This window comes from Cherax quadricarinatus, chromosome 16 (genome assembly GCF_038502225.1).
Source record: "Cherax quadricarinatus isolate ZL_2023a chromosome 16, ASM3850222v1, whole genome shotgun sequence".
NCBI lineage: Eukaryota > Metazoa > Arthropoda > Malacostraca > Decapoda > Parastacidae > Cherax > Cherax quadricarinatus.
In genome coordinates, this window is record NC_091307.1 from 18,510,310 (window position 1) to 18,572,144 (window position 61,835).

Consider the following 61,835-nt stretch of genomic DNA (forward strand, 5'->3'; position numbering starts at 1 on the left):
CAATGGTTGTACTAAGAAGTAAAGTTAGTATTCTGTAATGAATTTCTGAAATGTTTTCCCCATCAGTACTTTTTACAGGCAATGCTAAGGCATCACCTGCTTTCATATACAGTGGACCCCCGCACACCGTACGCATCACATAAAGTTCAATCCGCATACCGCTCGCTTTTATCGCAAAAATTTTGCCTCGCATACCGCTCAAAAACCCGCTCACCGCTCTTCGTCCGAGACGCGTCCAATGTGCGCCCTTAGCCAGCCTCACATGTGCCGCCGGTGGCATTGTTTACCAGCCAGCCTCCGCGGTAACATCCAAGCATACAATCGGAACATTTCGTATTATTACAGTGTTTTTGGTGATTTTATCTGCAAAATAAGTGACCATGGGCCCCAAGAAAGCTTCTAGTGCCAACCCTACAGCAATAAGGGTGAGAATTACTATAGAGATGAAGAAAAATATCATTGATAAGTATGAAAGTGGAGTGCGGGTCTCCAAGCTGGCCAGGTTGTATAATAAACCCCAATCGACCATCGCTACTATTGGTGGTACAGCTGCTGCTGCTGCTGTACCACCGTCAGCTGCTGCTGCTGCTGCACTGTCAGCTGCTGCTGCTGCTGTAGCACCGTCAGCTGCTGCTGCTGTTGTACCACTGTCAGCTGCTGCTGCTGCTGTAGTACCATCTGCTGCTGCTGTAGCATCGTCTGCTGCTGCTGTAGCATCGTCTGCTGCTGCTGTAGCACTGTCAGCTGCTGCTGCTGTTGTACCACCGTCAGCTGCTGCTGCTGCTGTAGTACCGCCTGCTGCTGCTGTAGCATTGTCTGCTGCTGCTGTAGCATTGTCTGCTGCTGCTGTAGCACTGTCAGCTGCTGCTGCTGTTGTACCACCGTCAGCTGCTGCTGCTGCTGCTGTAGTACCGTCTGCTGCTGCTGTAGTACCGTCTGCTGCTGCTGTAGCATCGTCTGCTGCTGCTGTAGCACTGTCAGCTGCTGCTGCTGCTGCTGTAGCACCGTTGTTGGTGTGGCTTATTAAGAATACCAAGAAGCAATTAACCCCAGAGGATTTGCCACCCAGGATAACCCAAAAAAGTCAGTGTCATCGAAGACTGTCTAACTTATTTCCATTGGGGTCCTTAATCTTGTCGCCCAGGATGCAACCCACACCAGTCGACTAACACCCAGGTGAACAGGGAAAAATGCCTGGAACTAGTGCTCATATTGGTGAATTTAAAGCCAGCAAAGGTTGGTTTGAGAGATTTAAGAATCGTAGTGGCATACACAGTGTGATAAGGCCTGTTCTGGAAGAAAATGCCAAACAGGACCTACAGTACTCAGGAGGAAAAGGCACTCCCAGGACACAGTGTCTCATCAGTCATTGCTGCATCTTCAATAAAGGTAAGTGTCATTTATTCTTCATTTAGTAGAGTAGTACATGCACAATATATATTGTGCATGTACTACTCTACTATTGTGCATGTATCCTTCTCTTTGTGTGTAGGAAAATGTATATTTCATGTGGTAAAAATTTTTTTTTCATACTTTTGGGTGTCTTGCACGGATTAATTTGATTTCCATTATTTCTTATGGGGAAAATTCATTCGCATACCGATCATTTCGCATAACAATGAGCCCTCTTGCACGGATTAAAGTCGCTATGCAGGGGTCCACTGTAGCTTCACAACAATGCTTCTAGATGTATCAGGTCATGAATAGCTGACAAAATAGCTGTCTGCACATTCATTGACGTGAACATCAGCAAAATACAACTAATTTAGGCTTACTAGAAATGTGACATAGCCAGAGCTATATACGGACAATAAGAGTCCAAAACCACTACAAATGATGAGGCAGACATGGTCACAATGTGGATGATCAAAGTGAGAACTGCATACAGCTCTGCTGTGAAAATACAGTGGACCCCCGGTTCACGATATTAATCCGTTCCTGAGAGCTCATCGTAAACCAAAATTATCGGAAAGCGAATCAATATTCCCCATATTATTATTATAATCAAAAAGAAGCGCTAAGCCACAAGGACTATACAGCAATATTCCCCATAAGAAATAATGGAAATCAAATTAATCCGTGCAAGACACCCAAAAGTATGAAAAAAAAACTTTTACCACGTGATATACAGTGGACCCTCGACTAACGCTATTAATCCGTTCCTGAGAGCTCATCGTTAGTCAGAATAATCGTTAGTCAAGTTAATTTTCCCCATAAGAAATACATGTAATGGAAATCAAATTAATCCGTGCAAGACACCCAAAAGTATTGAAAAAAAAAATTTAACACATGAAATATTAATTTTAATACACACAAACTGAAGAAGACATGCACAGTTACATGACACTTGCCTTTATTGAAGATCTGGTGATGACTGATGAAATGGGAAGAGGGGAGTGTGTTGATGGTCTTAGTGTTTAGAAGGGGAATCCCCTTCCATTAGGACTTGAGGTGGCAAGCCCTTTTTTGGGGTTACTTCCCTTCTTCTTTTAATGCCACTAGGACCAGCTTGAGAGTCACTGGACCTCTGTCGCACAACATATCTGCCCATAGAGGCCTGTACCTCCTGTTCCTTTATGACATTCCTAAAGTGTTTCACAACATTGTCAGTGTCACCATTAAACACTTGTTCAGGTTTCAGTCCTTCACTGTCTATGTACTCCTTGAATTCCTGCACATATTTTTCAGCTGCTTTTTGGTCCAAACTGGCAGCCTCACCGCCTTATCACACTATGTATGCCACTACGATTCTTAAATCTCTCAAACCAACCTTTGCTGGCCTTAAATTCACTCACATCACCACTAGTTGCTGGCATTTTTCTAATTAAATCGTCATACAACTTCCTAGCCTTTTCACATATGATCGCTTGAGAAATGCTATCTCCTGCTATCTGTTTTTCGTTTATCCATACCAATAACAGTCTCTCAACATCTTCTATCACTTGCGATCTCAATTTCGAAAACATAGTTGCACCTTTGGCAAGAACAGCTTCCTTGATTGCCGTTTTCTTGGCCACAATAGTAGCGATGGTTGATTGGGGTTTTGTGTACAGCCTGGCCAGCTTGGAGACATGCACTCAACTTTCATACTTAGCAATAATCTCTTTCTTCATCTCCATAGTAATTCTCACCCTTTTTGCTGTAGGGTTGGCACTAGAAGCTTTCTTAGGGCCCATGGTGACTTATTTTGCAGGTGCAATCACTAAAAAGGCTGTGATAATATGAAATGTTCCGATTGTATGCTTGGAAGCGACCGCGGTGGCTGGCTGGCTTGTAAACACTGGCCAGAAGTGGACGCATCTCAGACGGAACAAATAGTGTTTGTCGAGTTTTTTAGCGCTAATCGAGGCAAAATTTTTGCGATAAAATGTATCGCTAGTCAGATTTATCGTTAATCGATGCCATTGCTGGTCGAGGGTCCACTGTATTAAGTTTAATGCAATATAATAATTACAATAACAATAATAACAATAGAATAATCACAAAAGAATAATTGACACTTACCTTTAATGAAGATGTGGTGATGATTGATGGGATGGGAGGAGGGGAGAGTGTCGAAGTTTTTAATGTTTAGAAGGGGAATCCCCCTCCATTAGGACTTGAGGTAGCAAGTCCTTTTCCGGGGTTACTTCCCTTCTTCTTTTAATGACACTAGGACCAGCTTGAGAGTCACTGGACTTCTGTCGCACAACATATCTGTCCATAGAGGCCTGTACCTCTCGTTCCTTTATGACTTTCCTAAAGTGGTTCACAACATTGTCAGTGTACAGGTTGCCAACACAGCTTGCAGTAGCTGTGTCAGGGTGATTTTCATCAAAAAAGGTTTGCACTTCAAGCCACTTTGCACACATTTCCTTAACCCCTTCAGGGTCCAAGGCCAAAATCTGAAGTGGTGCTCCAGTGTCCAAGAAATTTTGAAAAAAAAAAAAAAAAAATTATTTTTTCTTACAGAATTAAAGAGCATATTTTTGTGAAGGTAATAAGACAAAAAAGAAAATTTCTGATCAGTACTTACTGAGATACAGTGCCAATAAGTTTGTCCAAAATGATGTGGTAGCAACATCGACGAATTCCACATATGCGCATTACTTTATTTAGCGGTTTTTATAGTTTTTTCTTTTCTTTTCCAATTTTTTTCTTTTCCTACTAACATTTGGGGCCTGAGAGACCAATACTGTATATAATGTATATATATAAACTCACTGTATTGAACACAATAACCGCACTAAAGTTATCATATTATTGTTTACCACTGTTGTTTATTACAATAAACATGCACAAATCTTGTATAATACTAATGTTCTATCATATATTTACATATTTACAATCACTGGACATGGTTTTAGAACTGCTGGAGCTTGTGGAACTCCTTGAAACAAGGCACCATGCACAGAGGCACCTTACATTCCTCACACAAACCGAGTGTCTTTGCGTCTTTGTTGCCGTCGTTTTGTTTGTGCACAGACGATGCATCTCTTCTGAGCAAATTTCTTCTGAGTTGAAGGAAGCTGTATTATGAAATGATCACCTTCCCTCCTCAAACGCTTGGGTATATCCTGAGTAATTCGAGGACCTTGTTGTATAGCAGGTGTTCTTACCTGGTACTTCATTATGAGTTGTCTGACAACAGACAAACAAAATTCACCATACAGTGGTCTGTTGCCAGTCTTTATTTGGTACATATTATATGCATTGAGCATTGAAATGTCCATGAGATGGAAGAAAAGTTTCATGTACCACTTGTAACTCTTACGGACACAATCAACAAAACCAATCTGCATGTCACATTTGTCAACCAAGCGCATGTTTTGTGTATAATCAATCACTGTCACTGGTTTTCAAATACGTTCATTAGTCACTCGATCAACTTTGCCACTGTCTTGCATTTCATTACGGTGAATGGTTGTCAACAATGTGACATCTCGTTTGTCATGCCACCGTAATGCCATGATGTCATTGGCAGTAAACACCTGCACGTCATCACCACGAGCACCTGCGTTGACCCTGGGCATATGTTTACGATTAGAACGCACTGTGCCACACACACCTGTCTTGTTCACTCGCATGAAATCACTGAGTAATGGGCTTGTGTACCAGTTATTGGTATATAATGTATGCCCCTTACCAAGATAAGGTGCCATCATGTTTCTCACTACATCACCTGAGATACCCAATAACATCTTGGTATCTTTCAATGTTTTACTTCGCGTGTATACAACAATATCCAACACCAGGCCACTGTCACAGTCACAGAGTACAAACAGTTTTATACCAAAGCGTTTCCTCTTGCTCGGTATATACTGCTTGAATGACAATCTACCTTTGAACAAAATCCAAGACTCGTCGATTACAAGATTCTTGAATGGATAAATGTATATGCTGAACTTTTGTTTGAGATACATGAAAACATTTCTAATCTTGTATAACCTGTCACTTCTGTCAGGCCTGGTTTTGTCAGAGAAGTGCAACATACGTAACAGTAAGATAAACCTGTTCACTGGGATGATTTCACTGAAGACCGGGGTAGAAATTAGCCGATCTGTGGACCAGTATGTTTTTATATTATGCTTATAGACATGAGGCATAAGCATTATTGTTGCAAAAAGCAAATACATTTCTGCAACAGTCGTCTCTTTCCATTTGCCATGGTGTACTCAAAATACTTATTACTTTCCCTGACAATAGTTTCCATCAGTGGCTGGTCAAAGAATAATTCAAAGAATTCCAGTTCATTGGCCGTTGTTCCAAGGGGACAAGTAGGTAGAATTCCACTTTGAGAGTCATCAAAGTGGTGGGGCTTGGGAACAAAATTGGGATTTTGCTGCCAATCCCAGATACGGTTTGCTGGTGGATACTGGACATCATAGGCTGGTTGTGCGGGTGGTTGTGGTTGTGGTGGGCTGGTGGCTGATGCTCCACTTTGTCCTTGAACTGAGGAGTCAGCAGCGTGGGTCCCAGCCTGGGCTGGTGAGTCATGCATGGCGGTGCCACTACCATCACCACTACCACCATCTACTGATGCCTGTGGTCTATCCATGCCAAGTGTAGCCACATCATCCTCACTATCACTATCTAAACCTGGTGTAGGGCCACAGGATGTACTCCGGGATGTACTCCGTCCCCTGGGCACAGCATAGGGTTCACATACACAAATAACCCGCACATAAAAGAGAGAAGCTTACGACGACGTTTCGGTCCGACTTGGACCATTGACAAAGTCACACTAACAGAGGTGGAGCAGGACGGCTATATATAGGCCTCTTCCTGCCTATATATAGCCGTCCTGCTCCACCTCTGTTAGTGTGACTTTGTCAATGGTCCAAGTCGGACCGAAACGTCGTCGTAAGCTTCTCTCTTTTATGTGCGGGTTATTTGTGTATCGTTCCAGTCACGGTATTGTGCCTTTTTGTTATTTATTTAGGGTACACATACCGGCGAACATACCGACGCTTCACTGGTGAATATGATTCCTCACTATCACTACTCGAATGATCGTCAGGTGCAATAAAATCACAATCCACGTCACTATCATCATCATTACTGAAGTCAGAGGCCTGGCCACGCGAAAATATTAGTTTTCTCTTGCGTTGAGGCACAACCGACCGTGAGTCACGAGTGCCCACACCAGAGGTAGAAGGTTGAGGATCGTCAGGGTTTTCTGCACTATTATCGATATCCTGGTCATTTCTTTTGGTCACTAACTGATCAAAGCCATAGAATTCGTCTTCATTTCCACTTCCATCAGTGTCAGAACTATCGGATAGGAAGAGGAGAGTCCCAATTTTCCGGGGAGTGAGAGCTGACTTGCGACGAGGCATGGCGAACAAGGGTAACTGAGCCGGCGTTCCCACAATGCTATGTGGGCGCCTAGATTTTTTGTTTATGGCGCACACCCACCACGCAGACCCGTTCTCTCACATGTAGGCCTATGAGCGCTTTCGCTCTAAATTTGACAGCGCTAGAATTTTGGCGTAGATCTATGGTTTGGACATTCAATGTGAAGCCGTAGATCTACGGGACGGACCCTGAAAGGGTTAATTTCAATACTCATTAGTACCCTTGGTCTCGATGGGTTGGCACTAGAAGCTTTCTTGGGGCCCATGGTGACTTATTTTGCAGAAACAAGCACCAAAAACAGTGATAATATGGATAATATAGAATGTACTGAATGTATCCTTAGATGCGCGCACACTGGCTGGCTTGTAAACACTGGACACGTCTCGTACGAATCGTATCGCATACCGGGTTTTGTAACGGGAACCGAGGCAAATTTTTTGCGATATAATGCTTCGGATACCGGATTTATCGGATACCAATGGCTTCGCGAACCGGGGGTTCACTGTACCAGGCACTTTTAATAAATGACCTCTGATGGCTTGTTCATGAAAACATCTGCATACTTAGATACCAAAGGGGGATTTAAAACCATCATTGGATACTGCAGTAGCATAACAGTGAGACTGGAAATGATCAAGGAAGAATGAATGTAAAGTTGTAAGAGGGAAGCGAACTTTTTCACATAAAAGTGGGGAAGAGCAAGCATGAATCATTGAAAATACCCAAGGAATGAGGGAAAAAGTAAGATGCAGGGTGAACATACAGGGAAGGTAAATTAAAGGAAGTCATGAAGAGCAAATAAGAGAGGAGAGGGGCATAATAAACAAGGGCACTATTACAAAAGTTAGCTTTACTAATAACAGTTCCCATTCTATACGTGGAAGGGTCGTGAAGGTCATGGAGCAGACAAAATAACAGACAGTGGTATTGTGTTGTTGTAAAGATAGGTTATTCACTTCTGTATGTAGGTTTTCAGCTGGGAAAGGTAAAAAATCCCAAAGACAAATCCCACCCTTGATGAATGGGATGAAGTATAGAAAGAGTAATGGGAGAGGCTGAAGAATTTAGGTGGTAACTATAATAGTTTATATAAGATTAGGGTTGAATAAGATTGATGAAGGGTTCATTTATCAGCCTCCTAAGGAAGGCAGACTCAAAAGAAAAAGTGCAGAACTTTCAAGGCAGTTATGTGAGGCTTCCAGGAAATTTGTCAGTCCAACATTACATGGGTGGGGGAGGGGGATGGGTAGCACTAAACCTGTAAGACCTGGAAGAATGGAAGACAGACTCTATTCAGTTGTAGCACAGATCCAATTCCTTAAATCAAGAGCTCCTCGCCAGCATCAAGGAACCTCCTTTGATGGGTGGTGACCCAACAGAAGACAAATTTAACCATAGCTTGTTCTGGGATACTGAAGCTATACAGGTATAGAATGGAAGGAGGGCTAATAGGGTGTTTTATGAAAGCTACCTGGTGTGTTTTAGCAATAGAAAATTTACAACCAGGAGTGGTGGCCTAGTTGGAAGCACAACCAATAGCAGTCAGGGAAGAGGTTGCTACAAGGAAACAGTCAGCACCCACACAAGCTATTATTACTTTTAGTGTTACAATTGGCACTAGTCATCGAACAATTTTTTTTCATTACTTCTGAGTGTACAAACAAGTGATTAACTCATACCAAAAAAGAGCATTACATTTCCAGGACACAGGAACCCCTGCCAGCATATCTGAAACCTGTTTTCTTAGGATACTTTTAGAACTTTAAACTTTATTCATCTTAGCCCCTCCAGCATCACCAATGTTCCTCCAGGTACTATGGTAAATATCCAGAGATAAGATGGGATGATACGATCCAAAATCAATTGATAAATACAGGTCATTAGCACATGTAACACTTCCAGAAAGCAAATTACTGTGCTATACTCGCCTATAGGCTTTGCAGGGGAGAGGGGGGAAAACACAGACAGCGTCACTGCCATGGCTTCGTATCTAGAATGATGCTTTCCCACTGTACAATGTTCAATACCAATCCTTTGCTGGTGCTTTATTTTTCCCAGTACAAATTTTCAGTTTATGTTCTAGGTGAAAATTTACTGTGATAAGAGGCAAGACCAATCAGAAATGTAAGCAGGCTTGAACTTGAGGTGAAGTCCTGTCAACTTATCTAGGTAAACACAAATAAAAGAACAATGAAACAATACACTTTCAGTAAGATTTAATAATTTCTTAGTATACATAGCTAAAGAAACTAAGTTTTTAATTTATGTGATAAAAATTCTGTTCAGTATAACCTCAAAAACTTAATATAATTTGGCAGTGTAAACATTTATGGACAATGTTACCAAAATAAAATTCAGAAAATCAAAAACAATCTCAGATATAAATATAGGAGAAATTCCCACTTTACCCCATCAGTTTCTATTCACATATAACATGCACACTTACCATCTTAACCCTCAAGGAAGGTACCTCTATGCTGGTGAGGGACTCTCATCTAGGGAACTGAACCTGGGTTCCCTTGTATTGAATCTGAGTGCCTCCATTTCCGTAAGGGCTGGATGACCCCTATGGGTTTGGCACTTCCCTCTACTGTTAAATAATAACCATCTAAAATAATATCAAACTTAAATTTATAATAAAAGTTAATGTATTAATACAACACTTGATAATACACTCCACAGCACCTTATTTATTGACCATAATTTGATCTCAAGTTTGGCCCATTCCAACATGTTATATTGGGGGCAAGAGCTTCACCAGTAGGGGTTATGCAACTGCTTGGAAATGGGAGGTAACTGAGTACAATCCAAGGAAGGGAAGGACAAGATCAATTCCTAGAACCAAGAATCACACTCCAGCACTGATGCATTTTTCTTGAGGGGAGAAATTATTATTGAATCCATGAAAAGTGCTAAACCCTTAAGAGTCATGATGCCAAAGTTCTCTTGATCCAAGGAATTAGGAGATACCATCCCCTTCTGATTAAACAGTATTGTATGACCCTTATGGATTTAGCGATTGATTATAATAATAACAACAACCCAGTCAAACAAAACTGGCTCCTGTACCCTAGGATCTATGACCCTTACAAGTTTAGCACTTCCACATAAGAAGAAGAATAAAATAATAAATCAAGAGAGAAAAAGAAAGAACAAGAACTTGTTAGTAAAATGCTAAAAAGTACAATGGAAATCAATACACAACTTCAAGTCTATGCTCTGACAGCTCCTATAATACGACAGTGACGGGGTAGCCCTCTGCCTTTTTCTTTTTAATATTGTTCAAGAAAGGCAATTTTATGCATCAATGCTTAACCAGTGAAAAGAAAAACTTATTGTCTAACACAAATTCCACACTAAAACTGCAGATGCAAGGTGTGACCTAAAGTATCAGTGGTACTGCATCTACAGTATGACAGTTCTGTGACTGAGCAGTGGTACTACACCAGTACCCATGATGGAAATGACAAATATGCCTCCCTGCCTCTCATACTGCCTCAACCTCAACTGGACTTATGGGAAAAATCAGAGATAAAGGTTAGAGAGAAACAGAGAAGCACACTTACTCGCATGTTCTAAATGTGTGCTTGGGACCCATGCTTGTGCTAGAACTAGCAAAATTAAAAATAATCTTCAGCTATATGAATAGAGAAATACTAAAGAAAAGCTGCTTACAATGTAGGTTAGGCCAAAAGTGGAATATAGAGGTGATATCAGTACCTTAAAAATATATGGATATATAGAACAAGTATAAAGATGAAAAAACTATGATGAAAAACTAAAAATGCCCCCATTTGATGTCAGGAAGCGGATAAATGATATCCTAAATATAAAATATGAAAAAAGTAGATAAAGATGACTTTTTAGCATGAATAGAATAAGAGGCCATAGTTGTAAGTAGAGACAAAAACAATGCAAAACAAAATGAAAATGTTATCTTCACATAATAGAACAGTGAAAAAGGGTTAAGAGATGTGATAAGTTTGACAATCACTGCAAGCCAAAAACAAATTATATACAGTAATTAAAAACTGAGGAGGGGAAACATCTAGCACAGTTCAGCTCTTGTAGCTGCAAATGGTAACCAGAGAGAATGAGTCACACAAATTAAAGGCAAAACAAGAGGTTTCAGTCTGTCCTGCACCATTATGTAGTCAGAGAGAGAGAGAGAGAGAAAAAAAAAAAAAAAGCCAGAAACAATATCAGGTAATAGAGAGGTTAGTAAACCTCTAAATTTGCCTCCTGACCTAATACACTTTACTGTATTCGTCTGATTTTCTTCCCTTTTCTCTCGTTCATGATTATAATGGTTGTGGATAGATAAAAATGAAGTTTAGTTTTCCTTTTAATTTGTTGGTTAGTTATGAAAGGCAATCACAAAACTTCTGTTAACAATCTGCCTGGCATTTTCTGCTCATGAAAAAATAAGATGAGGGAAAGCAAGGATAGAAATGTACAACGAAGAGGATAGATACAGGTAAAAATAAATGAGTGAGGAAAGAGATGAAAGATGAGGGAGTTCAGATATTTGAGTGAGATGAAAAGAGTTATGAAGAAAAGTACCCTTCAAGGATACTGATGCCTGTGAAGTGATCTTTGATCCAAAGAATTAGAGCTACCCTCCTTTTCACTGAATGAAATCTGACTGTCTCCCATTCCCCAAGGTGCTGTATAACCACTATGGGTTTAAATCGTCCCTTCCCCCCTCATGAAATAATAAATGAAAGAAAGCTGGGAGTAGAAAAAGCAGCAGTAGCAGCAGCATGCTTACACATGTACAATATTCATGCTTACCTTGCTATGTGATACACTGCAGTGGTCTTGTTTACAATGTGCCAGGCACTTTGCTGATTCATGCAGAGAGGAGAAATGGAAGGAAGACAGTGCACTTACATGCTCACATCACGTGTGTGCAGAACTACAGGCATACCTTGCTGACAACAGCGATCATTTACAATCTGCTTGCTGTATTTGTTGGTGCAGGCAGACAGAAAGAGGACAGATAAGTACTGTACGATGCATATGTAATGTATTTATTCAGAAAGATTCTATGGTTTGTCTTCATTTTGAGTATTGAGGTGCACATAAGTAAAATGGTATGAAATGTTGAGTTCATGATCATATTTTCTTGACTACGTATATCATGTCTGCAGTCTGGAAAACCTCACAATCCGGCCCCACGGTTGCCGTATTTCATAAGTTTGACAAATAATATTTGTACTATTCTATCATTAAAAAATCAGCCTTAAATCCTTAATGTATTAATTACACTAATATAAAACAGAGTAGTCTAGTCATAATACCGGCAGCAGAGTAATTAACATATAGTCTTGGTTTTATAATCGCAAATGTTTATATGCACCAAAAATACAACAAAATACAGTGGACCCCCGCATACCGTTGGCATCACATAACGTTAAATCCGCATACTGATACATTTTATCACTAAGATTTTGCCTCACATACCGCTAAAAAACCCGCTCAACGCTATTCGTCCGAGACGCGTCTAATGTGCGGCCTGAGCCAGCCTCACATGTTCCGCCGGTGGCATTGTTTACCAGCCAGCCTCCACGGTAACATCCAAGCATACAATCAGAACATTTCGTATTATTACAGTGTTTTTGGTGATTTTATCTGCAAAATAAGTGACCATGGGCCCCAAGAAAGCTTCTAGTGCCAACCCTGTGGTAAAAAGGGTGAGAAATATTATCAAAATACTGTGGTACTATGGTCAACTGCTGATGCTGCTGCTGCTGTAGCACTGTCAGCTGCTGCTGTAGTACCATCTGCTGCTGCTGTAGCACTGTCTGCTGCTGCTGTAGCACTGTCAGCTGCTGCTGTAGCACCGTCAGCTGCTGCTGCTGCTGCTGCTGCTGCTGTACCACCGTCAGCCGCTGCTGCTGCTGTAGTACCGTCTTCTGCTGCTGTAGCACCGTCTGCTGCTGCTGTAGCACTGTCAGCTGCTGCTGTAGCACTGTCAGCTGCTGCTGCTGCTGTAGCACCGTCTGCTGCTGCTGTAGTACCATCTGCTGCTGTTGTAGCACCGTCTGCTGCTGCTAGCACTGTCTGCTGCTGCTGTAGCACTGTCAGCTGCTGCTGTAGCACTGTCAGCTGCTGCTGCTGCTGCTGTACCACCATCAGCTGCTGCTGCTGCTGTACCACTGTCAGCTGCTGCTGCTGCTGTACCACCGTCAGCTGCTGCTGCTGCTGCTGTAGTACCGTCTGCTGCTGCTGTAGCACCGTCTGCTGCTGCTGTAGCACTGTCAGCTGCTGCTGTAGCACTGTCAGCTGCTGCTGCTGCTGTAGCACCATCTGCTGCTGCTGCTGCTGTACCACTGTCAGCTGCTGCTGCTGCTGTAGTACCGTCTGCTGCTGCTGTAGCACCGTCTGCTGCTGCTGTAGCACTGTCAGCTGCTGCTGTAGCACTGTCAGCTGCTGCTGTAGCACCGTCTGCTGTTGCTGCTGCTGTACCACCGTCAGCTGCTGCTGCTGCTGTAGTACCATCTGCTGCTGCTGTAGCACTGTCTGCTGCTGCTGTAGCACTGTCTGCTGCTGCTGCTGCTGTACCACCGTCAGCTGCTGCTGCTGCTGTAGTACCGTCTGCTGCTGCTGTAGCACCATCTGCTGCTGCTGTAGCACTGTCAGCTGCTGTTGTAGCACTGTCAGCTGCTGCTGCTGCTGCTGTAGCACTGTCAGCTGCTGCTGCTGCTGCTGTAGCACCGTCAGCTGCTGCTGCTACTGTACCACCGTCAGCTGCTGCTGCTGCTGCTGTAGTACCGTCTGCTGCTGCTGTAGCACTGTCAGCTGCTGCTGTAGCACTGTCAGCTGCTGCTGCTGTAGCACCGTTGTTGGTGTGGCTTATTGAGAATACCAAGAAACAATTAACTCCAGAGGGTTAGCCACCCAGGATAACCCAAAAAAGTCAGTGTCATCGAAGACTGTCTAACTTATTTCCATTGGGGTCCTTAATCTTGTCTCCCAGGATGCAACCCACACCAGTCGACTAACACCCAGGTGAACAGGGAAAAATGCCTGGAACTAGTGCTCATATTGGTGAATTTAAAGCCAGCAAAGGTTGGTTTGAGAGATTTAAGAATCGTAGTGGCATACACAGTGTGATAAGGCCTGTTCTGGAAGAAAATGCCAAACATGACCTACAGTACTCAGGAGGAAAAGGCACTCCCAGGACACAGTGTCTCATCAGTCATTGCTGCATCTTCAATAAAGGTAAGTGTCATTTATTCTTCATTTAGTAGAGTAGTACATGCACAATATATATTGTGCATGTACTACTCTACTATTGTGCATGTATCCTTCTCTTTGTGTGTAGGAAAATGTATATTTCATGTGGTAAAATTTTTTTTTTCATACTTTTGGGTGTCTTGCACGGATTAATTTGACTTCCATTATTTCTTATGGGGAAAATTCATTCGCATAACGATAATTTCGCATAACAATGAGCTCTCAGGAACGGATTAATATTGTTATGCGGGGGTCCACTGTATATAAAAAAACATAGTATGATAATTCTGAAGTGCTTACAAAGGTATAAACCAATCTGAATGATTTATGAAGTTAATATTGACATACATAATAAAACCACTAAAAATCTCTGACCCCTCAAACTTAACAGGTACATTGCAAGTTGTGCAAGAAAGGTATAAAATACTGACAATATGAAAGTTTATACACATGTGCAACATCAGGATATCTTTATTGTAGATGTTTTGCCATCCAATGGCTTTATCAATACAGATTCTAGGACATAATTAGAAGACAGTAGAACTATATACAAAAGAAGAGGTAATCAGTCCCTCAGCCTTGGAGTTAGTGTTCACAGCATCGTGTTCACCACGAAAAATTCTATGGTTAGTGTTCACAGCATCGTGTTCACCACAATGTTGTGAACACTAACTTCTAGGCTGAGGGACTGATTATCTCATCTTTTGTATATAGTTCTACTGTCTTCTAATGATGTCCTAGAATCTGTATTGATAAAGCCACTGGATGGCAAAATGTCTACAATAAAGATATCCAGATGTTGCACATGTGACTAAACTTTCACATTGCAAGTGAAAAAAAAGAGGGGGGGAGGGGGCATTAATGGTGATTATGCTTTTCAGATTCAACTCAAATAAGTAGATATTTTTTGTACATATTTTAAAAAAAAAACTCAAATAAGAAAGGAATTTACAAAGAAAATTAAAAGAATGAAATTACCATACATATTTCTGATATTCTGTTTGCAACATTAAACTCTGCATTAATCAGATAATGAAGTCTTCCATATAATAATACCAAAGGCACCTATTGGATGAGGTACAAGTATTCTTAGTTCAAAAAATTGATAGAAACTACTCACATTTGATATACAGTATACATATAATATATATACACAATATATATACATCTCTTACACTAGGTTACAACTCTTATTTTAGGAATTCTAATATTTTTTTGCATTTCCTTAAGGGAAAAAACATTTGGAGCATAAATGATTAAAGTACGGCACAATGATATTCTAGTGCATGAAAAGCGGACAAGCTCAGTCTAATTAATAATAAATTGTCATTACTCATCACAATAGGGAATATTTTGCTCAGTAATTATGCAAGATGCCCTTTATATTAAGCTATAGCATTTCTGTGCCTTTAAATAAATAATGGAGTTAGTGGAAGGTCAAAGTATTTCAATATGAGGGTGTACCATATCCATAAACTCAATGGTGAATACATCCTAGATAAATGGGGAAAATAACCAAACTTGTACAATTTTAATGTTTGTCTACTTACCAAACCCTTCAAGGGAAGGTGTCTTGATGCTTAAGGGCTCTTGATTACAGAAATTTCAGCTACTCTTGGATCAGCATTATTTACCTCCCATTCCTTAAGTACCATATGACCTCCAGTGAGTTCTGAATTTCCACCTAAACCTAATAAAAATATCTACAGACCTACACCCAGCTCTATAAAGAAGCATGCAGGATAAACCAATATTCAAATATAAACTCTAACTGAACATTAAAAATTTAAAATTTAGTTTTTGCTCCATGTCATCATAAAATGAATATTTCATTATGAAGCTACTTATTCCAATCCAATCACCCTTAAATAGGTGTCCCCTGATGTTAGTGAAGGAATCAGAAATACAATTAAAAACACTGGAGCAAATCTGATAACTTTTCATTCCCCAGGTACTATGTACCACTATGGGTTTAGCACTTTCCTATGAATATAATAACTCAATTCAATTAGCTAAAAATCCAATTTACTATAGAAAAAAATATTTCAATCAATAAAACTACTTCAATTAAATAAACAAATAGGTTCCTTTTGAATCAGTAAATCTACCCAATACTTGTAGTTTAAGGGATAAAATAATTAGTGAATGTTTAGGGAGTTTTCAATCAAGTAAAAGCAATGATGAGTGCCCTATATGCTCAAGTGGGAGAGAGTGTTGTAGAGGGCACAGATGAAAAGTCTGGTGTGCCAGGGATAAAGTATAACAAGGGTCCTCTAACCAAATTATCTACAGAGAGAGATTGTTGGTAATAGGTAATATTTAGTAAAAAAAAAAAAAAAAAAAAACAGTTAACAAGACGTAGTGCACATGACAGTAGTTTGCTAGACAATGCATTTGTGGATAATAGGCTGGCTGGAAGACTTTTGTATGGGCATGTTTTTAGAGAAGCAACTGATATGTCAAGATCATCATTTAGTGGTAGCTACAGTAAGAATATAAGGTGGATGGCATACAAGGAGAATACTATCAGTGAGGAAGAGGAGTGAAAGTGAATTCATCAAAGAAGATAGCTGGTGGGACATACAAGGAAATGTTTATAGAAAGGTGGGACAGTTAATAAAGAGGTCAAAGATATATAGAATATACAAATGTAGTGCTAGTGTGCAGCAGAAGTTTGCGGTTACAGGAGGGTGGGTTCAGGTGGGAAAAGAAATGGATGTGAATGTGGTAAGGGAGAAAAGTTAACATAAAAGTTTACAATGTTAAAAAAAAAACGTGAAAAGAAAAATAGGGGGAAAAACAAGTGGTGAGGAAGTGCAGTCACCATGTTTAACATATTAAAAAAAAAAAAAAAGTTACCTACCCTGATATTATTACTGAACAAAAAAATTCCAAATTTCCTTTGTGCCTTATAAAAACCTTTTATTCTCCATTTAGTAATCTTCCACTTAATTTAAATTTTCAAAGAGCACTCCTGGGATTACAACTTGGAGACCTGAGGATTCTCGACCCTCTTGCTAGCCACTGTGCTTTTCATGCAACTATATATCAAATCCATTTTTGACCTTCAAATTACATTACTATTTCCAAGACAATTATCAAGGCTACTAAGGAGGGAGCTGTCATATGCCGCTGAGTAACATGAATCCTGATTACCACTAGAATGAACAACTCTGTGCACAAGTTGTTACTGCATAATGACTAAAAGAGTAATTTTACAATTGTGGGTACAACACCAATCTAAAACCAAAACTTGCTAAAACTTTGAATACTTCTAGTGATGTTACCTGAGATGCGACCCCATATAGCCATGCCCCAACAGTATGGCTATACTACACTTGAAAATGATACAGTATACTCGTAATTATAATATTTAATTTAGAGAAAAAAATACTGTGGGTTAAGGACAGTTTAATTGGCAATATTGTCTACTTCAAAATGCTAATTCAATTTAAATTCATTACTGACATAGCACAAATGAACCAACAGACACAAGCAGGAAAAAAAATAGTACTGGTACCATATATTTTGATCTCAATCTAATCCCCCATCAGCAGAAATTAGTAATGTGGGCCTTGGAAGAGACCAAAATAGTGCAGTAGTAGTCCATTTTTCCATTTCATCATCTGTATGGATTCCCTTGTGATGGTGACCAGTTTTTGTTAACATTTTTTGTTTGTTAATGCATATATATATATATATTAGTAGTAGTTTCAGTCACTAGGATAACCTCATCTTCTTAGTAGCTTTGCAGTCATTTTCACACTCTCCATTTTCAGTTGACATGGGTGCTAGATTACGGAAAATTCTGCTTTGGGAGTAATGGCCAAAGAGAGTTGGTAAGAGAGCAACACCATAGCCTGTAGCTCTTTCCCCCTAAAAAGATAAAGAATATTAAATTTAACAAGTACATATAACTATTCTTCATATTATTATATAATAAATAATCAGAAAAAATTCACTTAACAATGCACTATGGAAAACTCAGACTAGTTTACAAGATTTCTTCTCATCTCCAAGTCAGGCCTTATGCCAAACAAAAGTTAACATCCAGTCAATCAGGTGGCTTTTGCTGAAAGTGATCCACAAGCCTATATATCCATCAAAACCTGGCTAGTATGACACCTACAACAAGAGCTTTATTAACCATACCACAGGCAGGATTTGAACCCGCAGCCAGAGAGTCTCAAAACTCCAGACCGTCGCGTTAGCCACTGGACCAGCTAGCCACAATAAGATTTGTCCAACTAGGTATATTTCTACACCATAGGAAGGTTAGCATAGGCACCACTGTGACCACAAATGCAAGTTTTTACAGACGAATCTCCAGCTAGCATGGCCGTGACAAACTCTAGCTCAAGTCACGAAATCGTAATGACACTACTGTATAATGTACACTACTGTATAAACATTAAAAAATATACCAGAAATGTTATAAATGGTGCAAAGGTGACATTAAAACAATATAAAAAATGGTTAATACAAACCCACTACCATTACAGTATCCTCCTCACTTAGTGACGAATTCGTTTATTGACGTGGTCTTAGGAACGGAACTCTGTCGTTAACCCTTAAACTGTCCAAACATAGATCTACGTTTTTTCAACGTTTGAAAGATGTAAAAAAACGTAGATTTTTTTTTTTTTTACATTTGAAAACGAGAAAAAACTTTGATCTACTTTTTTTTTTGGTTATATTTGAAAATATGTAAGAAAAATGTAGATCTACCTTTGGAGCACTATGCATGTGAACGTAGATCTGTTTGGACAGTTTAAGGGTTAAGTGAGGAGAGGCAAGACTATCACACAAAGTTAAGAAAACCAACATCAAATAAAAAGAAACATTAAAATTATGTCAAAAGGCTCTCCTAAAAGTTCCCCCAGGATCCTACAGGCACTTCAGTAATTATCAAAACCACGACAAAGGCTCACTAAATGGTTATAACTATGACCATAATTTTTAAAGAGGTGGACTGGTAAGCCAGCGGAAGGCCTCAGTCAGATGACCAGAAGCTCCAATGGTGGGTCATCTGACCAAGACCTTACCTAACCTAACCATGACAAAGGCAGAAAAGCCTAAGCCATGGGCAAACTTTTAACTCGTAAACGGTCCAAGCAGATCTACGTTCACATGTGTAGTGCTACAAAAGTAGATCAAAGTTTTTTTACACATTTTCAAATGTAAAAAAAGAAAAAGAAGATCTACTTTTTTTACATACTTTCAAATGTTGAAAAAACGTATATATAAGTTTGGACCGTTTACGGGTTGAAGCACATTCCAGTCAGTATGACGTGACAAACTGCACAGTGGGGGGAAGGGAAGGGAAGGGCTAAGCAGGAGCACCGGCAAACAGGTGGCTAAGGAACATTAGACAAAGTTTTTGCCTGCTCTAGACCATTATCAAGTTACATGAGAATGGAACAGGATGAGCTGAGAAGTCCTCTAAAGATTAGTCTCTGCATTGTAAGTTAGTTGTCAATTGTGTCCAGTCATGGTATTGTGACTTTAGCAAGATGGACAAGAAATGCACATAAGAGAATGATTATAAAAGGGAGAATAAAATACAAAGCTCTACCATTACCAAAAATCTGCCACAAATATTGCTCTTTTAGCTGACACAAGAAGTAGTAAACACTCACACTATGAACAGGATATGCCATATCAATGTGAATCCAATTTCCTGGAAAGTCAAACCCTAGGTGAGCTGCAATGAAAAGACCGGCACAGGAAGAAGTTGCATTTGAACGATCCTGAAAGACAGAAAATGGTATTAAAACACTATTCCCAATATTAAATTAAGTTTTTTCTTCTATGCTGTATTTGAATGAACAACAAACTCAAAATATTCACAGCTTTTATGCTCAGTAAGTACTTGACTTACAAACACTTTGGTAAAGAAACACTGGATATCCCACTGGAGAAAGGGCATATAGAAGTGAAAGTATTCAGACGTTTGAGAGTAGATCTGTCAGCAGATGGGTTTATAAATGACGAGGTTAACCATAAAATTGATGAAGGAATAAAGGCAAGTGGTTCATTGAGGTGTCTGTGGAAACAAAAAACATAGTGGCAAAGGGAATGTAAGAGAGTATAGTGGTACCAATACCCTTATATGCGTGTGAAGCATGGGTGTGAATGCTGCAGTGAGGAGGAGGCTGGAGGAAGTGAAGATGTTGTGTCTAAGGGCAATGTGTGGTGTAAATATTATGCTGAGAATTCATAATGTGGAAATTAGGAGTAGGTGTGGAGCTACAAAAAGTATTATTCAGAAGGCTGAAGAGGGGTTATTGAGGAGGTTTGGTCATTTAGAGAGGATGGAGCAAAACAGAATGACTTGGAGGGTATATAAATCTGTAATGGAGTAAAGAAAGCCAAACAACTATACTACTCCAGTAGATTCACTGACACAAGAGGAGATATAAAGAAGACCTGGAAAACACTCACTGAAAAAAAACAAGAATATTGTCCTAACTAAACCTAATGAAACACCACTGCATCCCATTGACACAGCTAACAAGATAACCGACTTCTTCTCAACCATAGGTTCAAATCTCGCCAATAAAATCCCACGTACCAATGCCCATGCCGGGGACTACCTAGATGGGAATTTCCCAAATTCCTTCTATCTTGCTCCAACTGAGCCCACAGAAGTCACTGAGATTATAAAGTCACTTAAAAATAACTCAGGGAATCTGTCTCATGTCCCACCATTATTGTACAAGAGAGCGGCCCATGTCCTCTCGCATGCTATCTCATTACTTTTTAACAAGTCACTAGAAACTAGCACCTTCCCGAAACTATTCAAAACGGCAAGGGTTACACCAATACATAAAGGTGGTGACCCTACAGATTTAAACAACTATAGGCCAATATCAAACTTACCATTGCTATCCAAAATCTTTGAGAAACTCATGCACAGGAGACTATATTCATTTATAACGGCACAAAACATACTCAACCCCTGCCAATTTGGATTCAGGAAAAATAAAAGCACTAACGATGCAATCATAAAAATGCTAGATCTGCTTTACACAGCACTGGAAAATAAGGAATATCCACTAGGAATTTTTATTGACCTAAGAAAAGCTTTTGACACAGTAGACCACGGCATCCTACTCCACAAACTTGACCATTATGGTATAAGAGGCCATGCGCTTGCATATTTCAAATCTTACCTTACTAATAGGTATCAGTATGTCACCATTAAAGACACAGCATCAACAACACAGCCACTTGATACTGGAGTTCCGCAGTGAAGTGTCCTTGGTCCCCTGCTCTTTCTCATATACATCAATGATCTTCCAAACGTATCTCAACACCTGAACCCCATTCTCTTTGCTGACGACACGACTTATGTCATCTCTCACCCTAATCTTGCCACCCTCAACACCATTGTTAATGAGGAGCTGATCAAAATATCGACTTGGATGACAGCCAATAAACTTACACTTAACACTGACAAAACCTACTACATTATGTTTGGTAGCGGAGCAGGAGATGCGCAAATTAACATTAAGATCGACAACACTCTAATTGCCAGGCATAATGATGGTAAATTCCTAGGCCTATACCTCAACAACAACCTGAACTTCAGCACCCATATCCAACACATAACCAAAAAAGTATCCAAAACGGTTGAGATCCTCTCCAAGATACGATACTACGTGCCGCAAACTGCCCTTCTCACACTATATCATTTACTTATATATCCATACCTCACCTATGCTATCTGTGCTTGGGGTTCAACTGCAGCAACACACCTAAAGCCAATAATAACCCAACAAAAAGCCGCAGTAAGAATAATCACTAAACCCCATCCCTGGCAACACCCCCCACCCAATTCATAGATCTAAACTTACTCCCTGTTCAGTACATCCACACTTACTACTGTGCAATCTACATCTACAGGACCTTAAATTCCAATATTAACCTTGACCTAAAATGCTTTCTTGATAGTTGTGACAGAACCCACAGGCACAACACCAGACACAAACATCTCTATGACATTCCCCGTGTCCGACTAAACCTTTACAAAAATTAAATTTATGTCAAAGGCCCTAAAATCTGGAACACCCTACCTGAAAATGCTAAAACTGCAGACGCATTCATCACCTTCAAAACTACCATCAGAAAACATCTTATCTCCCTGATACACCCTGTCAACTATTTACACGAATACCACCTGGTGGTTAACACTTACACTCACTCACCCATTTGACCATAAACAGAAATATCAATCTCAATCTCAAAATAATGAATCTTAACTAGTCATAAGTTGGCCTGTGATACTCCAATACTGAAACTAAGTATAGTGCCAAAACAAAAGCATTCACATTGCTAAACTCACAAACTAGTATTTAGTCACTTAGCCATAATACTAACTTACCTCATAATTTTGTAATATTTTAAACTTAGATTTAATCTAAGTCTGCCCAAAATGCCTAGCCATGCTAGGTGTTCTAGTGGTACACTCTGTAATTATTATTTTACTACATGTAAACCACACAATAACCAAATTGAGATGATTGGTGGAATTTCGGTGTTGTACACAGGCGTTGTTCAAGTTATCGTTCCTACGTGCGTAAATGTGTTCATTGAGGCGGGTGTCGAGGTTTCTGGCTGTTTCACCTACGTAAATCTTGTCACAGCCTCCACAGGGTATAGTGTAAACTCCTGCACTGACTGGTTCATGGTGCTTGGATTTTGTCCTGGTTATATCCTTTATTGAAGTGCTAGAAGCGATGGTGACTCTGGTGTTAGCTTGTGAAAGTACTTTTGAGACGTTCAGTGCAACCTGACTGTTGGGAAGAATTATAACTTTCCTGGGAGTGGTGTTGATGCGTGGAGAATTTATGATCTGAAGAGCTCTTTTCTTGCAGTCTTTGATGAAAAAAGAAGGAAAATGTAACTCTGTGAATGTTTGGTGAATGTATGTACACTCCTCATAGGAAAAACCCGATGATGATGCCTCTTTTGGTCTTGGTATCTTGACTGGAATAGAAGTGTGTGAGATCATTTTTATTGGTGGGTTTCCGATAAACTTGAAATCTTAGGTTGTTGTCTACTTTGTGAATGAGGATGTCGAGGAAAGGTAGCTTGTCACTGGACTCTTCTTCTAGTGTAAACTGGATCGCCGGTTCAACTGCGTTGAGCCTTGCCTGAAGATCCCGTACATCAAAACATTTTGGAGTTATTACGAGGACATCGTCCACGTAACGTAACCAAGTGACGCTTGAAGGGATGATGTAGGAACGATAACTTGAACAACGCCTGTGTACAACACCGAAATTCCACCAATCATCTCATGAAATTCAGAGACGCCCAATTAGTGATCAAAGAAACTAATTTCCGCAGACGCAAGTGCCTCGAATCAGCACTGATCGCTGTTTCGAATACAATTAAACAAAACAACGGCAGCTTCACCATCTCCAAAGTCTTAGCAAGAATCCTCCTGAAAACAGTAAACCCTGCCATCACATAGTCTCTCCTGTTATACTACACACAGCACAGAGAGTGAACACTGAAACAAGCTGCCTCATTCCAGTCTATATTTGTCCAACCTATTTTTGTGTTACCCAAGTAATAGCTTTTATATCCTTTTACTCATGTACGAATTAATTGCTCTACCATATTGTATTACTTTTGTCACTACCACTACTACTACTACTACCACTAGTGAACATCGAAATGGTACCTCACTAGTATTACACCTCACTCTGAGCCTTTATATACCCTCTGTGTCCATGTATTGTTTGTAATGGCTTGATAAAGCTCCTGGAGAGCGAAACGTTGCCACAATAAATGTCACATTAGTTGCACTTGTGTCCTTTTACTTTACATATTGTCGGTAATTCTACCAACTTTATTACAATAACCAAATTCTGTAAACTTAGCATTGTAATCCTTATAGAGAATAAACTTTGAATTTGAATTTGAATTCAACACAGGAGGGATGTGGGTGGCCTTACTGTTATGTACAAGGCCAATATTGTCAAAGTACCACACTTGGATCCACTTCGAGGACAGCGTGAAACAAGCTTTTATGCCACAAGACGGGCAGAAAGCAGCAACTTCACTCTGGCTGTACCCTTCTCCAGAACATCACTCCATCTGAGATCATATGTACCCAGGATGACTCGAGTATGGAACACATTCATACAGCATAATGATGTCAACGACATAAAGTCAGTTGATCAAATGAAAATGCTGGCCCACAGATGGCTTCAACTTCATCCTGTTTCCTACTTGTATGTCTCATAACAATAAAAATGCTTTCAAATGAGCTGATGTAGGTAACAGCTCTTAGCTTGCCAATAAAGTTAGAAATCCTTAACCTGTAAATAGCTGTCTATAAAGCTAGGGATCCTTAACCTTGTCAAACCCTGTGTAGAAAAAAAAAAAAAAAAAAAAAGAAAAAAAAAAAAAAAAAAAAAAAGAGAGAGAGAGAGATAGAGAGTTAGAGTTATTTATTTATTTCTATATATATAGTATATATTACTATATACTATATATATTATATAGTATATAGATATATATATATATATATATCATATATATATATATATATATATATATATATATATATATATATATATAGTAGGTTGGTAGACAGCAACCACCCAGGGAAGTACTACCGTCCTGCCAGATGACTGTGAAACAAAAACCTGTAACTGTTTTGCATGATGGTAGGATTGCTGGTTTCTTTTTCTGTCTCATAAACACGCTAAGATAACAGGGATATCTTGCTACTCCTACTTACACTTTGGTCACACTTCACAGACACGCACATGCATATATATATATACATACATCTAGGTTTTTCTCCTTTTTCTAAATAGCTCTTGTTCTTTTTTATTTCTTCTATTGTCCATGGGGAAGTGGAAAAGAATCTTTCCTCCGTAAGCCATGCGTGTCGTATGAGGCGACTAAAATGCCGGGAGCAATGGGCTAGTAACCCCTTCTCCTGTATACAATTACTAAAAAAGAGAAGAAGAAAAACTTTATAAAACTGGGTTGCTTAAATGTGCGTGGATGTAGTGCGGATGACAAGAAACAGATGATTGCTGATGTTATGAATGAAAAGAAGTTGGATGTCCTGGCCCTAAGCGAAACAAAGCTGAAGGGGGTAGGAGAGTTTCAGTGGGGGGAAATAAATGGGATTAAATCTGGAGTATCTGAGAGAGTTAGAGCAAAGGAAGGGGTAGCAGTAATGTTAAATGATCAGTTATGGAAGGAGAAAAGAGAATATGAATGTGTAAATTCAAGAATTATGTGGATTAAAGTAAAGGTTGGATGCGAGAAGTGGGTCATAATAAGCGTGTATGCACCTGGAGAAGAGAGGAATGCAGAGGAGAGAGAGAGATTTTGGGAGATGTTAAGTGAATGTATAGGAGCCTTTGAACCAAGTGAGAGAGTAATTGTGGTAGGGGACTTGAATGCTAAAGTAGGAGAAACTTTTAGAGAGGGTGTGGTAGGTAAGTTTGGGGTGCCAGGTGTAAATGATAATGGGAGCCCTTTGATTGAACTTTGTATAGAAAGGGGTTTAGTTATAGGTAATACATATTTTAAGAAAAAGAGGATAAATAAGTATACACGATATGATGTAGGGCGAAATGACAGTAGTTTGTTGGATTATGTATTGGTAGATAAAAGACTGTTGAGTAGACTTCAGGATGTACATGTTTATAGAGGGGCCACAGATATATCAGATCACTTTCTAGTTGTAGCTACACTGAGAGTAAAAGGTAGATGGGATACAAGGAGAATAGAAGCATCAGGGAAGAGAGAGGTGAAGGTTTATAAACTAAAAGAGGAGGCAGTTAGGGTAAGATATAAACAGCTATTGGAGGATAGATGGGCTAATGAGAGCATAGGCAATGGGGTCGAAGAGGTATGGGGTAGGTTTAAAAATGTAGTGTTAGAGTGTTCAGCAGAAGTTTGTGGTTACAGGAAAGTGGGTGCAGGAGGGAAGAGGAGCGATTGGTGGAATGATGATGTAAAGAGAGTAGTAAGGGAGAAAAAGTTAGCATATGAGAAGTTTTTACAAAGTAGAAGTGATGCAAGGAGGGAAGAGTATATGGAGAAAAAGAGAGAAGTTAAGAGAGTGGTGAAGCAATGTAAAAAGAGAGCAAATGAGAGAGTGGGTGAGATGTTATCAACAAATTTTGTTGAAAATAAGAAAAAGTTTTGGAGTGAGATTAACAAGTTAAGAAAGCCTAGAGAACAAATGGATTTGTCAGTTAAAAATAGGAGAGGAGAGTTATTAAATGGAGAGTTAGAGGTATTGGGAAGATGGAAGGAATATTTTGAGGAATTGTTAAATGTTGATGAAGATAGGGAAGCTGTGATTTCGTGTATAGGGCAAGGAGGAATAACATCTTGTAGGAGTGAGGAAGAGCCAGTTGTGAGTGTGGGGGAAGTTCGTGAGGCAGTAGGTAAAATGAAAGGGGGTAAGGCAGCCGGGATTGATGGGATAAAGATAGAAATGTTAAAAGCAGGTGGGGATATAGTTTTGGAGTGGTTGGTGCAATTATTTAATAAATGTATGGAAGAGGGTAAGGTACCTAGGGATTGGCAGAGAGCATGCATAGTTCCTTTGTATAAAGGCAAAGGGGATAAAAGAGAGTGCAAAAATTATAGGGGGATAAGTCTGTTGAGTGTACCTGGTAAAGTGTATGGTAGAGTTATAATTGAAAGAATTAAGAGTAAGACGGAGAATAGGATAGCAGATGAACAAGGAGGCTTTAGGAAAGGTAGGGGGTGTGTGGACCAGGTGTTTACAGTGAAACATATAAGTGAACAGTATTTAGATAAGGCTAAAGAGGTCTTTGTGGCATTTATGGATTTGGAAAAGGCGTATGACAGGGTGGATAGGGGGGCAATGTGGCAGATGTTGCAAGTGTATGGTGTAGGAGGTAGGTTACTGAAAGCAGTGAAGAGTTTTTTACGAGGATAGTGAGGCTCAAGTTAGAGTATGTAGGAAAGAGGGAAATTTTTTTCCCAGTAAAAGTAGGCCTTAGACAAGGATGTGTGATGTCACCGTGGTTGTTTAATATATTTATAGATGGGGTTGTAAGAGAAGTAAATGCGAGGGTCTTGGCAAGAGGCGTGGAGTTAAAAGATAAAGAATCACACACAAAGTGGGAGTTGTCACAGCTGCTCTTTGCTGATGACACTGTGCTCTTGGGAGATTCTGAAGAGAAGTTGCAGAGATTGGTGGATGAATTTGGTAGGGTGTGCAAAAGAAGAAAATTAAAGGTGAATACAGGAAAGAGTAAGGTTATGAGGATAACAAAAAGATTAGGTGATGAAAGATTGAATATCAGATTGGAGGGAGAGAGTATGGAGGAGGTGAACGTATTCAGATATTTGGGAGTGGACGTGTCAGCGGATGGGTCTATGAAAGATGAGGTGAATCATAGAATTGATGAGGGAAAAAGAGTGAGTGGTGCACTTAGGAGTCTGTGGAGACAAAGAACTTTGTCCTTGGAGGCAAAGAGGGGAATGTATGAGAGTATAGTTTTACCAACGCTCTTATATGGGTGTGAAGCGTGGGTGATGAATGTTGCAGCGAGGAGAAGGCTGGAGGCAGTGGAGATGTCATGTCTGAGGGCAATGTGTGGTGTGAATATAATGCAGAGAATTCGTAGTTTGGAAGTTAGGAGGAGGTGCGGGATTACCAAAACTGTTGTCCAGAGGGCTGAGGAAGGGTTGTTGAGGTGGTTCGGACATGTAGAGAGAATGGAGCGAAACAGAATGACTTCAAGAGTGTATCAGTCTGTAGTGGAAGGAAGGCGGGGTAGGGGGTCGGCCTAGGAAGGGTTGGAGGGAGGGGGTAAAGGAGGTTTTGTGTGCGAGGGGCTTGGACTTCCAGCAGGCATGCGTGAGCGTGTTTGATAGGAGTGAATGGAGACAAATGGTTTTTAATACTTGACGTGCTGTTGGAGTGTGAGCAAAGTAACATTTATGAAGGGATTCAGGGAAACCGGCAGGCCGGACTTGAGTCCTGGAGATGGGAAGTACAGTGCCTGCACTCTGAAGGAGGGGTGTTAATGTTGCAGTTTAAAAACTGTAGTGTAAAGCACCCTTCTGGCAAGACAGTGATGGAGTGAATGATGGTGAAAGTTTTTCTTTTTCGGGCCACCCTGCCTTGGTGGGAATCGGCCGGTGTGATAATAAAAAAAAAAAAAAATATATATATATACATATATATATATATATATATATATATATATATATATATATATATATAAGTCGGCCCGTCTCCCACCGAGGCAGGGTGACCCAAAAAAGAAAGAAAATCCCCAAAAAGAAAATACTTTCATCATTCAACACTTTCACCACACTCACACATTATCACTGCTTTTGCAGAGGTGCTCAGAATACAACAGTTTAGAAGCATATAGTACGTATAAAGATACACAACATATCCCTCCAAACTGCCAATATCCCAAACCCCTCCTTTAAAGTGCAGGCATTGTACTTCCCATTTCCAGGACTCAAGTCCGACTATATGAAAATAACCGGTTTCCCTGAATCCCTTCACTATATATTACCCTGCTCACACTCCAACAGATCATCAGGTCCCAAGTATCATTCGTCTCCATTCACTCCTATCTAACACGCTCATGCACGATTGCTGGAAGTCCAAGCCCCTCGCCCACAAAACCTCCTTTACCCCCTCTTTCCAACCCTTTCGAGGACGACGCCTACCCCTCCTTCCTTCCAATATAGATTTATATGCTTTCCATGTCATTCTACTTTGATCCATTCTCTCTAAATGACCAAACCACCTCAACAACCCCTCTTCTGCCCTCTGACTGATGCTTTTATTAACTCCATACCTTCTCCTAATTTCCACACTCCGAATTTTCTGCATAATATTTACACCACACATTGCCCTTAGACAGGACATCTCCACTGCCTCCAACCACCTCCTCGCTGCTGCATTTACCACCCAAGCTTCACATCCATATAAGAGTGTTGGTACTACTATACAGTGGACCCCCGCATACCGTACGCATCGCATACCGTACAATCCGCATACTGATCACTTTGATCGCAAAAATTTAGCCTCGCATACTGCCCAAAAACCCGCTCACCGTTCTCCGTCCGAGACGCGTCCAATGTGCGCCCTCAGCCAGCCTCACATGTTCCGCCGGTGGCATTGTTTACCAGCCAGCCTCCGCGGTAACATCCAAGCATACAATCGGAATATTTCGTATTATTACAGTGTTTTCGGTGCTTTATCTGGAAAATAAGTGACCATGGGCCCCAAGAAAGCTTCTAGTGCCAACCCTACAGCAATAAGGGTGAGAATTCCAATAGAGATGAAGAAAGAGATCATTGATAAGTATGAAAGTGGAGTGCGTGTCGCCGACCTGGTCAGGTTGTACAAGAAACCCAAATCAACCATCTCTACTATTGTGGGCAACAGAAAGGCAATCAAGGAAGCTGTTCTTGCCAAAGGTTCAACTGTGTTTTCGAAACAGAGATCGCAAGTGATGGAAGATGTTGAGAGACTCTTATTGGTGTGGATAAATGAAAAACAGCTAGCAGGAGATAGCGTCTCTCAAGCGATCATAAGCGAAAAGGCTAGGAAGTTACATGAGGATTTAATTAAAAAAATGCCTGCAACTAGTGATGATGTGAGTGAATTTAAGGCCAGCAAAGGTTGGTTTGAGAGATTTAAGAAGCGTAGTGGCATACATAGTGTGATAAGGCATGGTGAGGCTGCCAGTTCGGACCACAAAGCAGCTGAAAAATATGTGCAGGAATTCAAGGAGTACATAGAAAGTGAAGGACTGAAACCTGAACAAGTGTTTAATTGTGATGAAACAGGCCTGTTTTGGAAGAAAATGACAAGCAGGACCTACATTACTCAGGAGGAAAAGGCACTCCCAGGACATAAGCCTATGAAAGACAGGCTTACTCTGTTGATGTGTTCCAATGCTAGTGGTGATTGCAAAGTGAAGCCTTTATTAGTGTATCACTCAGAAACTCCCAGAGCATTCAGGCAAAAGAATATCCTCAAGGCTAATTTGTCTGTGCTGTGGAGGGCAAACAGTAAGGCATGGGTCACTAGGGACTTTTTCTATGACTGGTTACACCATGCATTTGCCCCAATGTGAAAGATTACCTAACTGAAAAGAAATTAGACCTTAAGTGCCTCCTGGTGTTAGACAATGCCCCTGGTCATCCTACAGACGTGGCAGAGTGACTTTATGGAGACATGAAGTTCATTAAGGTGAAGTTTTTGCCTCCTAATACCACTCCTCTCCTGCAGCCCATGGACCAGCAGGTTATTGCAAACTTCAAAAAACTGTACACAAAAGCTCTGTTTGAAAGGTGCTTTGTAGTGACCTCAGAAACTCAACTGACTCTAAGAGAGTTTTGGAGAGATCACTTTAATATCCTCAATTGTGTAAACCTTATAGGTAAGGCTTGGGAGGGAGTGACTAAGAGGACCTTGAACTCTGCTTGGAAGAAACTGTGGCCAGATTGTGTAGACAAAAGGGATTTTGAAGGATTTGAGGCTAACCCTGAGAGGAGTATGCCAGTTGAGGAATCAATTGTGGCATTGGGGAAGTCCTTGGGGTTGGAGGTTATTGGGGATGATGTGGAAGAGTTGGTGGAGGAGGACAATGAAGAACTAACCACTGATGAGCTGCTAGATCAACTTAACAGCAAGAGGCCAGACCTGAGGAAACTGGTTCGGAGGAGGGGAGAGAGAAATTGAAGAAGTTGCCTACTACAAAGATTAAGGAAATCTGTGCAATGTGGCTGAAAGTGCAAACCTTTATGGATGAAAATCACCCTCGCACAGCTATTGCAAGCCGTGCTGGTGACTATTACACTGACAATGTTGTAAAACACTTTAGGGAAGTCATAAAGGAACGAGAGGTACAGGCCACTATGGACAGATATGTTGTGCGACAGAAGTCCAGTGACTCTGAAGCTGGTCCTAGTGGCATTAAAAGAAGAAGGGAAGTAACCCCAGAAAAGGACTTGACACCTCAAGTCTTAATGGAAGGGGATTCCCCTTCTAAACATTAAGACTCTCTCCTCCTCCCATCCCATCAATCATCACCAGATCTTCAATAAAGGTAAGTGTCATGTAATTGTGCATGCCTTTTTCAGTTTGTGTGTATTAAAATTAATATTTCATGTGGTAAAAATGTTTTTTTTTTTCATACTTTGGGGTGTCTTGCACGGATTAATTTGATTTCCATTATTTCTTATGGGGAAAATTCATCAGCATAACGATAATTTCGCATAACAATGAGCTCTCATGAATGGATTAATATCGTTATGCGGGGGTCCACTGTATATATATATATATATATATAATATATATAAATATATATATAAATTACTATAATATATATAATATATATATATAAATTACTAAATTTAAGAGAAACTTTCATTTTTCCTTTTGGGCCACCCCGCCTCCGTGGGATACGGCCGGTGTGTTGAAAGAAAAAAAAATATATTTTTTTTTTTTTTTTTTTTTTCAACAAGTCGGCCGTCTCCCACCGAGGCAGGGTGACCCAAAAAAAAGAAAGAAAATCCCCAAAAAGAAAATACTTTCATCATCATTCAACACTTTCACCACACTCACACATTATCACTGCTTTTGCAGAGGTGCTCAGAATACAACAGTTTAGAAGCATATATGTATAGAGATACACAACATATCCCTCCAAACTGCCAATATCCCAAACCCCTCCTTTAAAGTGCAGGCATTGTACTTCCCATTTCCAGGACTCAAGTCCGACTATATGAAAATAACCGGTTTCCCTGAATCCCTTCACTAAATATTACCCTGCTCACACTCCAACAGATCGTCAGGTCCCAAGTATCATTCGTCTCCATTCACTCCTATCTAACACGCTCACGCACGCTTGCTGGAAGTCCAAGCCCCTCACCCACAAAACCTCCTTTACCCCCTCTTTCCAACCCTTTCGAGGACGACCCCTACCCCTCTTTCCTTCCCCTATAGATTTATATGCTTTCCATGTCATTCTACTTTGATCCATTCTCTCTAAATGACCAAACCACCTCAACAACCCCTCTTCTGCCCTCTGACTAATGCTTTTATTAACTCCACACCTTCTCCTAATTTCCACACTCTGAATTTTCTGCATAATATTTACACCACACATTGCCCTTAGACAGGACATCTCCACTGCCTCCAACCGTCTCCTCGCTGCTGCATTTACCACCCAAGCTTCACATCCATATAAGAGTGTTGGTACTACTATACTTTCATACATTCCCTTCTTTGCCTCCATAGATAACGTTTTTTGACTCCACATATACCTCAACGCACCACTCACCTTTTTTCCCTCATCAATTCTATGATTAACCTCATCCTTCATAAATCCATCCGCCGACACGTCAACTCCCAAGTATCTGAAAACATTCACTTCTTCCATACTCCTCCTCCCCAATTTGATATCCAATTTTTCTTTATCTAAATCATTTGATACCCTCATCACCTTACTCTTTTCTATGTTCACTTTCAACTTTCTACCTTTACACACATTCTCAAACTCATCCACTAACCTTTGTAATTTTTCTTTAGAATCTCCCATAAGCACAGTATCATCAGCAAAAAGTAACTGTGTCAATTCCTATTTTGAATTTGATTCCCCATAATTTAATCCCACCCCTCTCCCGAACACCCTAGCATTTACTTCTTTTACAACCCCATCTATAAATATATTAAACAACCATGGTGACATTACACATCCCTGTCTAAGACCTACTTTTACCGGGAAGTATTCTCCCTCTCTTCTACACACCCTAACCTGAGCCTCACTATCCTCATAAAAGCTCTTTACAGCATTTAGTAACTTACCACCTATTCCATATACTTGCAACATCTGCCACATTGCTCCTCTATCCACTCTATCATATGCCTTTTCTAAATCCATAAATGCAATAAAAACTTCCCTACCTTTATCTAAATACTGTTCACATATATGTTTCAATGTAAACACTTGATCTACACATCCCCTACCCACTCTGAAGCCTCCTTGCTCGTCCGCAATTCTACATTCTGTCTTACCTCTAATTCTTTCAATTACAGTGGACCCCCGCATAACGATGGCATCGCATAGCGATTTTTCCGCATAACGATTACTTTTATCGCAAAATTTTTGCCCCGCATACCGATTAAAAACCCGCATACCGATTTTCGTCCGAGACGCGTCCAATGTGCCCTCACATGTGCCAGCCGTCCCATTGTTTACCAGCCAGCCTCCGCGGTAACATCCAAGCATACACTCGGAATATTTCGTATTATTACAGTGTTTTCGGTGGTGTTTCTGGAAAATAAGTGACCATGGGCCCCAAGAAAGCTTCTAGTGCCAACCCTGTGGTAAAAAGGGTGAGAATTAGTATGGAAATTAAGAAAGATTTTGAAGGGTTTGGGGCTAACCCTGAGAAGCCTATGCCAGTTGTGGAATCCATTGTGCCTACTTCAAAGATTAAGGAAATGTGTGCAGAGTGGTTTGAACTGCAAACCTTTATAGATGAAAATCACCCTGACACAGCTGTTGCAAGCCGTGCTTGTGACTATTTCAATGACAATGTTATGGCCCATTTTAGGAAAGTCTTGAAGAAACGGGAGGTACAGAGCTCTATGGACAGATTTGTTGTGCGACAGAGGTCCAGTGACTCTGAAGCTGGTCCTAGTGGCATTAAAAGAAGAAGGGAAGTAACCCCAGAAAAGGACTTGCTACCTCAAGTCCTAATGGAAGGGGATTCCCCTTCTAAACAGTAAGAAGATAATGCTCTCCCCTCCTCCCATCCCATCAATCATCACCAGATCTTCAATAAAAGTAAGTGTCATGTAATTGTGCATGCCTTTTTCAGTTTGTGTGTATTAAAATTAACATTTCATGTGGTAAAAAAAAATTTTTTTCATACTTTTGGGCGTCTTGCACGGATTAATTTTATTTCCATTATTTCTTATGGGGAAAATTAATTCGCATAACGATTATTTCGCATAACGATGAGCCCTCTTGCACGGATTAAAATCGTTAACCGGGGGTCCACTGTATAACCCTACCGTATACTTTTCCTGGTATACTCAGTAAACTTATTCCTCTATAATTTTTACAATCTCTTTTGTCCCCTTTCCCTTTATATAAAGGGACTATACATGCTCTCCGCCAATCCCTAGGTACCTTCCCCTCTTTCATACATTTATTAAACAAAAGTACCAACCACTCCAACACTATATCCCCCCCTGCTTTTAACATTTCTGTCATGATCCCATCAGTTCCAGCTGCTTTACCCCCTTTCATTCTACGTAATGCCTCACGTACCTCCACCACACTTACATTCTGCTCTTCTTCACTCCTAAAAGATGGTATACCTCCCTGGCCAGTGCATGAAATTACCGCCTCCCTTTCTTCCTTAACATTTAAAAGTTCCTCAAAATATTCTCGCCATCTACCTAATACCTCCATCTCCCCATCTACTAATTCCCCTACTCTGTTTTTAACTGACAAATCCATATTTTCCCTAGGCTTTCTTAACTTGTTTAACTCACTCCAAAATTTTTTCTTATTTTCATTAAAATTTCTTGACAGTGCCTCTCCCACTCTATCATCTGCTCTCCTTTAGCACTCTCTCACCACTCTCTTTACCTTTCTTTTACTCTCCATATACTCTGCTCTTCTTATAACACTTCTGCTTTGTAAAAACCTCTCATAAGCTACCTTTTTCTCTTTTATCACACCCTTTACTTCATCATTCCACCAATCACTCCTCTTTCCTCCTGCCCCCACCCTCCTATAACCACAAACTTCTGCCCCACATTCTAATACTGCATTTTTAAAACTATTCCAACCCTCTTCAACCCCCCCACTACTCATCTTTGCACTAGCCCACCTTTCTGCCAATAGTCGCTTATATCTCACCCGAACTTCCTCCTCCCTTAGTTTATACACTTTCACCTCCCTCTTACTTGTTGTTGCCACCTTCCTCTTTTCCCATCTACCTCTTACTCTAACTGTAGCTACAACTAAATAATGATCCGATATATCAGTTGCCCCTCTATAAACATGTACATCCTGGAGCCTACCCATCAACCTTTTATCCACCAATACATAATCTAATAAACTACTTTCATTACGTGCTACATCATACCTTGTATATTTATTTATCCTCTTTTTCATAAAATATGTATTACTTATTACCAAATTTCTTTCTACACATAGCTCAATTAAAGGCTCCCCATTTACATTTGCCCCTGGCACCCCAAATTTACCTACTACTCCCTCCATAACATTTTTACCCACTTTAGCATTGAAATCCCCAACAACCATTACTTTCACACTTGATTCAAAACTCCCCACGCATTCACTCAACATTTCCCAAAATCTCTCTCTCTCCTCTACACTTCTCTCTTCTCCAGGTGCATACACGCTTATTATAACCCACTTTTCACATCCAATCTTTATTTTACTCCACATAATCCTTGAATTAATACATTTATAGTCCCTCTTTTCCTGCCATAGCTTATCCTTCAACATTATTGCTACTCCTTCTTTAGCTCTAACTCTATTTGAAACCCCTGACCTAATCCCATTTATTCCTCTCCACTGAAACTCTCCCACCCCCTTCAGCTTTGTTTCACTTAAAGCCAGGACATCCAGCTTCTTCTCATTCATAACATCCACAATCATCTCTTTCTTATCATCTGCACAACATCCACGCACATTCTGACTTCCCACTTTGACAAATATATATATATATATAATATATATATATATATATATATATATATATATATATATATATATATATATATATATATATATATATATATATATATATACAGTAAGGCCCCGCTTTACGGCGTTTCGCCTTATGGCTTTCCGCTAATATGGCGATGTCAAATTATGACCAAAATTTGCTATACAGCACGCGGTCTTTCAAATACGGTGCCCCCCACCCGGTTTGTTTACATTTTCCGTGACCACATCTATTATGTCAGGAAACTTTCCAAAATTTCAAGTGTTTTAAAGTTACTGCATATTTTATATGTACTCTGATAATTATACTTATGTGTACCTGTACCTAAATATACTTACACACTGTGCTGGTGTGCAGGTACACATTAAAATCGCTAAGTCTCTCTCTACTCATGATGCCAATACTACTTAATTAATAATAATCACTCTTGGGCACACTAAATGTCTCATTTTACATCAATATAGGCATTTTCATTAATCCATCTATGATATTTTCCTCAAAATTATATGTGAAACCCATTACATAGCATATAAACATGATACATACACTCACAGAATAAAAATTGATGTAAATATGAGATTTGTTTACAAAGCAGCTGTGTAGATAGTGTCGGAAGAATTGCATTTTCTCTAGCCAAACTGGGGGATAACTGTAGAAAAATATTCTTTTTGTATGCATTTACTCTATATATAGCAATTCATGACCCTTGTGGGTTTAGTGCTTTTTATTAATAATAATAATAATAATAATAATAATAATAATAATATTATTATTATTATTATTATTATTATTATTATTATTATTATTATTATTATCATCATCATCTTCATTCACTCTAAAAATTGTGTGTTGCTGTTAGTTTATTCTGAACTAACTTGTACAACTTGTACACAATGTAAGAGTATTTGTATTGTGAGGTAATTATTATTAAAATAAAAAAATATTGAGGTAAATGTTTTACAAACTCTTACAAATGGACGTGAATGAACTAAAAGTAGACACATATTAATACGCATTTATTTCGCCTGACCAAGTGATCGTCCACTACCTGTTCAGTTTGTGTTCTTACATTGTCTCAATTCTGTATCTCGTTCTCTCTCTCGTTTACTAGTTGGCTTTCATTGACGATGGCGTCTAAGGTTAGCTGTAATAAAAAGAGAAGTAGTAAGCCTCTTGGTTTAAGTGCCAAGTTAGAGGATGATGGTGTGCCATTCTGATTTTATTCAATAAACACCCTGCCACTCACCTCTCACACATTAATATTAATATTTTAAGGTAAGTAATAAGTGTACTCTGTGTGTATCATACCTTTTGTGTTTTTAATGCCTATTTATATTGCTAACTTAATATAAGTTAGTGTAAACTTGTTGTCTGGCATTTATTGCATATTTTATGTGTGCTCTGATAATAATACTTGTGGAGCTGTGTGGTAGCTGGGTGGAGGGACAACATTACGTTTTCTCTGCTGAGCCATCAGAGAAAACGTTTATGAATCTGCGTTTGGCCCAGCCACTCCCTCACTCCACTTTTGTTTACAATTTTTGGCATGAATTATTCATTATTTCTACCTTCGTTTATGATGGCATCTAAAGGTAGTTGTTAGAAATGATTAAATTCAGTGAACAAGGCATGTCGATGTTAATAATATGGCTCTGGGCCGCAGTGTAGGTAGCCGGTAGGTATAGCCCAGGCGGACTACACGCAAATACTACTCACCTCTCTTCCTATATTAAGACTAAACATATTTTAAGGTAAATAATGAGTGTACTGTATGTGTATTTTACCTCTCTGGGATGTTTTAAATATCGTATATTAACCCCTTCAGGGTCCAAGGCCCAAATCTGAAGTGGTGCCCCAGTGTCCAAGAATTTAAAAAAAAAAAAATTTTTTATTTTTTCTTATGAAATGGTAGAGAATCTTTTTGTGAAGGTAATAAAACAAAAAGTATGAAATTTGGTGGAAAATTGACGAAATTATGCTCTCGCGAATTTTGATGTGTCAGCGATATTTACGAGTCGGCGATTTTGCCGACTTTGACTCCCATTTTAGGTCAATTACATTATTCCAATCAACCAAATTCTTAGCTATTTCACTAGTATTACTTCCATTCTATCGATTGAGCACAAGAAATCGCCAAATCAACTGTTTCAACTACAAAATAAAGTGATCGGAAATTGTTAATTTGGCCAATTTAACACAAAGTTCAAAATATTCCAATTTCAAAATAGGCTCCAGAATAAACAATGTAGGTATTCCTGGAACTAAACTAACATTTCCTCTGTTCATTAGTTACATTTTGAGGCTTTACAAATAAATTCCATTTTGATTTTTTATTCACATAATGAATTTTTATTCACACCAAAAAATAGAAGATTTACTGTTATGCAATACTGTAATAATTGTATAAATATCATCACCATATTTGTGAATGTATATTAGACCCACCAGCTGACGTGTATTAGATGTGTGAGGTCGTTTGTTTACTCTTGAATATCGGCAAAAATTTAACATTTCCGCTACTTTGAGCTCAGTTTCAAGCCATTTCCAGTGCTAAAACCAATCAAAATCATCTCTATTTCTGTAATATGTCTTCCATTCTATCAAATGAGACCAAGAAATCGCAAATACAACTATAAAAAACATACGAAAAAACACTGCAAAGTCGCTGTTTTAATCGAAAAATCATGATTTCAGTTTTTTTCTCTCATTATACACAGTGTGCTGCAGGATCTGTTTTATGTGGTGCACACATACCACATAGATGTATTCTCTCATATCTAGGCCCAAATGTACCACTCACAGTTTATCAGAGTGAGCTGAGCTCATGGCGTAGATCTACAGTTTGGACACTCACCGTAAAGCCGTAGATCTACGGGACGGACCCTGAAAGGGTTAAGTATGAGACGGGGAGCCAGTGCTACCTACATCTGGGTACCTGCACCTGACTTCCTACAAATAAGTACTACTCACCTCTCTCCCTACATTAAGATTACAAATACTTTAAGATAAGTAATGAATTTACTGTGAATGTATTTTACTTTGTGTGTTTTTAATGCCTAGTTCTATTACTAACTTAATATAATTTAGTGTAAACATGTTGTCTGGCATTTATATGCATTTATAAATGGAAAAAAATGGCGTTCTGCCTTCCGGCGATGTCTGCTTTCTGACGACAGCCTGGAACCTAACCCGCCGTATAAGTGGGGCCCTAATATATATATATATATATATATATATATATATATATATATATATATATATATATATATATATTTTTTTTTTTTTTTTTTTTCAACAAGTCGGCCGTCTCCCACCGAGGCAGGGTGACCCAAAAAAAAGAAAGAAAATCCCCAAAAAGAAAATACTTTCATCATCATTCAACACTTTCACCACACTCACACATTATCATCTGCTTTTGCAGAGGTGCTCAGAATACAACAGTTTAGAAGCATATATGTATAGAGATACACAACATATCCCTCCAAACTGCCAATATCCCAAACCCCTCCTTTAAAGTGCAGGCATTGTACTTCCCATTTCCAGGACTCAAGTCCGACTATATGAAAATAACCGGTTTCCCTGAATCCCTTCACTAAATATTACCCTGCTCACACTCCAACAGATCGTCAGGTCCCAAGTACCATTCGTCTCCATTCACTCCTATCTAACACGCTCACGCACGCTTGCTGGAAGTCCAAGCCCCTTGCCCACAAAACCTCCTTTACCCCCTCTCTCCAACCCTTTCAAGGACGACCCCTACCCCGCCTTCCTTCCCCTATAGATTTATATGCTTTCCATGTCATTCTACTTTGATCCATTCTCTCTAAATGACCAAACCACCTCAACAACCCCTCTTCTGCCCTCTGACTAATACTTTTATTAACTCCACACCTTCTCCTAATTTCCACACTCCGAATTTTCTGCATAATATTTACACCACACATTGCCCTTAAACAGGACATCTCCACTGCCTCCAACCGTCTCCTCGCTGCTGCATTTACCACCCAAGCTTCACACCCATATAAGAGTGTTGGTACTACTATACTTTCATACATTCCCTTCTTTGCCTCCATAGATAACGTTTTTTGACTCCACATGTACCTCAACACACCACTCACCTTTTTTCCCTCATCAATTCTATGATTAACCTCATCCTTCATAAATCCATCCACCGACACGTCAACTCCCAAGTATCTGAAAACATTCACTTCTTCCATACTCCTCCTCCCCAATTTGATATCCAATTTTTCTTTATCTAAATCATTTGACACCCTCATCACCTTACTCTTTTCTATGTTCACTTTCAACTTTCTACCTTTACACACATTCCCAAACTCATCCACTAACCTTTGCAATTTTTCTTTAGAATCTCCCATAAGCACAGTATCATCAGCAAAAAGTAACTGTGTCAATTCCCATTTTGAATTTGAATTTCCTACAATTCTTTGAAATTTATTGGATGTATTAGATTGTATATGTTTACATGACATAAGTGTTATCCTTCTTTTCACAGGCATCACTTGTGCTCGACTGACTGCCTGAGGCAAAGTGCTCAGGAATTCCTTTCATCATTCTTGTGAAGAAAACAAAAGCAGATGCTGCAAAAGTAACTCTACAAACTTCCTGTAAACTTACAAGTCTCACTTTATTTTTATGTCAGTTAAAGTTATGTGGACCTATAAAAACAATTATTTAATCACAAATAAGTAAAATTAAAAAACTGAGGTAGAAGAGAGCAACAAGGAAACATCTACATCCAAGTCTACACAATTATCACTTGTGGAAGAATGGATTGCAGGGAGAGGGTTGGTGAGGGCTGCTACATTGTCTTTAGCCCCAGTGAAAATACAAGACCTAGCAGCATTCACTATATATCACATCACATACCTATCTAAATTGTGAGTACAACTTTTGTTATAATCTATGCAAACAGACATATCAGATCATTATTTAGTGATAGCTAAAGTGAGACCTAGGTAGTAGGTTTGTAGACAGCAACCGCCCAGGGAGGTACTACCGTCCTGCCAAGTGAGTGTAAAACGGAATCCTGTAATTGTTTTACATGATGGTAGGATTGCTGGTGTCTTTTTTCTGTCTCTTAAACATGCAAGATTTCAGGTACGTCTTGCTACTTCTACTTACACTTGAGTCACACTACACATACATGTACAAGCAAATATATACACACCCCTCTGGGTTTTCTTCTATTTTCTTTCTAGTTCTTGTTCTTTTTTATTTCCTCTTATCTCCATGGGAAAGTGGAACAGAATTCTTCCTCCGTAAGCCATGCATGTTGTAAGAGGTGACTAAAATGCCAGGAGCAAGGGCCTAGTAACCCCTTCTCCTGTATAAATTACTAAATTTAAAAAGAGAAGCTTTCGTTTTTCTTTTTGGGCCACCCTGCCTTGGTGGGATACGGCCGGTGTGCTGAAAGAAAGAAAGCTAAAGTGAGAATAAGAGGTAGCTAAACTGTGATGTCAGAAAGCGTCTGGCAGGACAGTGATTGTATGAATGACAGTGAAACTGTTTCCTCTTTTTGGGGGAAAAGGCCCTACCTCAGTGGGAGACAGCTGGTGTTAAAAAAAAAAAAAAAAAAAAAAAAAAAAAAAAAAAAAAAAAAAAAAAAAAAAAAAAAAACTTACAGCCACAGAATTCTTCATATCTGCTACAGCAGAGGCAAACTCTGCAAAATGAAGTTCTGGTGAATAGGGAAGAGGGTGTACCAGATCCCCTGAAGCCTGTCCAGCTGTTACTGCTGCCTCTTCCCACTCCAGTACGTTTGTTAACACCGCTCCATGATACTTCCCTGAAAATTATAAGTTGAAACAAAAGCAAAATTTTAAATTGAATGCAGGCCATTTACACAGGTGGACTCCAATTTAATAAATCATAATACAACAGAATGTACAGGTTGGCCATCACTAATCCCGCATCAGTGGGACCTGTAGGGTGACGGATTAGCGACTTTGCCGAATTACCCAATTAATGCCCAATTTTTGGTCCATTCCATTGCTCCAGTCTACCAAATTCATAGCTATTTTGCCAGTATTCCTTCTGCAGTGCTGTTTAAATTTAGCAAGGTTTATACAAGCATTGCACTGAACCTACACTTCAGTGCAATTCTTGCAAGAACAGATCTTGCAAGGGTTCTTGCAAGATCTGTTCTTGTTTCTGGTTTGTTATAGCTGATTTATTATGCATTAAAACCCATCAACTACACGATGGTCTTTAGGAACCTCAATAGAAATAAGTCACTTTGTCTAACTTTTTTGGGTTATCCTAAGTTCTCTACACACATGCTGCTATGTATGATAATCTATGTAACTGTATTTGTGTATACCTGAATAAACTTGCTTATTTACTTACTTCTAATCTGCCAACTGAGTACATACAAGAAACCGCCCATTCACCTATTTCAATTACCCAATAAAGTGGTCAGAAATTGGCAATTTGGCCTTCATACATATTTCTAAACATGCCAATTTCAAAACAGGGTCCAGAATGAACAATGCAGACATTCCTGGCACTAAAATAACATTTTCTTTGTTCATTAGTCATGTCTCCAGGCCCCTCTTATATTACAGTGGACCCCCGGAATTCGATATTAATTCGTTCCTGAGAGCTCATCGAATACCAAAAATATCGAAAAGCAAATCAATTTTCCTCATAAGAAATAATGGAAATCAAATTAATCCGTGCAAGACACCCAAAAGTATGAAAAAAAAAAATTTTACTACATGAAATATTAATTTTAATGCAATAGAATAATCACAATAACAATAAAAAAATTGACACTTACCTTTAATGAAGATCTGGTGATGATTGATGGGATGGGAGGAGGGGAGAGGTGTTAGTGTTCAGAAGGGGAATCCCCTTCCATTAGGACTTGGGGTAGCAAGTCCTTTTCCGGGGTTACTTCCCTTCTTCTTTTAATGCCACTAGGACCAGCTTGAGAGTCACTGGATTTCTGTCGCACAACATATCTGTCCATAGTTGCCTGTACCCTCTGTTCCTTTATGACTTTCCTAAAGTGTTTCACAACATTGTCAGTGTAATAGTCACCAGCACAGCTTGCAATAGCTGTGTTAGGGTGATTGTCATCAAAAAAGGTTTGCACTTTAAGAAACATTGCACACATTTCCTTAATCTTTGAAGTAGGCAACTTCTTCAATTTCTCTATCCCCTCCACCGAAGCAGTTTCCTCAAGTGTGGCCTCTTGCTGTTGAAGATGATCTATCAGCTCATCAGTGGTTAGTTCTTCATTGTCCTCCTCCACCAACTCTTCCACATCCTCCCCACTAACCTCGAACCCCAAGGACTTCCCCAATGCCACAATGGATTCCTCAACTGGCATAGGATTCTCAGGGTTAGCCTCAAATCCTTCAAAATCCCTTTTGTCTACACATTCTGGCCACAGTTTTTTACAAGCAGAGTTCAAGGTCCTCTTAGTCACTCCCTCCCAAGCCGTACCTATAAGGTTTATACAATTGAGGATACTAAAGTGATCCTTCCAAAACTCTTTTAGAGTCAGTTGAGTTTCTGTGGTCACTATAAAGCACTTTTGAAACATAGCTTTTGTGTAAAGTTTCTTGAAGTTGGAAATGACCTGCTGGTCCATGGGCTGCAGGAGAGGAGTGGTATTAGGAGGCAAAAACTTGACCTTAATGAAGTTCATGTCCCCAGAAAGTCGCTCGGCCAAGTCTCTAGGATGACCAGGGGCATTGTCTAATACCAGGAGGCACTTAAGGTCTAATTTCTTTTCAATTAGGTAATTTTTCACAGTGGGAGCAAATGCTTGGTGTAACCAGTCATAGAAAAAGTCCCTAGTGACCCATGCCTTACTGTTTGCCCTCCACAGCACACACAAATTAGCCTTGAGGACATTGTTTTTCCTGAACGCTCTGGGAGTTTCAGAGTGATACACTAATAAAGGCTTCACTTTGCAATCACCACTAGCACTGGCACACATTAACAGAGTAAGCCTGTCTTTCATAGGCTTATGTCCTGGGAGTGCCTTTTCCTCCTGAGTAATGTAGGTCCTGCTTGGCATTTTCTTCCAAAACAGGCCTGTTTTGTCGCAATTAAACACTTGTTCAGGTTTCAAGTCTTCACTGTCTATGTAATCCTTGAATCCCTTCACATATTTTTCAGCTGCTTTTTGGTCTGAACTGTCAGCCTCACCATGCCTTACCACACTGTGTATGCCACTACGATTGTTAAATCTTTCAAACCAACCTTTGCTGGCCTTAAATTCACTCACATCAGCACTAGTTGTAATAAATTTCTTTACCATCGTCATGCAACTGCCTAGCCTTTTCACAAATAATTGCTTGAGAGATGCTATCTCCTGCTATCTGTTTTTCATTTATCCACACCAATAACAGTCTCTCAACATTTTCTAACACTTGCGGTCGCTGTTTCGTAAATCACAGTTGCACCTTTTGCAAGAACAGCTTCCTTGATTGCTGTTTTCCTGGTCACTATACTAGAGATGGTTGATTGGGGTTTATTATACAACCTGACCAGCTCCGACACACGCACTCCACTTTCGTACTTTGCAATTAGCTCTTTCTTCATTTCAATAGTCATTAGCGCCTTTTTTCTCGAAGGGTTGGCACTAGAAGCTTTCTTGGGGCCCATGGTGACTTATTTTGCAGAAAGAAGCACCAAAAACAGTGATAATATGGATAATATGGATAATATGGAATGTACCGAATGTATCCTTAGATACGCGCACACTGGCTGGCTTGTAAACACTGGCACACACGGGGCAGTTCAGGCCACACGTGGACAAGTCTCGTACGAATCGTATCGAATACCGGGTTTTCAATCTGATACCGAGGCAAATTTTTTGCGATATAATGCATCGAATACAGGATTTATCGAATACCGATGCCATTAAATACTGGGGGTCCACTGTATTCTTGTTTTCCATTTTGAATTTTTATTCACACACAAAATAGAAGATTTACTGTTATGCAGACAACTGCATTATTGTAATAATTGTATAAATAATATCACCCCATTCAATACTGCATATTAGACTGGCCAGTTGGACATGTATTGGACGGTGACATCATTTGTTTACTCTTGAACATCGGCAAAAATCGAACATTTCCGCTACTTTGAGTTCAATTTCAAGGTACTCTTCTTCATGAAACCAATCAAACTCATTTCTATTTCTGTAATATATCTTCCATTTTTCTAGGTAGTAGGCTGGTAGACAGAAACTGCCCAGGGAGGTACTACCATCCTGCCAAGTGAGTGTAAAACGGAATTCTGTAATTGTTTTACATGATGGTAGGATTGCTGGTGTCTTTTGTCTGTCTCATAAACATGCAAGATTTCAGGTATGTCTTGCTACTTCTACTTACACTTAGGTCACACTACACATACATATAGTACAAGCATATATATACACAAACATCTGGGTTTTCTTCTATTTTCTTTCTAGTTCTTGTTCTTTTTTATTTCCTCTCATCTCCATGGGAAAGTGGAACAGCATTCTTCCTCTGTAAGCCATGCGTGTTGTAAGAGGCGATTAAATGCCGAGAGCAAGGGGCTAGTAACCCCTTCTCCTGTATAAATTATTAAATTTAAAAAGAGAAACTTTCGTTTTTCTTTTTGGGCCACCCTGCCTTGGTGGGATACCGCCAGTTTGTTAAAAAAAGAAAGAGCTTCCATTTTATCAAATGAGACCAAACAAACGAGAATACAACCATAAAAACCACAAGAAAATATACCGCTAATGGATGGCTAATGGCTGAGAAGTGAACTCTGTTATTTATCATCTGATTTCTTCCATTTTTGAAGTATATGTTAAGAAGCATTTTTCCATCATACACTGCCCAAATTTCAATACGATAGCCCAACAAACAACTGAGAAAAAAAATATTTACCAAAAGTCATATATGGCAAGACCAAGTCAGGTACTTGAAATAAGTCACTTTGAATTTTTTGGGTTATCCTGGGTTCTCTACACATATGCTGCTACGTATGATAATCTATGTAGAGAAAACAGCTTTTTTGTTTCAGTGCATTACGAGTGTATATCACAGCCCTGTGCTACACTCCATTTTCTCTAATACATATAAGCCCCCAAGACAGGGAAAGGAGGATAGCACTTGTATCTCTTCACACCTTCGTTGAACCGCTCGGTATTATGCCAAATATTATTCATTCTGGAGTATTTACCATGTTTTATGTTATTTATACTGTTTATTGTGTCAATTTAGATCAATTGTGGTAAGTATATAAGCCATAGTGTTGATATTAGCATAATAATAAAGCATATTCCCCTGCATCACAAGACTGAGCTCATGGCAACTGACAGTGGCTTCAAAGCCACCTTATCTATTATGGACAATGTACTGTGTATGTGTTTTACACAACGAGAAGCATTTCTTTTATTTGTTGGAGCCATGACTAGGGCTAAAAGCAAGCACGTTATAACAACAAATGGAGAAAAAGAAACTGGAATGACTTGTGCAGCAAGTAGCACCACCAAACAATAGCAGCAAGTTGGTGTGGTGACCCTGGAAATTTGAAATTATGCTAGCCGAAATTAGTGCCGGATTACTAATGGAACCAGATGACTGATTGCCGGGTTAGTGATGACCGACCTGTATAAAGAAATTCCATAATAGTTTTGTGGAAGATTCACTCACCAAGAATACTAGGAAAAGCAGACACTAAAAATAATATTTTGCAACAAGGCCCTTACCTGGTTAAGATTTAAGACCCTTAATAAACAATGGGCAAAAGTTTGGGTATTTTTTTCCATATTGCCTTGTGAGATAACTAAATAAACATGATTACTATTGCACATCAACTGATCCCAAATTTTTCACCTGCATTTTCATGTTTCATGAAATCCTCTTCTCTATTTCCACAGTATTTTACAACCTTTAAACACAGAAAACTTGGTTGGCGCTCAACTGACAAGGAACAATCACACTAAATGCATACTTAATACATCTATGATAATGGGTAGATCATGCAATAAGATGTGTCTTGCAGCAGAACAAGCCTAAAGCAGACTAAAATAACACTTGTTTTGTGGCCTCCAATGATATGACAAATAATTTTTCACAATACTTTTACATTTACTTTTTTTTTCTTTTTGGGCCACCCTGCCTTGGTGGGATACAGCCAATTTTGTTGAAAGAAAGATTTGTACATTTCTATTAGACTATGAATTAAAACAACAATCCTTTGATAAAGCTGTCAACAACATTTAGTACATCATTACAATCCTAATTAAAACTGCTGTTATCCAAGTAACAAATTATATCGCTCATTTCGAGTGTAACTTCAGGTTTCCAACGTTTGTGTAAGCATTCCTATGTGACAAACAAGATTTTCAAAACTTACAAATGCAAATCCAGGCCCTTTAAAACTAGAAATCCCTCACAACTGGCACGGTAGTCAGATTGTAGAGTTTTTACCTGTATTATTATTATTATTACAACCAAAAGGAAGCGCTAAACCTACTAGGGTCATACAGCACCTGTATTAATAACACTGGCCAACAAAGGTTTCAATTCACAAAAACCTCTTTACCCTTATCTAAATACTGTTCACCTATATGTTTCACTGTAAACACTTAGTCTACATAACCCCTTTCTTTCCTAAAGCCTCCTTGTTCATCTGCTATCCTAATCTCCATCTTACTCTTAAATCTTTCAATAATAACTCTACCATACACTTTACCAGGTATGCTCAGGTTTACCAGGTATTCTCATTCAGTAATGAGCAAAATGTAAATTACTAAATGCGGCACTGCCCCACCTGTTGCAGTTCCTTGTGCACCTGTAAGTGTTGCCATATCCAGAATAGTGGTGCAGTGCAAATCTTTGGCTGCATATGCCACCCCATCACTCAAAACAAGGCGACCCTCAGCATCAGTGTTGTTGATTTCTACAGTTCTAGGAATAACAGGTTTCTATTAAACAAATTTTAATTACAAAATGCACTTAGTTGTTACAATTGGCTGATCTTAATTTCCACTGGTTATGTTGAATATTTTGGGCACATTAAAATTTGAACTTAATAGTACTGTACTTGAATTGTATAGCTGAGGTTACATTTTTGGAATGATAAGTTTAATATAATTAAGTTGCCTGAAGATAAGATCATTGAATATTATTATTTTAAGTAACAAAACTGTACGAACATTAAAACAGCAATGTTAATATGAAAAGGGGGGATAAATGTTAACCCTTAAACTGTCCAAACGTAGATCTACGTTTTTTCAACATCTGAAAGTATGTAAAAAAAGTAGATCTTTTTTTTTTTACATTTGAAAATGTGTAAAAAACTTTGATCTACTTTTTTTTTTTTGTTATATTTGAAAATATGTAAAAAAACGTAGATCTACTTTTGGAGCACTACGCATGTGAACGTAGATCTGCTTGGACAGTTTAAGGGTTAATATGGGGGAAGGAGTAAAAGTATAGTGTTGACAATAAGTGTATCACCTAGGTAGTAGGTTGGTAGACAGCAACTGCCCAGGGAAGTACTACTGTCCTGCCAAGTGAGTGTAAAACAAAAGTCTGTAATTGTTTTACATGATGGCAGGATTGCTAATGTCTTTTTCCGCCTCATAAACATGCAAGATTTCAGGTATGTCTTGCTACTTCTACTTACACTTACGTCACAGTACACGTGCATGTACAAGCATATATATACACATCCCTCAGGGTTTTCTTCTATTTTCTTACTAGTTCTTGTTCTTATTTCCTCTTATCTCTGCAGGAAAGTGGAACACAATTCTTCCTCCGTAAATCATGCGTGTCATAAGACGATTAAAATGCCAGGAGCAAGGGGCTAGTAACCCCTTCTCCTGTATACATTACTAAAGTTAAAAAGAGAAACTTTTGTTTTTCTTTTTGGGCCACCCTGCCTCGGTGGGATAGGGCCAGTTTGTTGAAAGAAAGAAGAATAAGTGCATCATGATGATTGGAATCTGGATAAGCAGGTTGCACCTGATATTTCATATTTATATTTAATCTATGTAAATGAACCGAACATCAAATGGAGACGATGTTACTTAGCAATATTTTAGAATCAATTGGTAGATACAGAACTTTTAGAAACTTCTAGTACAGGGTTCCATATTATTTAGCCTTCTATTGGCATAGAGTTTCTACTCAGGTTGAGCCAAACACATGGAATTTCAAAGAGAGATTAGTTCCTTGTTTTGTACCTATGCATTCTGTTGTAGCTACAAAAGAAAAGTTTTAGGATTTTTTTTTTTTTTTTGTATAAAGTTTCTTGTATATGTAGCAAATCTAGGTACTAAGTCAGGTATATTTAAACTTTTGAAAAGTGGGGGTGCATGATGTCAGTAAAGTTTTTATTTGGATAGTGAGGCACGATTAATTTGTGTAAGAGGACTATTTCCTCATAAAAGAAGGCCTTAGGCAAAGAGTTGTGAAGAAACCATGGCTGTGTAACATAGTATTAATAGTATTTATGAAGGAACTCAGGGTAACAAGTTCGCCAGAATGAGTTCTGGAGGTGGGTAGTAAAGAGCTTGCACTTGAAAGGAGGGATGAGGATGTTGCACACACTAATCCAAGTTTATTGCTAAATGATGCAACATGCTACAAATAATTTCCTTAATGTATTTCCATCCATACAGTGGAACTCGGTTTTCGCTTGCCCTGGTTTTCGTCGAATTCGGCTTTCGATGACTTTTTTTGTCAAAAGTACATCCCAGTTTTCGTTCATCACCTCGGTTTTCGTCAGTCCGCCATACCAAACATGTCTGCCTGCCCACCCCCACACAAAGCATCCCACAAGTTCTGAGACAGTCTGGTTTTGTTTCTCGTCGAGTGAGCATTACCCTGCTCATTCATCCAAAACATTTTGTAATAATCCATTGTTTTTTGTGCTTGTTTATTGAGTGCGGCTGCTAAATAAGCCAACATGGGGCCAAAGAAAGTTCCGAGTGCCAGCCATTTGACAAAGGCGGCGAGAAACATGATAGAATTCAAGAAAGAACTCATAGCAAAGTATGAAAGTGGCGTACGTGTGGTAGATCTCGCTAGGATGTACAGGAAGTCTTCATCAATGATCAGTTCCATCCTGGTGAAGAAAAAAGAAATCAAGGAATCTGATGTTGCAAAAGGAGTAATGTGCTAATGAAGAGCTGCAGCACCTTCAACTAGAACAGCAACAGGTTGCAGCTGAGAAAATTACTTCAGAGGAGGAAGAGAGGGGAAAGACTATGCCTTCTTCAGTGATTAAGGACATGTGTGCAAAGTGGAGTGTTGCAAAGTTTTGTGGAGAAATATCACCCTAACAAAGCTGTTGCAAGCCATGTCTGCAACATGTTCAATGACAATGCCTTGTCCCATTTTAGGTAAATCTTAGAGAGACGCCAGAAACAGACCTCTCTGGACAGATTTTTTGTGCGACAGGGGTCCAGTGCCAGTAAAAGACAAAGAAAGGAAGTAACCCCGGATAGGGACTTGATACCTGAAATCCTTATGGAGGGGGATTCCCCTTCCACCCAATAACCTCTCCTCCTCCCTCTCCCCTCCTCGTGTCTTCCATACGCCAACAAATTTTCAATAAAGGTAAAAGTGATATTTTATGTTCATTTATCCATTTCATTAGTCCTTTATATTTATTTCTCATTGTTTCCTGTGTAAAACTATAGTTATTCTCTATAAAATGTATTTTTTGTTAATACTTTTGGGTGTCTGGAATGGATTAATTGGATTTACATTTTTTCTCATGGGAAATATTGCTTCAGTTTTTGTCCAATTCAGTTTTCATCAGAGTTTCTGGAACGAATTAATGATGAAAACCTAGGTTCCACTGTATATTTAAAGGGGTATCTTGATGTTAGTAAAAGATGTACATTATTCATACAACTGCATTTAAGTGGTTCCTGGATAATGGTACAGTAATGAATTATAATTACTTCAGTCCTACTTTTTATGTACAGTATTTTAAAGATTCAATTGCCTAAGCCTGCTACTTACATTCAGTGGACATTTAATATTTCTGAGTGTTTCTTAATAGTTCTGATTAGCAACATTTCCTGTTCAATGCACAAGGCTTGGGCTGAGAGAAGGTTGCAGGAGCAATGATCCCAGGAGCCATAAATACGAATATTAAGTTTGTCTTTCAATAATCTGGCCGTAGCCCACAGAGGCAGGATGGCCCGAAAAGAAAAACAAAAGTTTCTCTTTTTAAATTTAGTAATATATACAGGAGAAGTGGTTACTAGCCCCTTGCTCCAGGCATTTTAGTTGCCTCTTATGACACGCATGGCTAACAGAGGGAGAATTCTGTTCCACTTCCAATGGAGAAATTAACAGTTAACAGGTAATAATCAGTAATTAGTACAGTAACTAATATGCATTATCAACAGAACTCTGAGATACCAAAAAAGTACAATATTTGCTATTTAACATTTACACTAGTTCTGATGTGACAAAAAAATAGCAATAAAAATAACCACCAACCAATGCAGTACATGACTGATACTAATTTTTTTTTTTTCCAGAAACTTGAAAAAATAAAGGTATCCCTAATAAAGAATGTTCATGGTCTAGATATAGCAAATCCTTCACATAGTATTAACATTAAATACAGTTTGCATGCAAACTCGAGTGCCAACTAAAGCCCTTCTAATGAAGTACAGTACAGCCTCTCCTCACTTAACAACGGAGTTCCGTTCCTAAGACCTCATCGGTAAACAAATTCGTCAGTGAGGAGAATACTGTATAATGGTAGTGACTTAGAGTCAACCATCTTTGATATTGTCTTAATGTCACCTTTGCACCATTTATAGCATTCCTCGTATATTTTTCAATGTTTATACAGTAGTGTACTGTACATTGTAATCAGCAGAATAGAGGAAATCAGCTCTTAACATATATTATTTAGGTATGAATACTGGTCAAAGAGCCCGTCGTAAGTCTAAGTTGTCAGTAAACGAGTACGTCGCTAATTGAGGAGAGGCTGTACTAAGTTGGTGATAAAACACTGAGTGATAAAGATTCATTCACTTTACAAAAAATATATACAATAAGATCACTTTACCTTCCTGAATACAATGTATGAATGTCATCAGGCTTTGTTGCAGTTGGTCCAACAGCATTTTCAGCCAAACAAAATACAGCATGAAGGTTTTGTGTAAATCCTGCTTGCACAGCCACATAAAAGGCGCCTAATATTGCAGCTGCACCCCCACAATCACGCTTCATTCCTGGCATACTCGTCTGATAAAATAACACTGATAAGACATACGGCATTATACTTGAGATATACACAAAAATTAGAGAATTGGCAAGGTATCTTTCATATCTTTGCTTGATTTATAGTACTCATACAGGGAACAATACACCTGTGTGATAATATACATCTCACCTTTGTTTTGATACTCAGTCCTCCAGTGTCATATACAATGCCCTTGCCAACCCAGGCCATGTTTTCTGTTCCACCAGGTGGAGAGTGAGAGAGCACAACAAGTGCTGGAGGATGGACAGCGGCTTTTCCTACTCCGTATATACCGCCAAAGCCTTTAACAGCCAGCTCCTCACCTCTAATAATTTGTGGTTTGAGTCCCAAAATTTGAGCCACCTTTTGCACTTCCTGTTAAAAAAAAAATTAGCCATGTAATTTATTCAGCAATACTGAATAAATCCTTTACTTTGTACTGTAATTTGTTAAAAGATACAGATTTTCCATCAGAGGCTACATGCTCTAACCCAATCAATGAATTACTGATCATTCAACATCTGATTACATTTTTTATTTATACAGTGCTTCAATACAAGGGAAATTTGCATTTGATATCAACACAGTTTTGAAAGGACAGCTATATAATGAATAATGGCAAATGTGCTTTTCTTTGGATCACCTTGTCTTGGTGGGACATGACTGTTGAGGAAAAATAAAATTCAAACTCCTCTGAGATGCCACAAAAATATATACAGTGGACCCCCGCATAACAATATTAATCCGTTCATGAGAGCTCATTGTTATGCGAAATTATCGTTATGCGAATGAATTTTCCCCATAAGAAATAATGGAAATCAAATTAATCCGTGCAAGACACCCAAAAGTATGAAAAAAAAAATTTTACCACATGAAATATACATTTTCCTACACGCATAGAGAGAAGGATACATGCACAATAGTAGAGTAGTACATGCACAGTATATATTGTGCATGTACTACTCTACTAAATGAAGAATAAATGACACTTACCTTTATTGAAGATGCAGCAATGACAGATGAGACACTGTGTCCAGGGAGTGCCTTTTCCTCCTGAGTACTGTAGGTCCTGTTTGGCATTTTCTTCCAGAACAGGCCTTATCACACTGTGTATGCCACTACAATTCTTAAATCTCTCAAACCAACCTTTGCTGGCTTTAAATTCACCAATATGAGCACTAGTTCCAGGCGTTTTTCCCTGTTCACCAGGGTGTTAGTCGACTGGTGTGGGTTGCATCCTTGGAGACAAGATTAAGGACCCCAATGGAAATAAGTTAGACAGTCTTCGATGACACTGACTTTTTGGGGTTATCCTGGGTGGCTAACCCTCTGGGGTTAATTGTTTCTTGGTACTCTCAATAAGCCACACCAACAACAGTGCTACAGCAGCAGCAGCAGCAGCAGCAGCAGCAGCAGCAGCAGCTGACAGTGCTACAGCAGCAGCAGCAGCTGACAGTGCAGCAGCAGCAGCTGACAGTGCTACAGCAGCAGCAGCAGCAGCTGACAGTGCAGCAGCAGCAGCTGACAGTGCTACAGCAGCAAAAGACAATGCTACAGCAGCAGCAGATGGTACTACAACAGCAGCAGCAGATGGTACTACAACAGCAGCAGCAGCAGCAGCAGCAGCTGATGGTGGTACAGCAGCAGCAGCAGCAGCTGATGGTGGTACAGCAGCAGCAGCAGCAGCTGATGGTGGTACAGCAGCAGCAGCAGCAGCTGATGGTGGTACAGCAGCAGCAGCAGCTGATGGTGCTACAGCAGCAGCAGCAGCTGACAGTACAGCAGCAGCAGCCGACAGTGCAGCAGCAGCAGACGATGCTACAGCAGCAGCAGATGGTACTACAGCAGCAGCAGCAGCAGCAGCTGATGGTGGTACAGCAGCAGCAGCAACTGACGGTACTACAGCAGCAGCAGCAGCTGACAGTGCTACAGCAGCAGCAGCAGCTGACAGTGCAGCAGCAGCAGCAGCTGACAGTGGTACAGCAGCAGCAGCAGCAGCTGACAGTGGTACAGCAGCAGCAGCAGCAGCTGATGGTGCTACAGCAGCAGCAGCTGACAATGCTACAGCAGCAGCAGCATCAGCAGTTGACCATGGTACCACAATATTTCGATAATATTTCTCACCTTTTTTACCACAGGATTGGCACTAGAAGCTTTCTTGGGGCCTATGGTCACTTATTTTGCAGATAAAATCACCAAAAACACTGTAATAATACGAAATGTTACGATTGTATGCTTGGATGTTACCGCGGAGGCTGGCTTGTAAACAATGCCACCGGCGGAACATGTGAGGCTGGCTCAGGCCTCACATAGACGCGTCTCGGACGAATAGCGTTGAGCGGGTTTTTTAGCGGTATGCGAGGCAAAATCTTAGCGATAAAATGCATCGGTATGCGGATTTAACGTTATGTGATGCCAACGGTATGCGGGGGTCCACTGTACTTGCATTATTTCTGCCAATACTACTACAGACTTTCCAGGAGTATTGTACCCTCATTTAACCCTTTCAGGGTTTCGGCCGTACTAGTACGGCTTACGCACCTGGGTTTTTGACATAATAGTACGCCTAAATTCTAGCGCCCTCAAATCTAGTGAGAAAGCTGGTAGGCCTACATATGAAAGAATGGGTCTATGTGGTCAGTGTGCGTGGCATAAAAAAAATCCTGCAGCACACAGTGCATAATGAGAAAAAAAAAACTTTGACCGTGTTTTTGGATTAAAACAGTGACTTTGCACTGTATTTTCGTATGGTATTTATTGCTGTATTCTAGTTTTCCTGGTCTCATTTTATAGAATGGAAGACATATTACAGAAATTGAGATGATTTTGACTGGTTTTACAAAGAAAAGTACCTTGAAATTGAGCTCAAAGTAGCAGAAATGTTCGAGTTTTACCCAAGTTCAAAAGTAAACAAATCATGCTATGCGTCCAATACACGTCAACTGGTGAGTCTAATATTCTTTCACAAGTGCGCTGATATTATTTATACCATTTCTACACCAATGCAGTAGTCTGCATAACTGTAAATCTTCTAGTTTTTTGTGAGAATAAAAATTCAAAGTGGAAAGCAAAAGAATGTAAGAGGGGCACGGGGACGTGACTAATGAACAGAGGAAATGTTATTTTAGTGCCAGGAATGTCTTTCTTGTTTATTCTGGACTCTATTCGGAAATTGGCATCTTTTGAAATTTGGGTGAAATTGGCAAAATTGCTAAATTCTGACCACTGAACTGGATAGTTGAAATTGGTAAATGGGTGGTTTCTTGTACTCATTTGAGAGAAAAAAATGGAGGTCTAGCGAAATAGTTATGATTTTTGTCGACAAGTACACTGGAATTGGCCGAAAATAGGGCTCAAAGTGGGCAAAATCGCCGATGCGTAAACATCGTCGAGACCGCTAAATTCGCGAGAGCATAATTCCGTAAGTTTTCCATCAAATTTCATACTTTTGGTGTCATTATGATCGGGAAAAGATTCTCTATCTTTTCATAAGAAAAAATAATTTTTTTTTTTTTAAATTTGGCCGACCCTGAGAACAAGTCTCTGAGAGGGCCTGTCGACCCTAAAAGTGTTAAGAAAAATTCTTTTTAAAAATCAGTCCTCAACTAGTACTGTATTTAATTTGTGTACTGAATGATGATGAAAGAATTTTCTTTTTGGGTCACCCTGCTTTGGTGAGAGACCGTTATTGTAGCTTTCCATGGACTGGTACCAGATTTCATACTATTACTAGCGTGTAGTCAGATATTTATTAGTGGATGTGTCAGCAGATGGGTCTATGAAGGAAGAGGTGAATCACAGAATTGATGAGGAAAAAAAGGCAACTGGGACACTTAGGAGTCTGTGGACACAAAGAACTTTGTCCATGGAAGCAAAGACGGTAGTGTATCAGAGTATATTTACACCAACGCTCTTATATGGGTGTGAAGCATGCGTGGTGAATGTTGCAACAAGGAGAAGGCTGGAGCCAGTGGAGATGTCATGTCTGAGGGCAATGTGTGGTGTGAATATAATGCAGAGAATTCATAGTTTGGAAATTAGGAGGAGGTGCGGGATTACTGAAACCATTATCTAGAGGGGTGAGGAAGGGTTGTTGAGGTGATTCAGACATGTAGAGAGATGGAACAAAATAGTATGACTTCGAGTGTATAAATCTGCAGTGGAGGGAAGGCGGGGAAGGAGTCGGCCTAGGAAAGGTTGGAGGGAGTGGGTAAAGGAGGTTTTGTGTGCGAGGGGCTTGGACTTCCAGCAAGCATGCATTCTTCTTCTTCTGTTGGGTTTCAGGGCCACTGACAGCATACGCCGTATCGAGCCCAGCCGTCCAGTGCTAGGAAAGGGAATATCAACCAAATTGGAAGAATGTCTTGACTAATAACTATGTATCATATGTCTCTGATATGCCCTGAAGCCAGCAGGAAGGAGCAGGTACAGGCCAATATCTCCTGACGGTCCAGAGGGCGAAACCCCTCTCTGTTGAGGAGGACAGGTAGAGTGAAAGTGTGCACCCCAAGTGCGCGCAAGGGCGCATGGAGAGTAGTCCGTGCAGAGTGATAATGTGGGCACCACAGCAGGAAGTGTTCCACCGTCTCAGGCTGTGAGGGACACCACAGGCAGTACGGAGAGTCCGTCATCTGAAGGCGATATGGATGAGCCGCCAGTCGCAAGTGCCCGACTCTAAGGCGAGTCAGTGCAACGTCCACCAAGCGGTTGGGATGGTGAGCCCAAGGGCAGGGGCCATTAAAAGTTCGGACAGAGCCCAACGCTGAAGAAGAGAGGGAATGTGCAAGGCCCTCTTGCCACTGATGACGATTCCCTTCCAAACAGCCCTTGTGAAATCACTGTGGCCCAGGGCAAGAGGGGTAACAGTAGGAAGTGTGTGAGCGAGGGAGGCCGCCCGATCTGCCACTTCATTACCCCAGATTCCAACATGGGCGGGAACCCACTGAAGGGAGATGCATGTTTGATAGGAGCAAATGGAGACGAATGGTTTTTATGACTTGACGTGATGTTGGAGTGTGAGCAATGTGACATTAAAGAAGGGATTCAGGTAAACCAGAAGGCTGGACTTGAGTCCTGAAAATGGGAAGTATAGTCTACACTCTGAAGGAGAGGTGTTAATGTTGCAGATTTATAACTGCAGTGTAAGCGTGCCTCTGGCAAGACAGTGAAGAAGTGGGAGACAGCTGATGTGTTAATAATAAAAAAAATACTAGCGTTCTGTATATATTATTCTAAGTATGCTGTACAGCATGTATACACATACAGTGGAACCTCGAACAAACCAGAATCAGAACAATTTTGTTCAGAAAATACAGACTCAGTCTATGGCATTTTCCTAGAGTCCGAACGCACTGACTCATTTAAAATCCAGTTGTAAAAAAATTTTACACGAGAGCCCTGTTTCGAAAGTGCTTTGAAGTGACCTTTGACACTGACCTAACTCCGAAGAGACTTTCGGACGAGTCAGTTCAACAAGCTTCAGTGTGTGAGGCTGATAATTAAAGCCTGGGATATACTGTTTAGGATATCAAACTCTTTGCATTTCAAACACACCAAAGAACCAGTTAAGTTCATACACCAAAGTTCCACTGTATACTTATAGCTAATTATATTTTAAAACTTTTTTTTTTTTTTGACAAATTTTTTTTTTGCTTTATCTGACAATCAAAAGTGTCATTCATTGATTTTGATTATTCACCGTGCTTCTAGAAATGGAACCACACAAATACTGGAGATTTAATGTATATAAGCAGCGGCATAGCAGGGATACCAGAAAATGTTTCTCCGTAAATGAAGTGATTTATGACTGGAATAAACTCAGAAACAGTGTATGGCAAAATCATTGGAATTTTTAAGAGCATAAAAGATAAATATACAGAAAGCAGGAATAATGTGAGAACAAGGTCTATTCCTGAACCACAAATAGGGAAATTATATATACTGTACTGGTAGGTGCTGTAACGGTACACAAACTGATGAAAACTTTGAAAATACAGAGCACTAAGAATTATCAGTGATTTACAGCTTCAAAATAAGGAGAAACAGAATTTTACTATATCCAGTACCTCAATGAAAGCATCAGTGTGCATCTCATTGGCTGGTGAATCTACAATTCTAGCAGCAAGACGTACACCGTAAACAGCATCATTCAATACCTGCCAAGAGAAAAACTATTACACACAAAATCAATGAAAGCTGTGAATTTTCCATTAATAAGAGGATACTTATTACCAATAATTTCATAAATTAATGTCAAATAGAAATAATTTTACGTAACATGGAAGAAGCATAATTAGGCTGTATATAAAATTCCAGCTTGAGAAAACTTTAATAAAATAAAGTTTTCTTAAGCTGGAATAGACTTTTTAACTAAATAAAGCATATGCAAAAAAAGTGTGAATCAGAAACTTATCAAATATTTTTAGAAAAGAACATTAAAGACACTGACTTATAATACTTTTATTAATACTCACATTTAAATTCTTGATAATACAGGTAAGAGAGAGCAAGTTAAAAACTTCTATAACAGAAACGTAAAATGCCAAAATAAAATAAAAATACTTTGTTCCTTCAAATCACACGCAGAAAAACTTAACTAACTTTGATATCCTCATCAGTCACTGGTGTATCCCCCTTTCCAATTAGCAACACCTCCACAGTTATGGTGTGGTCGGTGGATGTAGCTGTGGCAGTCTTCCGTGAGTAAGTGGGATAAGCTCTTGCAACACCACAGGCACTGGCAAAGAGATCTGCTTTCTCACACACAAGCTGTAATGGCAAGAGATACAGGCTCCATTCAAGCATTTTAAAATATGAAACATTCAAGTGAGATCTAGCCCAATAAAATGGCAGTTTCAGTTACTCTATACTGTACTGTAAAATATCTACATAGTATGACTACAGTATATTCATACCAGCTTCATGCAAATAACCCAACCAACCTAGAAACATCTAGCCAAATAGAAAAGACACATGAATCTATCAATGATTGTACACAGACAGAAGAGCTTTCACTCTTGCCTGAGTCGCCACGATTCCACTTGTGAACAAACAGCCTATTCCACCAACAGCAATAACCGTGAATAACTGACCGTCAACTGCTTAATAAGCCTCACTTGATAGCTTGACCTTAAACTGCACCAAGCATAGTACTGCCACTATATTTATTTTATTAAAATTTTTAGAGATTCCTCCATTGAAAGTTTTTACTTACTAATATTGTTGAATAGCTCATCCTCCTAATTAATATCAATACATATCTGAAGGGACTCAGGGAAACCTGTTATTTTTATATAGCCGGACTTAGAGTCCTGGAAATGGGAAGTACAATGCCTGCACTCTAAAGGAGGGGTTTCGGGATATTAGCAGTTTGGAGGGGTATGTTGTTTATCTTTATACGTATATGCTTCTAAACTGTTGTGTTCTGAGCACCTCTGCAAAAACAGTGATTATGTGTGAGTGAGGTGAAAGTGTTGAATGATAATGAAAGTATTTTCTTTTTGGGGATTTTTTCTTTCTTTTTGGGCCACCCTGCCTCGGTGGGAGACGGCCGACTTGTTTAAAAAAAAAAAAAAAAAAAAACATATCTGGTTAAGAAGTACAATGTGTAACTTGTTGAATCTTGCTTATAGATGACAAGCTAATCTAATCAAACCCACTTTGTAATAAATCAGTACACAGTACAGTATTTTCAAAGTTAATATTTGCTTCCTAAGTAGTAAGTTGGTAGACAGCAACTGCCCAGGGAGGCACTACTGTCCTGCCAAGTGAGTGTAAAACAAAAGCCTGTAATTGTTTTATGTGATGGTAGGATTGCTGGCATCATTTTTCTATCTCATAAATATGCAAGATTTCAGGTACATCTTGCTACTTCTACTTACACTTAGGTCACACTACACACGCACGTACAAGCATATATATACACACCCCTCTGAGTTTTCTTCTATTTTCTTACTAGTTCTTCTTCTTGTTTATTTCCTCTTATCTCCATGGGGAAGTGGAACAGAATTCTTCCTCCGTAAGGCATGTGTCGTAAGAGGCGACTAACATGCTGGGAGCAAGGGGCTAGTAACCCCTTCAGTGTACATTACTGAAGTTAAAAAGAGAAACTTTTTTTTTATGGGCCACACTGCCTTGGTGGGATTACGCTGGTTTCTTGAAAGAAGAAGAGAATATCTGCTTAAAAAGTATCCAGCTTTACAACTCTCCCAATAACGTACCACAATACATTCTTCAGCACCTGTCGAATGCGTTTTTATTATCTTTGTAATGGAGTGCGTTCGTGAAGGAGTGTTGTGCCGGGAACACTTCACAGGAAGGGCTGCAACAGTTGCCAGGTTGAGGTAAAGTGAACAGTAGTCAGTTGGGGAAGGTTGCAGGCTATTCACCGACAGTGTCCATGCCTGTAAAGAAAAAATATATTTATAGGCACCTAGTCAACTGGGTTATGATTATCAGAAAACTGGATTATGCAAAAAACTTAAGATAGTATAAAAATTCCTATTTTTTACCATTATACTACAGGAGGACCCCACTTACACAGCAGGCTAGGTTCCAGGTTAATGCCGCAAGCAAAAAGCGCTGTAAAGTGAAAGATAGCCTTTTTTCACTTTCAAATGCATACAGAAGACTGATAACAGTTTACACTATCATATATTAAGTGAGCAATAGAGCTAGGCCTAAAACATACATACAGTACACACATTACTTACCTTGAATATATTTATTGTTAAATTAGACACATGTGCAACTCTTGGGTATCTTTATTGAGGAAACGTTTCGCCACACAGTGGCTTCATCAGTCCATACAAAGGATAAACTTGAAGAACAGGAGGAGAATGAGGTAATCAGTCCCTCAACCTTGAGTCGATGTGGTCAGTCCATCCTCAAGGTTGAGGGACTGATTACCTCATTCTCCTCCTGTTCTTCAAGTTTATCCTTTGTATGGACTGATGAAGCCACTGTGTGGCGAAACGTTTCCTCAATCAAGATACCCAAGAGTTGCACATGTGTCTAATTTAACGTGTCGGTTCTTTGAACCATTCATCTACAATATATTTATTCAAAACAGCTGCATAAGTAAATCACCATAAAGCAAAGTGCTGCAAAGCAGGGCCTGCCTATTTTATAATTATATCCATGAGAAAGTGCTAAACTTGTAGGGAGTTGTAGAGTGCTGGTGTAATGGAAGGTAATCACCCTTGATCTAAGGAAGAGGAGAATATTTCTAATTCCTAAGATCAAGACTACTTTGCCAGCATCAGGGCACTTCCCCTGAATGCTTTACAGCCTCTCCTCACTTACCGACGTATTCATTTACTGACCATTTGGACTTACAACCACCTCTCCAACCAGTATGAAAATCTAATGTATATAAGAGCTGATTTCCTCTATTTTGTTTTTACATTATTATTTTAATCATGGGGAAGCGCTAAACCCGAAAGATTATACAGCGCTGGGGGGAAGGAGGAAGGTATTCAGGCTTAATTCAGGGAACTAGAGCACAGATCTAATTCCCTACATCAAGAGCCCCTCACCAGCGTCAACAAACCTCCCATGAGGGGATCTGTTTATTACAGTATACAGTGGAACCTCTACTTGCGAGCGCATCCACGTGCAAGTTTTTCCAAATACGAGCAGTCAATGGGTTGATTTTTTGCTTCCACACGCGAGCAAAATTTCCACAAGCGAGCAGACCTCAAGGGAGGTTCCTTAACACTGGAGAGGGGCTCTTGCTCTTGATC

General features: G+C 39.5%; 1 protein-coding gene across 2 annotated transcripts; it reads right to left on the reverse strand.

The window, feature by feature from the left end:
* Positions 1–15,015: 15,015 nt before the first annotated feature.
* grsm (granny smith) lies at positions 15,016–60,494 on the reverse strand (the record flags this gene model as incomplete). Of its 2 annotated transcripts, XM_070085448.1 has the most annotated exon segments (9): positions 15,016–17,955; positions 19,719–19,829; positions 41,496–41,659; positions 47,644–47,780; positions 51,916–52,094; positions 52,243–52,467; positions 58,158–58,247; positions 58,693–58,860; positions 60,312–60,494. In XM_070085448.1, coding segments are annotated over 9 exon segments (1,413 nt in total), but the record flags the coding sequence as incomplete, so codon positions are not given.
* Positions 60,495–61,835: the final 1,341 nt, after the last annotated feature.